The following is a 72,089-nucleotide window of genomic DNA, read 5'->3' as shown; positions in this document are numbered from 1 at the left end:
CTAAACAGTGGAAACCCCCCACAAGTGACACCATTTTGGAAACTAGACCCCCCAAGGAACTTATCTAGATGTGTGGTGAGCACTTTGAACCCCCAAGTGCTTCACAGAAGTTTATAACGTAGAGCCGTGAAAATAAAAAATCGCATTTGTTTTCACAAAAATGATTTTTTCGCCCACAAATTCTTATTTTCACAAGGGTAACAGGAGAAATTAGACCACAAAAGTTGTTGTGCAATTTCTCCTGAGTACGTCGATACCCCATATGTGGAGGTAAACCACTGTTTGGGCGCACCGCAGAGCTTGGAAGTGAAGGAGCACCGTTTGACTTTTTCAATGCAGAATTGGCTGGAATTGAGATCGGATGCCATGTCGCGTTTGGAGAGTCCCTGATGTGCCTAAACAGTGGAAACCCCCCACAAGTGATACCATTTTGGAAACTAGACCCCCCAAGGAACTTATCTAGATGTGTGGTGAGCACTTTGAACCCCCAAGTGCTTCACAGAAGTTTATAACGTAGAGCCGTGAAAATAAAAAATCTCATTTTTTCTACAAAAATGATCTTTTTGCCCCAAAATTTTTATTTTCACAAGGGTAACAGGAGAAATTAGACCACAAAAGTTGTTGTGCAATTTCTCCTGAGTACGTCGATACCCCATATGTGGAGGTAAACCACTGTTTGGGCGCACCGCAGAGCTTGGAAGTGAAGGAGCACCGTTTGACTTTTTCAATGCAGAATTGGCTGGAATTGAGATCGGATGCCATGTCGCGTTTGGAGAGTCCCTGATGTGCCTAAACAGTGGAAACCCCCCACAAGTGATACCATTTTGGAAACTAGACCCCCCAAGGAACTTATCTAGATGTGTGGTGAGCACTTTGAACCCCCAAGTGCTTCACAGAAGTTTATAACGTAGAGCCGTGAAAATAAAAAATCTCATTTTTTCTACAAAAATGATCTTTTTGCCCCAAAATTTTTATTTTCACAAGGGTAACAGGAGAAATTAGACCACAAAAGTTGTTGTGCAATTTCTCCTGAGTACGTCGATACCCCATATGTGGAGGTAAACCACTGTTTGGGCGCACCGCAGAGCTTGGAAGTGAAGGAGCACGGTTTGACTTTTTCAATGCAGAATTGGCTGGAATTGAGATCGGATGCCATGTCGCGTTTGGAGAGTCCCTGATGTGCCTAAACAGTGGAAACCCCCCACAAGTGATACCATTTTGGAAACTAGACCCCCCAAGGAACTTATCTAGATGTGTGGTGAGCACTTTGAACCCCCAAGTGCTTCACAGAAGTTTATAACGTAGAGCCGTGAAAATAAAAAATCTCATTTTTTCTACAAAAATGATCTTTTTGCCCCCAAATTTTTATTTTCACAAGGGTAACAGGAGAAATTAGACCACAAAACTTGTTGTGCAATTTCTCCTGAGTACGTCGATACCCCATATATGGGGGTAAACCACTGTTTGGGCGCACCGCAGAGCTTGGAAGAGAAGGAGTGTCGTTTTACTTTTTCAATGTAGAATTGGCTGGAATTGAGATCGGACGCCATGTCACGTTTGGAGAGCCGCTGATGTGCCTAAACAGTAGAGACCCCCCACATATGACACCATTTTGGAAACTAGACCCCTTTAGGAACTTATCTAGATGTGTGGTGAGCACTTTAAACCCCCAGGTGCTTCACAGAAGTTTATAACGTAGAGCCGTGAAAATAAAAAAATCGCATTTTTTCTACAAAAATGATCTTTTTGCCTCCAAATTTTTATTTTACCAAGGGTAACAGGAGAAAATGGACCCCAGAAGCTGTTGTACAATTTGTCTTGAGTACGCCGACACCCCATATGTGGGGGTAAACCACTGTTTGGGCGCATGGCTGAGCTCGGAAGCAAAGGAGCGCCATTTGACTTTTCAATGCAAAATTGACTGGAATTGAGATCGGACGCCATGTCGCGTTTGGAGAGCCCCTGATGTGCCTAAACAGCAGAAACCCCCCAAAAGTGACCCCATTTTGGAAACTAGACCCCCCATGGAACTTATCTAGATGTGTAGTGAGAACTTTGAATGCCCAAGTGCATCACAGAAGTTTATAATGCAGAGTCGTGAAAATAAAAAATATATATTTTTTAACAATAAAGATTTTTTAGCCCCCAAGTTTTTATTTTCACAAGGGTAACAAGAGAAATTGGACCCCAAAAGTTGTCCAATTTGTCCTGAGTATGCTGGTACCCCATATGTGGGGGTAAACCACTGTTTGGGCGCATGGCAGAGCTCGGAAGGGAAGGAGTGCCATTTTGGAATGCAGACTTTGATAGAATTGTCTGCGGGCATTATGTTGCCTTTGCAGACCCCTAATGTACCTAAACAGTAGAAACCCCCAACAAGTGACCCCATTTTGGAAAATAGACCCCCCAAGGAACTTATCTAGATATGTGGTGAGAACTTTGAATGCCCAAGTGCTTCACAGAAGTTTATAATGCAGAGTAGTGAAAATAAAAAATATTTTTTTTCCCACAAAAAAGATTTTTTTAGCCCCCAAATTTTTATTTTCACAAGGGTAACAAGAGAAATTGGACCCCAAAAGTTGTTGTCCAATTTGTCCTGAGTATGCTGGTACCCCATATGTGGGGGTAAACCACTGTTTGGGCGCACGGCAGAGCTCGGAAGGGAAGGAGCGCCATTTTGCAATGCAGACTTTGATAGAATTGTCTGCGGGCGTTATGTTGCATTTGCAGACCCCTAATGTACCTAAACAGTAGAAACCCCCACAAGTGACCAAATTTTGGAAACTAGACCCCCTAAGGAACTTATCTAGATATGTGGTGAGAACTTTGAAAGCTCAAGTGCTTCACAGAAATTTATAATGCAGAGTAGTGAAAATAAAAAAATATATTTTTTTCCAACAAAAAAGATTTTTAGCCCCCAAGTTTTTATTTTCACAAGGGTAACAGGAGAAATTGGACCCCAAAAGTTGTTGTCCAATTTATCCCGAGTACGCTGATGCCCCATATGTGGGGGTAAACCACTGTTTGGGCGCACGGCAGAGCTCAGAAGGGAGGGAGTACCATTTGACTTTTTTAGCGCAAAATTGGCTGTCGTGTTTGGAGACCCCCTGATGTACCTAAACAGTGGAAACCCCCCAATTCTAACTCCAACCCTAACCCCAACACAGCCCTAACCCTAATCTCAACCCGATCCATAATCCTAATCACAACCCTAACGATAATCACAACCCTAACCCCAAAACAGCCCTAATCTCAACCCTAACCATAACCCTAATCAAAACCCTAAATCCAACACACCCCTAACCCTAATCCCAACCCTAACCCTAATCCCAACCCTAATCCCAAACGTAACACTAATCCCAACCCTAATCCAAACCCTAACCCTAATCCCAACTCTAACCCTAACTTTAGCCCCAACCCTAACTTTAGCCCCAACCCTAACCATAACTTTAGCCCCCGTCGTCACAAAAAAAGTTCAATGTAACCTTTTTTTTGTACGTCGCGTCCGCCATTTCCGCGGATGCGTGGCCGTAACTCTGCCCCCTCCTCCCCAGGACATAGACTGGGCAGCGGATGCGTTGAAAAACTGCATCCGCTGCCCACGTTGTGCACAATTTTCACAACGTGCGTCGGTACATCGGGCCGACGCATTGCGACCGCCCCGTACCGACGCAAGTGTGAAAGAAGCCTTAGGCTACTTTCAGACATAGCGCATTTTTGAGCGCTATTTTGCGGGCGCTTTTCAAAAATGCGCAATGTCATTTTCGTCTGCCGGCAAAGTGAATGAGAAATTCACTTTGCCGTTCAGACACACCGCAAAAAAACGCGGCGCTTTTGTCTGCAAACACGCCGGCGTAAAAAGAATTGACATGTCAATTCTTTACGCAGCGGCGTGTCTGCGTATCCCCCTAGGGCCCCATATTACCTTCCACACACAGCGCCTTTGTCCTGGGTGTCGGCGTCTTTGTACGGAGGGGTTGACACCCAGGACCGGACGTGACGTCGGACAGGAAGAGGGAAGCCCCTGCCCCCCAGTGAAGCAGCATGGAGTCCTTCTGTGTGTGTGTGTGTGCGTGTGTGTGCGTGTGTGTGCGTGTGTGTGTCCCCATGCGACGCTAGTGCCACCATTGTGCTAAGTCGCCGTATGGGACTACTACTCCCATCCGGTATTAGGATGGGAGAGTTGTCCCTGTGTCCGGCGACTTAGCACAATTGTAAAGTTACACAAAACACCTACACACAATACACATACATGACACACAGTACATACAACATATAACACAGAGTATATACTCACCAACAGCACACTTGTAGGCGAAGCCCTCGATCCTCCAGGAAAAAATCCAAAAATAATAAACCAAATTCATACTCCCTGTCCGCAGAATCCATAAAACGAGTGTCCCACGCCGATCGGCTGCTCTCCGGCGATACACTGCCAGGAGCGAAGCTCCTAGCAGTGTATCGCGTACTGTTCCGGAGTTCAATGACTCCGGCGTCTCGGTTAACAGCAGTACAGCTGCGTTGAACTTTCCCACGCAGCACTGCCGTTAAGCGAGAGTGCCGGGGTCAATGACCGCCGGTAAACTCGCTCGCGCATGCGCAGTGACACACCGACAGGAACTATGGCTCCTGTCAGTGTGTTGCTGCAGCCGTGGAGAGCAGACATATCTCTGGATGTGTCTGTTCTCCATGGAAAATCTTGATACGTGGCACTTAAATATGTGGCAATTAAATACGTGACACGTGGCACTTATACGTGATACGTGTCACTTAAATACGTGGCACTGAAATACGTGATACGTGGCACTTTGATACGTGGCACGTGTCACTTAAATACGTGGCACGTGGCACTGAAAGATGTGGCACGTGGCACTTTGATACGTGGCACGTGGCACTTTGATACGTGGCACGTGGCACTGAAATATGTGGCACGTGGCACTTTGATACGTGGCACGTGGCACTTTGATACGTGGCACTGAAATATGTGGCACGTGGCACTTTGATACGTGGCACGTGTCACTTAAATACGTGGCACGTGGCACTGAAATATGTGGGACACGTCGCACAAAAAAGTTACATGTAGTTTTTTTTGTGTCGACGGTCCGCCGAAGCACGACGCATCCGTCGCACGACGGATGCGACATGTGGCAATCCGTCGCAATGCGTCGCTAATGCAAGCCAATGGAGAAAAAACGCATCCTGCAAGCACTTTTGCAGGATGCGTTTTTTCTCCAACGACGCATTGCGACGGAAGCCAAAAAACGCTAGTGTGAAAGTAGCCTAACCCTAACCCTAGCCCTAACCCTAAATTTAGCCCCAACCCTAACCCTAACTCTAACCCTAACCCTAACTCTAACCCTAACCCTAACCCTAATTTTAGCCCCAACTTGTCTTCTCCTGCCGGCCGGCAGATGGCAGCAGATGGCGGGCGCACTGCGCATGCGCCCGCCATGATGAAAAAGCCGGCTGGCAGGAGAAGACAGAAGAGGACCCAGGGACCCCGGGTGAGTATGATAGGGTCCCCGAATCCCCCTATTTCTCTGTCCTCTGATGTGCGATCACATCAGAGGACAGAGAAATAACTGATCGCTTTTTTTTTTTTTTTTTTTGCGGTCGCCGGTAAACTGTTAATTACCGGCGATCGCAAAGCAGGGGTCGGTGCAAATCGACCCCGATCATGTTCTTTGGGGTCTCGGCTACCCCCGGCAGCCGAGACCCCAAAGAACATCCGGGTGCCGGGCGGCGGGCGCACTGCGCGTGCGCCCGCCATTTTTTCCCGGAAAAAAGATGGCGGCGCCCATGGGGAGACACGAGGAGCACCGGGGGAGGTAGGTAAGTATTGGGGGGCTATTGGGGGCCATCGGGGACCACATTTCTCTGTCCTCCGATGTGCGATCACATCGGAGGACAGAGAAATTAAACGGCAAATCGCGTTTTTTTTTTTTTTGTTGCGACCGCCGGTAAACGGTTAATTACCGGCGATCGCAACTCGGGGGTCGGTAAAAAACCCCCGAATCATGTTCTCTGGGGTCTCGGCTACCCTCGGCAACCGAGACCCCAGAGAAAATCCGACTCTGGGGGGCGCTATTCACTTTTTCCACAGCGCCGTTAATTAACGGCGCTGTGGTTTAAGTACCCTTAGCGGCCGCCGTTAAAAGGCGTATCGGCGGTCGTTAAGGGGTTAAGTTGGGGAAAAAAAATCCAAAGTTTGTAAACAAAAAATTGCGTCTCCATTTTTCATGATCTGGGACTGGGGGAGGGCTTTTTTTTGTGCTCCAGGCTTTTATTGATACCATCTTGGTGTAGGTACAATCTTTTGATTGCTCATTATTGCATTGTAATTCTGGCGTTTTATCTTTGACAGTCCCGCCCCGGAGCATGGGCATTCCTTTAACTCGAAAACAGCAATATATAATAGTTTAAATGTATCACATGATCCTACCAAAATCTTGAGAACATAGCATTCCATTAACTGAAAACTTCTAACACTGATAACACAAGAACTACAAGATGGGTTTTGTCTCCTCAGGTATTTTAATCAGTATAGCAGCGGCAACATGACAATGTCTGTAGTTTACTAAGCAAAATCCTGCTGACAGGTTCACTTTAAGCTTTTCAATGAAAACTGATCCAAATACAGATGAAAAACCATTTTTCCACTTTTACTGTCCAGAGAAGAAACAATATCACACTCTAGAAAGATTGACAGTAGATATTGGGGTTATTGTACAATATAAATAAAACAATCCATTTTCATCCTATGACGACACGGCACATAATAAGAGAGAATACCCGCAATCTGACCATGAGTTTGTATCTAAGGCAGGGGTCAGACTAGCGTATGGCATCTGATGCGATATGCTAATGACCCTCGGCTCCTGCACTGCTGCCAGCGGGAGCCAAGTGTCATGCATCTGTGCTCCGAGCCTCTCGCACAGGGAGGATCGGAGCACAGCAGTGGAGGAGGTGGAGAAATTAATTTCTCCATCTCCTCCATTGCCGGGGTCAGCATATAACGCACATCACTTGGATGTTATCCGAGTGATGTGCGTTGTCTCACTCACACCCATAGACTTATATGGGTGCGTGTGCGCTGAGACTTGGCCGAGTGTCGGTGACAATCGCAGCATGCTGCGATTTCACTCACACATATAATACGGCCGAGCAAAAAAAATGGTGATGGGAGCTGCCCCATAGATGAATACTGGTCCGAGTGCTATGCGATGTTTTATCACATAGCACTCGTCCGTATTATACAGTAGTGTGACTCCGGCCTAAGTTTGTTTTCCTGAAGAAGTTATTCCGTTTTAACCGCATTGTCTAAAGAAACGAGTGTGAATTTATTTTGGCAAATGTTTTACTTAAATTTTAGCAATTCAGAAACGAATACCTGATGATGTATTGTACTCAATTATGGAGTATAACAGTCTACAAAGATAAAGCCCAACGTGAAAATACTATGCCTATGTTATCGCAAAGACAACAGCAAATTGTGAGATATATTAGTTGGATAAACTACTTGTGTTTATTGAGTTTTGTTTAACCTCTTCTTGCAGGAAGACATTGTAGTGAACTACTAGTGGTGGTAACAAACATTTTGGTAAACAGTTGGACTAAACACACATGTACGATTGTAGTCAACGTTATTGGTACCCTTGATTGCTAATTTTAAAAAGCCAATGTCTTCAGAATTAAGTGGATATGTACCAGCTATGTATTATTAGAACATGTCGTCCCCGGTTCATCAAGGCCAGTGTTTTTGATGAGGAGGCGGTGTGGAGTGCAAGTTGTAGCATTTTCTGCTGATATGCAAAATATGCTGATGATATCTACATGGCTTCACTGATAGTATTAATTCACAGACCTTAAATCATCTAGAAGAATAAAGTTGTATGACTTGATTATAATAAATTATTGTTTTTACTTAAATTTCATAAAAATATCTAAAAACCACACATAACAAAAAAACAGAATTCGCTCTTGATGCAGCATTTACAAAGTAAGACAGGCCAGGCCTGGCATGTCAAAGTGAGAAGACTTATATGCCATGCATGCTCCTCTGGGAAATTAAATATGCAAAATTCCTCTTCAGCGAGCAAGAGGACTTGAACTCTACTGCCACCTATTGGAAGTAGAATTTCTAAAATATACCCCTTAGATCCCAATCTTAAGCTTCTCACCTAACCAAATCAGATCGTATACTTTGCACTGATGATGGGCAACACCTTGAAACACTGTTGAAAACAGAGTCAACACTATCTAAGCATCTGTTGGAATATCCACTTATGACTTCCAGAAGAAGCAGAAATGTAGGTGACATTGGTGCACAGTCACTATGTCCCCACTAATAAAAACCCATTCAACTTTCATGGTCTTCCACAGGGATGTTTTCCCTGCGGCAACTGCATTGCTTGCAAAAATATCCAATGGCCTTTTCTTTTGATTCAGCAGATGGTACCCAAACTATCCTAGACCATTAGACAAGTAATTTATTATGCCACTTGCAGCTGTTCCAAAATCTACATCGGACTAACATCACACCAGCTTAAAAATCGCACAAGGGAACATGTGCGTGATATAATAGCCTCCGAAACAGCAACTGACCTTTCCCATTTAAAAACAGCGAACGCCAATAGTTGCTATTGCACAGTCAGCGCCATCTTGCAGGAGGATTATTTTTTCCTCTCTAGCAAGATGGCGCCGCCGGTGCCTGCGCAGTAGTAGCTATCAGATCAGATTTTTTGGGGGGAATATCAGGATAACCTCAACCATATTAATTATACTCACAGTTCATATACAATTATGCTGCAGTGCAGGTGCCATGACTGGCACCTGCCTGCAGATGTTTGTTTTTTTTCCCTATGTATATTTAATATTCATTATGTTAACTAGGGGGCAAGTTACTGTTTGATCACTGACTTGTCTTCATTATGAATCAGAGCACCACATGAAGATCCCTCCATAGGTCGCCCCTGGGCATGAGCATATCTTTAACTCAAGACAAAATGAAAATTAAGCAACAGCCACAAGACGGATTTCATCAACTAAGGTATCAATTTAATCAGTTTAACAGCACCAACCTGACACTGTCTGTAGGTTACTGTGCACAATCCTGCTGACAGGTTTCCTTTATGTGGTGAAAAAAATCCAAGGTTTGTAAAAAAAATAAAATGGCGCCATTTTCCAAAACCATTTTTGTGATCTTGGGCTTGGTGATGGCTTATTTTTTGTGCATAAAGCTGTTATTTTTATTGATTCCATTTTGGAATAAATACGATGTTTTGATTGCCTGTTATTGCATTTTATTGCAATGTTGCGGAGACAAAAAAAAAATATAATTCTGGAAGGATAAGTAGGAGTCGTAGTTGGGATATAGCCAGAGGTCAGTACACAGAACAGCAGTAGGATCTTGATGATAAATGGGAATCATAGTCAGGATATAGCCAGAGGTCGGTACACAGAACAGCAGTAGGATCTTGAGGATAAGTGGGAATCATAGAATATAGCCAGAGGTCGGTACACAGAACAGCAGTAGGATCTTGATGATAAATGGGAATCATAGTCAGGATATAGCCAGAGGTCGGTACACAGAACAGCAGTAGGATCTTGAGGATAAATGGGAATCATAGTCAGGATATAGCCAGAGGTCGGTACACAGAACAGCAGTAGGATCTTGAGGATAAGTGGGAATCATAGAATATAGCCAGAGGTCGGTACACAGAACAGCAGTAGGATCTTGAGGATAAGCAGCAGGTGGGAAGAAGCTAGACTAAAGGCTGCGAGTTCAATAATCTTGCAATGAAGGAAGTGCTGTGCCAGGTTTAAGTAGGGTTTAAGAAGGGTGCTCAATCCGGGGACCACAGGGTAAGCCAATCAGAAACTTGGGGTGGAGACATCAGGAACTCAGGTTGGAGACATCATGAACAACACAGGTACTAGTATCTGATTTAACAAGGAACTGTCCAGTGAGCTGAATAGCTCACATTGAAGAGCTGCTGCCTGGTGCACAAGAGCTGCTGGGTTTGAATCCTGACACTTATACCAGTCAAGCAATAACGACAGGGTGCCTCATGATAATGTGACAGGTCTTATGACAGTCCAGCACCTTCAGCTCCTGACCCAGCTGCTCCACTCCTCCGCCATGCCAGGAACTTTGCAGTGATGTAGAATTGTAGTTTTAATGTGAGGAAATTCACCTCCTGTTTCTACATAGAGCTTAGAAGGATTCATGATTTCAGATCATGACTAAGACGCACGTCGAAATTGGTTGATCTTTCCACACATCATTTTAAATAACTAAAATAAAAGCTATTTTTTATATAAAGAAAACCCATAGCTTCTTCACTGTATCAAACCCCTTTATTTCTTTGCTTGTTTCTGCTACGGCTGCTTCACCATGATCCATGAGTGGCTTTGTACTACATCGGGGAGAACACACTAATGCTGGTAAGCTGACATCCATTATTTCAACTTAAAGAGGTTGTCCACTAATTTAGCACTGATGGCCTATACTTATCATAGGTCATCAATGTCTGATCAGTGGAGGTGCGACATCTAGCGACCCCGCCAATCAGTTGTTCTTAGTGTCGTCCAGAACTGACCAGTTACAGAGTTGGACAGCACTGCTCCGTCTTCTGTATAGTGCCTGTGGCCGTGTACTGCACATCCACCCACTATTCAAATCAGTAGGGGGCAGATGTACAGTACCTGGCCGCGGCCATTATACAATAAACAGATCTGTGCAGTAACTGGTCAGTTCAGGTCACTGCCAACACCAAGAACAGCTGATAACCGTGAGTACCGGGTATAGCACCCTAACCAATCAAACATTGATGACCTAGCCTAAGGATAGGCAATCAATGTTAAAGTAGTGGACAACTTCTTAAATAAATATGGCCCATGATCTGTATGGATCTTGTTCTTTAACAAGACAGAAATAAGGAGTATGCATTATTTTTAATGCTCATTATAGTTTTTTGTATCCTGATACATCTTGTTTTAATAGAAAAAAAGAAACAAAAAAACAATACTTTTAAACAAGATGCAGTGATATTGTATGAATCTAGCATAACATAACATGTTTCATCATCGTTACACATTTCTACTCTTGTCTGCAAAGGCTGGATTTCTTAGGATATTTGCTGTATAGCAGAAATATTGTTCAGTGCAGTAAATTGTTCTATAATTAGTTTTTGCAGAAACTGAAATCTATGTTGCAGAGGAGATTTTTCTATACTATGATGAAAGTTGACATTTGCAGCAAAACCTGAAGGTGAACGGAAACCGAAAGTAACGTGCCCACGTGAAAGTTTCTGCCTTGGACAGATCCCGCCAAACAGGAAGTTTCACTACAGCAAAAGACTAAACTGCAATTCCAAGTCTAGGAAAACACAAGTCTGTTCGGTGTGAATGTTTAGTGCTACAGTACAAAGGTTAAAGAACTCAGAAAACTAGTAAAAATCCACAGCATAAAATAAAGAGTTGCACAATAGCATTGATTAAAGATGATCGAATAAATTCTAGTGGAATTGAATTATACTCGAATTTTCCAGAAATCTGCATTTCCAAAAATGTAGATTTTTTGTAACTTGCTTTCATTTGTATGCTGCAGACAATCATAAACGGCCATCAAATGGATACAAACATTAAAAATTCCTTTCATTCACCACACTGCTCCGGATCCCCTGGTCCTCACCGTCACCTATCAGGTCTTCGTTGCATCTTCTGGTCCCTGGCCTCTGACTCTGAGGTGGACCAGGATGGTTCTGTACATGCGTACAAGGTCACAGCACAGAACCGTCCCAGACCGCTTCATAGTGGGAAGTCCCGGCTCAGTGTGAGAGGCCTGGGGATTTCAGTGCTCTTGGCTGGGATCAGAAGATGCTATGAGGACTGGACTGGTGACGGTAAAGAGTCAAGAGGGACCTAATATTTATTTGATTTTTTTTTTGCATATTACATTTATTATGCTCTGGGGTCTAGAGAGACCCCAGAGCACAATAAGGGTCATTAAATTTGCAGAGACTAACTTGTCTACTAATCTAATGTTGTCTACTAATCTAATGTTCTGAGACAAATAATCCTTGCGAACAGACAAATTTTAATTTTGCTGTAGTTATATTTTATCTTTCTTAAGATTATCTGAGTTGAACAGTTGGCTACTAGTAGAGCTACATTTAGGCCGGGGTCACATTTGCGTGTGCAATGCAAGAAACTCGCATCAATACCCGGCAGAGCCGCCGCCACTTGAGACCGGAGCGTGCGGCTTCATGTATTTCTATGCAGCTGAACACTCCGGTCCCGAGTGCCGGCGGCAGTGCCGGGTATTGATGCTGGAGACTCGCGCGAGCTTTTCGCATTGCACATGCAAGTGTGACCCCGGCCTTACACTGAAAGATTATCATGAACGCTAAAGATAATTTTTCGGTGTACACAGACTTTCGATCAACTGAAGAATGAGAAAATGGCTATACATTTAGAGAAATGATCTTCTGTGCATAGAACAGTTAGAAAAATAGGACAGAAAAACATTGTCAGAATTGAAAATAAAATAAGTGAACCAAAAGTCGCAAGCCGCCCAAAAAGTTACCGATAAAACTTACTCGTTACGCCAAACACAAGGCCTTATACAGTGCTGTAAATAAATAGCAAAAATAAAAGTTACAGCTCTCAGTATATAGTGAAAATCCCCCTAAAACAATAAAAAAAGAAATACAAAAATTGTTATAAAATGATATTTTTCACTGCAGGCTTAGTAAATGATAAAAAAAATCTATAATTTGGGTATCAAGATAACATGTTAATTTTACTGCATTGTGAACACACCATAGAAATATAAATAAAAAACAATTCTAGATCTATTGCTTTTTATTCATTCATTTTTATTAATTCTTGAAACAAACAGCTGGACTAAAAGGTGATCAAAAAATTGTGAGTTTGTCCCACAAAAAAAACAAGCCCTAAAACAGCCCCTTATTTAAAAAAAAGGTACTGGTCAAAAAATATGGTGACCAGCAAAAAATGATTTTTTTTAAAGTGTTTTTCCGTGCAAAAGTAGTAAAACATAAAAAAGAAAACAATATAAATCTGGAAACATTGTAATTGTATTGACACGCAGAATACAAATTATATTTCATTTATTCCGAAAAGTGATTGGGTAAATGTATATACAGTATAGGTGATACATAATTGTGTGTTTTTGCTCATTCAGCCTCACAAAAAAGTTAATAAAAAATACTAAACAGTATTGCACATACCAACCAATGGTACCGGTGAAAACTATATATTGCCTTGAAAAAAAAAAAGACGTCACACAAGGTTGGTTGATGAAAAAGTGTTAAATGTGTGGCTTTCAAAATATGGTTACCCGGAAATTAACAATATTTATTGTACAGTGTATTTAACGTATAGATGTAATAAAACATAAATAAAACAACATAAATTTGGGATCACCATAATCGTACAAATACCTTAATAGTGCACCACAATGAATGTTGTAAAATGTGAATAGTAAAAAAAATCACTAGAATTGCTATTCTTTTTTATGTCTTCTGATGAAGAGTTAATGACAGTTAGTTAATAAGTTTTATGGATCCCAAAACACAGATAAATAAAGCTCATCCTGCACAAAATCAAGCCCCATATGGGGAAAATAATTGAGAATAATTGAAAATAGAAAAGTTACGATTCTTTGAATCAAGACTGAAAGTTGGTCAGTCCTGCAGGGGTTAATTTATGCTTACTAATTTATTTTCCATTGAGTTTGATCACTGCTTCTTTTAACTTCCCTAATGTGGTTCAGCACAAGCAAAGTTCATAGCCCAAGAGCCTGTTTGTGTGATAAAATGCTACCTTTCAGTGTCAATAAAAAAAGGATTGCATCAGTGTTCGGTTTGTGTTTAGCAGCTTCATGTCAAAGGCGCATGTTGTGACAGCTCTATTATTACAACTTCCTTCAGAAGGATAAGCACACACAAGTCTTTCTTACACATTCTCCACCCCAAGTATCAAAAATAGTGTTGAGCATTCCGATACTGCAAGTATCGGGTATCGGCCGATACTTGCTGTATCGGAATTCCGATACCGAGATCCGATATTTTTGTGATATCGGGTATCGGTATCGAAACAACATTAATGTAAAAATGTGTAAAAGAGAGAATTAAAATAAAAAATATTGCTATACTCACCTCTCCGACGCAGCCTGCACCTTACCGAGGGAAGCGGCAGCGTTCTTTGTTTAAAATTTGCGCTTTTCTTTCCTTTACGTGAGTCCCGGCTTGTGATTGGTTGCGTGCCGCCCATGTGACCGGGACGCAACCAATCACAGCAAGCCGTGACGTAATTTCAGGTCCTTCAGGATTTTAAAATTACGTTCCGGCGTTGTGATTGGTTGCGTCGCAGTCACATGGGCGACGCAACCAATCACAGCAAGCCGTGACGTAATTTCAGGTCCTTAAGGATTTTAAAATTACGTCCCGGCTTTGTGATTGGTTGCGTCGCAGTCACATGGGAGACGCAACCAATCACAAGCCGTGACGTCACGGGAGGCTGGACACGAGCGCATTTTAAAATGGGCGCGTGTCCAGCCTCCCGTGACGTCCCGGCTTGTGATTGGTTGCGCCGCGATCAACCAATCACAAGCCGGGAGGCTGGACACACGCGCATTTTAAAATTTTAAAATTTTAAAATGCGCGCGTGTCCAGCCTCCCGGCTTGTGATTGGTTGACCGCGGCGCAACCAATCACAAGCCGGGACGTCACGGGAGGCTGGACACGCGCCCATTTTAAAATGCGCGCGTGTCCAGCCTCCCGTGACGTCACGGCTTGTGATTGGTTAATGGCGGCCATGTTGCCGGGACGCGGACCAATCACAGCAAGCCGTGACGTAATTTCGTCACGGCTTGCTGTGATTGGTCCGCGTCCCGGCAACATGGCGCCGTGACCAATCATAAGCCGGGACGTCACTGGAGGCTGGACACGCGCGCTTTTTAAAAAGCGCGCGTGTTCAGCCTCCCGTGACGTCACGGCTTGTGATTGGTTAATGGCGGCCATGTTGCCGGGACGCGGACCAATCACAGCAAGCCGTGACGTAATTTCGTCACGGCTTGCTGTGATTGGTCCGCGTCCCGGCAACATGGCCGCCCTGACCAATCACAAGCCGGGACTTCACGTAACCAAGTAAAAGCGCGAATTTTAAACAAACAACGCTGCCGGTTCCCTCGCTGAGGTCCAGGCTGCGTCGGACAGGTGAGTATAGCGATATTTTTTATTTTAATTCTTTCTTTTACACATTTATATGGATCCCAGGGCCTGAAGGAGAGTTTCCTCTCCTTCAGACCCTGGGAACCATCAGGAATACCGTCCGATACTTGAGTCCCATTGACTTGTATTGGTATCGGGTATCGGTATCGGATTGGATCCGATACTTTGCCGGTATCGGCCGATACTTTCCGATACCGATACTTTCAAGTATCGGACGGTATCGCTCAACACTAATCACCAAGCGCAGCTTATGTAACATACCATTTATTTCGGAAGTACAGAATCTTTACAAAACAATGTTATTGCAAGCTTAAACGAGTTTTTAAGATTCAGACTATTAATGGCTGATGCTTTTGCCCTGTTTACCTGCCACCCTGGGGACACTTCTAAAGTGGTCCCACACTACCTCAGCAGTGATGTCATAATGATTAATTAATCAAATGAATGCACATGGCACCCACTTGCGACAGTGATTAGCTGCCCTGGTCATGTGAATGATAGATGAGATTTGAAAATGTGCAAATCGAAGTCTTGTCAAATTTTACAAATTTACAATTTAGTTTGCATGATTCATCAAAAAATGCTCGTTGTCATTTTACACATTTAAGAATATTTCATGCTTTCCCACAGTCATGCAGCTATCACATCACAGGTTATAGCTCAGACAATCCAGAGGGACTGTCATAACCTGTATAAAAGCTGAAGCAGAGAATGCAGCAGCCATTTTAGGACGATTAAGAATAGTGAGAGAACATTAGAACTCACAAACTCATTCTTATTGCAATAAAAAACAACAACAAGCCCAGCAAATGGAGTCTGAAATCACTGTCAGTCAGAAATGGTGTTCTAGCTAGTCACAAGCAATTGTACTGAAATTTTTCATTTTTTATGCGATCATTTTTGTGAAGGGGGTGGGGTAATAAAAATAAAACAACAAAGAAAGTTCCCCAAAATTCAGACTGTAAACTGTCCCTCTACTCCTGAAATGTTCCCCGTGTCATAGGCTGCAGCAGGACCCCAAGACATGATTGATCCACCCTCATGCTTACCCCCTTCACGACATATGTTGTGCCTCCCCCTTTAATGCACCTATTTGGCATCGCCACTTTCAGAAATGCCTGATCTATCAAATATAAAAAGAATTAATCTGATTGATAAACGACGTAACAAGAAAAAAATAAAAACTCCAGAATTATTTATTTTTGATCGCTGCAACATTGAAATAAAATGCAATAACAGGAGATCAAAAAATCATATCTACCCCAAAATGGTATCAATAAAAATCGTCAGCTCGGCAGGCAGAAAAACAAACCCTCACACAGCATCCGATCCCGAAAAATGGACATTCTACTGGTGCTGGAAAATGGTGCAATTTTTTTTAACAAACCTTGGATTTATTTTTCACCACTTAAATAAAAAAGAACCTATACATGTTTATTATCTGCAAACTTGTAATGACCTGTAGAATCATAATTTTAGCATTTAGTGAACATAGTAAAAAAACTAAAAAAATTGTGGAATTGCACCCTTTTTGCAATTTTACCGCACTTGGAATTTTTTCCCATTTTCCAGTGTGTTACATTGTAAAATCAATGGAGTCATTCAAAAGTGCAATTTGTCCCGCAAAAAAAACAAGGCTTCACAAGGGTGAAGGGGTTAATGGTTGGCAAAATGTTCTTTTAATTAAATCCTGTGCACTTTTTTGTCCAAACATACCTTTGATTATTGTGGCCAAAGAGTTCTATTTTAACTTTGTCGGTTCACAGGACTTGTTTAGATGTTCTTTTGCATACTTCTGATGCTGAATTTTATGATGAGGACGCAGGTGAGTTTTTCTTCTAATGAAGGCCATATTTGAGCTGGTATCTCACCATTGTCAAACAATGTACCAAAACTCCAGAGTTTGCTAAATCTTTCTGAAAATCTTTTGCAATCAAGCAGGGGATTCTTATTTGCCCCTCTTGAAATCCAACGGCAGCTCTCACTGAATTTTAGCTTGGTCTTCCATATTTTATCTTGACCTCTACTGTAAGCTGTAATTTCTTAATAACATTTCAAACTGAGGAAAGGGCATCTTGAAAGCAATTCGCTATCTTCTTAAAGCCTGCTTCTGCTTTGTGGGCCTTCACCATTTTCATTTTCAGAGTGTAGGCAGCTGCTTAGAAGAACCATTGGCTGCTGTTTTTTGGCACAAGGTTAGTGGAGGCTGGGACTTTATAAAGCAGGGAAATTTGCATCACTTGACTTTCCTAATGATAGTGAACAAGCCACAACTCTAAAGGTACCTTCACACGAAGCGACGCTGCAGCGATAGCGACAACGATGTCGATCGCTGCAGCGTCGCTGTTTGGTCGCTGGAGAGCTGTCACACAGACCGCTCTCCAGCGATCAACTATGCCGAGGTCCCCTGGTAACCAGGGTAAACATCGGGTAACTAAGCGCAGGGCCGCGCTTAGTAACCCGATGTTTACCCTGGTTACCAGCGTAAAATCTAAAAAAAAACAAACAGCACATACTTACATTCACGTCCCCCTGCGTCCACTTCCTGACTGACTGAGCGCCGTACAGTGAGAGCAGAGCGGTGACGTCACCGCTGTGCTGCTTTCACTTTCACTTTGCGGCGCTGAGTCAGAGGAGGAAGCAGACTGCAGGGGACGCAATGTGAGTATGTGCTGTTTGTTTTTTTTACATTTTACGCTAGTAACCAGGGTAAACATCGGGTAACTAAGCGCGGCCCTGCGCTTAGTAACCCGATGTTTACCCTGGTTACCAGTGTAAAATATCGCTGGTATCGTTGCTTTTGCTTTCAAACACAACGATACACAGCGATCGGACGACCAAATAAAGTTCTGGACTTTATTCAGCGACCAGCGACATCACAGCAGGATCCTGATCGCTGCTGCGTGTCAAACGAAACGATATCGCTAGCGAGGACGCTGCAACGTCACGGATTGCTAGCGATATCGTTATAATGTCGTTTCGTGTGAAGGTACCTTAACAATCTATTTATGATCTGAGTAAGGTCAAAGTTATCTGAGCACTAGGGATAAGCAAGCACTAAAATGCTCAGGTGCTCATTGCTCAAACCAAGCAATTCATAATACTTGCATGCTCGTTTCAAGTAACTAGTATAATGGGAGTCAAAGAGGTCTGGGTCGCAGTAAAAATGTTCAAATGGATGGGAAAAGTGCTAAATGGAAGAAGAACAGCATGAGGAAAACCCCTGGAAGCATCTCTGACTCCCACATCGCTGCTGAGAACAATGGTGTGACATTTTTATTCCACTTCAATGACTGACAATTAAACATTCCAAACTGATAAGAAATTGTATTTTACAGGAAAAAAAAGTTAAGAAATATTTTGCTGTATAATGATTTGTATATCAGGAAAAATGTAGAAAAGATTTTAAAAATACGTAAATTAAGTGGACCAAAATCTAAAATAAATAAATAAATAAATAGGAAACTACAGTGTAAGTTATGAAGGAAGCTAGAACTACTAAATATAAGGGACTCAGATACAAACTGTAAGAGACATAAAGGAGACCGTCATTTGTTCAAATTGTGATGTATTGATAGTCCTAGACTCATAAATAGTGATGGGCGAGTATACTCGTTGCTTGGGTTTTCCCGAACACGCTCCGGTGGTCTCCGAGTATTTGTGACTAGTGTTGAGCGATACCTTCCGATATTTGAAAGTATCGGTATTGGATTGGATCGGCCGATATCCAAAAATTATCGGATATCGCCGATACCGATACCCGATACCAATACAAGTCAATGGGACACAAATATCGGAAGTGATCCTGGATGGTTCCCAGGGTCTGAAGGAGGGGAAACTCTCCTTCAGGCCCTGGGATCCATATTCATGTAAAAAATAAAGAATAAAAATACAAAATATGGATATACTCACCCTCGGACGGTCCCTGGCTGTCACCGATGCAAGCGTCTGCCTCCGTTCCTAAGAATGTAGAGTGAAGGACCTTCGATGATGTCGCGGCTTGTGATTGGTCGCGTAACCGCTCATGTGACCGCTCACGCGACCAATCACAAGCCGCGACGTCATCACAGGTCCTACACTCACTGCATTCTTAGGAACGGAGGCTGCCAGTTGCACGGCTGAGGTCCGGGTCCGTCGGAGGGGTGAGTATATCCATATTTTTTATTTTTATTCTTTATTTTTTACATGAATATGGATCCCAGGGCCTGAAGGAGAGTCTCCTCTCCTCCAGACCCTGGGAACCATACGCACCGCACATGCCTGGGAACTTATAGAAACTTCCGATTCCGATATCACAAAAATATCGGAACTCGGTATCGGAATTCCGATACAGCGAATATCGGCCGATACCCGATATTTGTAGTTTCGGAATGCTCAACACTATTTGTGACTGCTCGGAGATTTAGTTTTTGTTGACACAGCTGCATGATTTATGGCTGCTAGCCAGCCTGAGTACATGTGGGGGTTGCCTGGTTCCCCACATGTAATCAAGCTGTCTAGTAGCCGCAAATCATGCAACTGCGGCAAGGAAAACTAAATCTCCGAGCAGTCACAAATAGGGTTGAGCGAAACGGGTCGTTCATTTTCAAAAGTCGCCGACTTTTGGCAAAGTCGGCGTCTCATGAAACCGAGCCGATCCCAGCGTTGCATCGGCCATGCGGTACGCGACTTTCGCGCCAAAGTCGCGTTTCAATGACGCAAAAAGCGCCATTTCTCAGCCAATGAAGGTGAACGCAGAGTGTGGGCAGCGTGATGACATAGGTCCTGGTCCCCACCATCTTAGAGAAGGGCATTGCAGTGATTGGATTGCTGTCTGCGGCGTCACAGGGGCTATAAAGGGGCGTTCCCGCCGACCGCCATCTCACTGCTGCTAATCTGAGCTTAGGGAGAGGTTGCTGCCGCTTCATCAGAAGCAGGGAGAGCGTTAGGCAGGGTCCATTAACCACCAAACCGCTTGTGCTGTAGCGATTTCCACTGTCCAACACCACCTTCGGTGAGCAGGGACAGTGGAAGCTCCTTTTTTTTTTTTATTTCTCTCAGCGCTGTAGCTCATTGGGCCGCCCTAGAAGGCTCCCTGATGTGCAAACCAACTGCTTTTTTCAAAGCACTTGTTCCTTCCTTTCTGCACAGCTGTCTTTTTTGTTTGTCCACACTTTTTATTTAATTTGTGCATCAGTCCACTCCTTATTGCTGCCTGCCATACCTGGCTGAGATTACTGCAGGGAGATAGTAATTGTAGGACAGTCCCTGTTTTTTTTTTTTTTTTTGTGGGAGATTAAGATTGGCATTTCTGCTAGAGTGCCATCCCTGTGTGTGCCATCCCTGTGTGTGCCATCTCTCACTCAGTGGGCCATAGAAAGCCTATTTATTTTTTTGCTTGATTTGGGTTCTAAAATCTACCTGAAAAAAAAAAAAACATCAATCAGTGGGAGATTAATATTGGCCTCAGGGCTTGTGTGCCACTCCTGACTCCTGTGTGTGCCATCTCTCACTCAGTGGGCCATAGAAAGCCTATTTATTTTTTTGCTTGATTTGGGTTCTAAAATCTACCTGAAAAAAAAAAAAACATCAATCAGTGGGAGATTAATATTGGCCTCAGGGCTTGTGTGCCACTCCTGACTCCTGTGTGTGCCATCTCTCACTCAGTGGGCCATAGAAAGCCTATTTATTTTTTTGCTTGATTTGGGTTCTAAAATCTACCTGAAAAAAAAAAAACATCAATCAGTGGGAGATTAATATTGCCCTTTCTGCTTGTGTGCCACTCCTGACTCCTGTGTGTGCCATCTCTCACTCAGTGGGCCATAGAAAGCCTATTTATTTTTTTGCTTGATTTGGGTTCTAAAATCTACCTGAAAAAAACAAAAACATCAATCAGTGGGAGATTAATATTGGCCTCAGGGCTAGTGTCCCACTCCTGACTCCTGTGTGTGCCATCTCTCACTCAGTGGGCCATAGAAAGCCTATTTATTTTTTTGCTTGATTTGGGTTCTAAAATCTACCTGAAAAAAACAAACAAAACATCAATCAGTGGGAGATTAATATTGCCCTTTCTGCTTGTGTGCCACTCCTGACTCCTGTGTGTGCCATCTCTCACTCAGTGGGCCATAGAAAGCCTATTTATTTTTTTGCTTGATTTGGGTTCTAAAATCTACCTGAAAAAAAAAAAACATCAATCAGTGGGAGATTAATATTGGCCTCAGGGCTTGTGTGCCACTCCTGACTCCTGTGTGTGCCATCTCTCACTCAGTGGGCCATAGAAAGCCTATTTATTTTTTTGCTTGATTTGGGTTCTAAAATCTACCTGAAAAAAAAAACATCAATCAGTGGGAGATTAATATTGCCCTTTCTGCTTGTGTGCCACTCCTGACTCCTGTGTGTGCCATCTCTCACTCAGTGGGCCATAGAAAGCCTATTTATTTTTTTGCTTGATTTGGGTTCTAAAATCTACCTGAAAAAAACAAAAACATCAATCAGTGGGAGATTAATATTGGCCTCAGGGCTAGTGTCCCACTCCTGACTCCTGTGTGTGCCATCTCTCACTCAGTGGGCCATAGAAAGCCTATTTATTTTTTTGCTTGATTTGGGTTCTAAAATCTACCTGAAAAAACAAAACAAAACATCAATCAGTGGGAGATTAATATTGCCCTTTCTGCTTGTGTGCCACTCCTGACTCCTGTGTGTGCCATCTCTCACTCAGTGGGCCATAGAAAGCCTATTTATTTTTTTGCTTGATTTGGGTTCTAAAATCTACCTGAAAAAAAAAAAACATCAATCAGTGGGAGATTAATATTGGCCTCAGGGCTTGTGTGCCACTCCTGACTCCTGTGTGTGCCATCTCTCACTCAGTGGGCCATAGAAAGCCTATTTATTTTTTTGCTTGATTTGGGTTCTAAAATCTACTTGAAAAAAAAAAAAAATCATCAATCAGTGGGAGATTAATATTGGCCTCAGGGCTTGTGTGCCACTCCTGACTCCTGTGTGTGCCATCTCTCACTCAGTGGGCCATAGAAAGCCTATTTATTTTTTTGCTTGATTTGGGTTCTAAAATCTACCTGAAAAAAAAAAAACATCAATCAGTGGGAGATTAATATTGGCCTCAGGGCTTGTGTGCCACTCCTGACTCCTGTGTGTGCCATCTCTCACTCAGTGGGCCATAGAAAGCCTATTTATTTTTTTGCTTGATTTGGGTTCTAAAATCTACCTGAAAAAAAAAAAACATCAATCAGTGGGAGATTAATATTGCCCTTTCTGCTTGTGTGCCACTCCTGACTCCTGTGTGTGCCATCTCTCACTCAGTGGGCCATAGAAAGCCTATTTATTTTTTTGCTTGATTTGGGTTCTAAAATCTACCTGAAAAAAAAAACAAAACATCAATCAGTGGGAGATTAATATTGGCCTCAGGGCTAGTGTCCCACTCCTGACTCCTGTGTGTGCCATCTCTCACTCAGTGGGCCATAGAAAGCCTATTTATTTTTTTGCTTGATTTGGGTTCTAAAATCTACCTGAAAAAAAAACAAAACATCAATCAGTGGGAGATTAATATTGGGCTCAGGGCTTGTGTGCCACTCCTGACTCCTGTGTGTGCCATCTCTCACACAGTGGGCCATAGAAAGCCTATTTATTTTTTTGCTTGATTTGGGTTCTAAAATCTACCTGAAAAAAAAACCAAAACATCAATCAGTGGGAGATTAATATTGCCCTTTCTGCTTGTGTGCCACTCCTGACTCCTGTGTGTGCCATCTCTCACTCAGTGGGCCATAGAAAGCCTATTTATTTTTTTGCTTGATTTGGGTTCTAAAATCTACCTGAAAAAAAAACAAAAACATCAATCAGTGGGAGATTAATATTGGCCTCAGGGGTTGTGTGCCACTCCTGACTCCTGTGTGCGCCATCTCTCACTCAGTGGGCCATAGAAAGCCTATTTATTTTTTTGCTTGATTTGGGTTCTAAAATCTACCTGAAAAAAAAAAAAAAACATCAATCAGTGGGAGATTAATATTGGCCTCAGGGCTTGTGTGCCACTCCTGACTCCTGTGTGTGCCATCTCTCACTCAGTGGGCCCTAGAAAGTCTTTTTATTTTTTTAGTATTTGGTTTCTAAATTGTCCCTGAAAGAAATCATTTGATCTTATTTGGTTTCTAAAGTCTCACTGAGAAAAAAAAAAAAAAGGTGTGAGATTAATATTGACATTTGTGCTTGAGTGACAGTCCTGCGTGTGTGGCATCTCTGTGATTTGGTGCCACAGAAAACAGAGTGTGTAACATTGTGCCTGATTTTCCTTGTGGTCTCACCAACCTGTTAAGGGATATTGAAATCATACTGAAGTTATAGCTCACCGTGTAAGTTGTTTGACAGCAACAAATAAAGTTACTTTGGTTAATTTTTTAAAACAATGAGGAAGTCTGGTGCAAGAGGTCGTCGTGGCCGTGGGCGTTCATTGTCAGCTGGTAATGATGGTAGTGGTAGTGGAGCACCAGGTGGTCGTGGGGATAAAAATATTCCACCTAAGTCTGGAGGAGCCAGTTTCGTCGTCTGGCTACACAAGGCCTCGAACGCTCTCTTTTCTGGGAGTCGGAAAACCGCTTTTAAAGGCGGAGCAGCAACAGCAAGTTTTGGCTTACATTGCAGACTCAGCCTCTAGCTCTTTTGCCTCCTCTTCTGAAACTGGCAAATGTAAAAGCAGCGCGTCGCTTGTGGATGTTCACGGTCAGGGACAAGTCGCTTCCTTGTCCTCTTCAGCAAAAACTACAACAAGAGAGAAGGATGCAGCAGGCGACACAACGGGTTACTCCATGGAGCTCTTTACACATACCGTCCCTGGCTTAGAAAGTGAAACACTTAACAGGCCATGCCCATTACAAGTAGATTCTGACATGGAGTGCACTGATGCACAGCCACAGCCAGAGTACTATGCTGCTCCTTTGACTCAGACCACCACATTGCCCTCTCAGGGTACTGCTCCACAATCAGACCCTGATGAGACTATGTTGCCCCGCCACGAACGCTATACCACCGACCGACACAGTGACACAGACGAAGTTGCACACGAGCTCGAAGAGGAGGTAATAGATGACCCAGTTGTTGACCCCGATTGGCAGCCATTGGGGGAACTGGGTGCAGGCGGCAGTAGTTCAGAAGCGGAGGTGGAGGAGGGGCCGCAGCAGGCATCAACATCGCAACAGGTTCCATCTGCCGTGCCCGTATCTGGCCCAAAACGCGTGTCAAAGCCAAAACCTGTTGGAGGACAGCGTGGCCATCCGGTTAAAGCTCAGTCTGCAATCCCTGAAAAGGGATCCGATGCTAGGAAGAGTGCAGTCTGGCATTTTTTTAAACAACATCCAATTGATCAGCGCAAAGTCATCTGTCAAAAATGTTCAACTATCTTAAGCAGAGGTCAGAATCTGAAAAGTCTAAATACTAGTTGCATGCATAGACACACTTAACCACCATGCATTTTCAAGCCTGGACTAACTACCAAACGTCCCTTAAGGTTGTAGCACCCTCGGCCAATGAAGCTAGTCAGCAACGCAACATCCCTTCCATCACTGTAAGGCCACCATTTTCCGCACCACCGGCAGTATCTGTGCAGGTTTCTTTGCCAGCCAAAAGCAGTCAGGGTCAGGGAATCACCAGTTTTGTAGGAGGAAATATTGCATCTAGGTCACCGGCGGAAACAATACCGTCTCCAACCGTCTCTCAGTCTGCCATGTACACCGGCACACCCGAAAGTTCCACGATCTCCAGCTCTCCAGTCCAGCTCACCCTACATGAGACTCTGGTTAGAAAAAGGAAGTACTTATCCTTGCATCCGCGTACACAGGGTTTTAACGCCCACATAGCTAGACTAATCTCGTTAGAGATGATGCCCTACCGGTTAGTTGAAAGCGAAGCTTTCAAAGCCCTGATGGAGTACGCTGAACCACGATACCAGCTACCCAGTCAACACTTTTTTTCCAGAAAAGCCATCCCAGCCCTGCACCAGCATGTTAAACAGCGCATCGTCCATGCACTCAGGCAATCTGTGAGTACAAAGGTGCACCTGACTACAGATGCATGGACCAGTAGGCATGGCCAGGGACGTTATGTGTCCATCACGGCACACTGGGTGAATGTGGTGGATGCAGGGTCCACAGGGGACATAAATTTCGGGACAGTTGTGCCTAGCCCACGGTGTAGGAAACAGTTGGCTGTAGGCGTTCGCACCCCCTCCTCCTCGTCCTCCTGCAGAAGCTACAGCTCTTCCACAGACCGCAGTCGGCCAACCACTCCATCGGCAGATGACACTGTTGCACACCAGTTGTCCCATTATGGGCCAGCTACTGGCAAGCGTCAGCAGGCTGTATTGGCTATGAAGTGTTTGGGCGACAACAGACACACCGCGGAAGTTCTGTCCGAGTTCTTGCAACAAGAAACGCAGTCGTGGCTGGGCACAGTAGATCTTGAGGCAGGCAAGGTAGTGAGTGATAACGGAAGGAATTTCATGGCTGCCATCTCCCTTTCCCAACTGAAACACATTCCTTGCCTGGCTCACACCTTAAACCTGGTGGTGCAGTGCTTATTGAAAACTTATCCTGGGTTCTCCGACCTGCTCCTCAAAGTGCGTGGACTTTGCTCACATATCCGACGTTCACCTGTACACTCCAGCCGTATGCAGACCTATCAGCAGTCTTTGAACCTTCCCCAGCATCGCCTAATCATAGACGTTGCAACAAGGTGGAACTCAACACTGCACATGCTTCAGAGACTGTGCCAACAGAGGCGGGCTGTTATGTTTTTGTGGGAGGATACACATACACGGGCAGGCAGTAGGATGGCAGACATGGAGTTGTCAGGTGTGCAGTGGTCGAAGATACAAGACATGTGTCAAGTCCTTCAGTGTTTTGAGGAATGCACACGGCTGGTTAGTGCAGACAACGCCGTAATAAGCATGAGCATCCCCCTAATGCGTCTGCTGATGCAAAGTTTGACGCACATAAAGGATCAGGCGTCTTCACCAGAGGAAGAGGAAAGCCTTGATGACAGTCAGCCATTGTCTGGTCAGGGCAGTGTACAGGACGAGGTAGCGGGCGAAGAGGAGGTGGAGGACGAGGAGGATGATGGGGATGAGTATATTTTTAATGCGGAAGCTTTCCCGGGGGCACTGGAAATTGGTTGCGTGGCAAGGCCGGGTTCTGGTTTTTTGAGGGACACAAGTGACGTAGATTTGCCTGAAACTGCCCCACAACCAATCACAACCGGAGATTTGACAACTGGAACTTTGGCCCACATGGCGGATTATGCCTTACGTATCCTAAAAAGGGACACACGCATTATGAAAATGATGAACGATGACGATTACTGGTTGGCCTGCCTCCTTGATCCACGCTATAAAGGCAAATTGCAAAATATTATGCCACATGAGAACTTGGAACTAATATTAGCAACCAAACAATCAACTCTTGTTGACCGTTTGCTTCAGGCATTCCCAGCACACAGCGCACGTGATCGTTCTCACACGAGCTCCAGGGGGCAACAGACTAGGAGTGTTAGGGGTGCACACATCAGAAGTGGCGTTGGACAGAGGGGTTTTCTGACCAGGTTGTGGAGTGATTTTGCTATGACCGCAGACAGGACAGGTACTGCTGCATCAATTGAAAGTGACAGGAGACAACATTTGTCCAGTATGGTTACTAACTATTTTTCATCCCTTATCGATGTTCTCCCTCAACCGTCATTCCCATTTGATTACTGGGCATCAAAATTAAACACCTGGCCAGAATTGGCAGAATATGCATTGCAGGAGCTTGCTTGCCCGGCAGCAAGTGTCCTATCAGAAAGAGTATTCAGTGCTGCAGGTTCAATATTAACCGAAAAAAGGACTCGTCTGGCTACCCAAAATGTTGACGATCTAACATTCATTAAAATGAACCACAACTGGATTTCGAAATCTTTTGCCCCACCTTGCCCGGCCGACACCTAGCTTTCCTATGAAAAGCTCTTGCCTGTGGACTACTGTGAATTACTTTTCTAATGTCTAATTTGCTGCAGCTGATTGTCCAGCATACGACATGTTTACACCTCCCTAAATGGCCAAACTCCCCACACGGGGCCGTGGTATCGCGACTTGGCGCAAGCACCCGTGAGACTGCTGTTTGTCTGAAGAGGTGGGTGTGCTCGCTTTTGGTCGACGGCATTGCTACTGGGTCCCTCATAGTACAATAAAGTGTCTCTGGCGGTGGTGGTGCGCACCCAACGTCAGACACACTGTTGTAACATGAGGGGCCCTGGGCCTGTACCGCCGGCCACAAGAGAGTTCACCCACCCCCAGGTCAAACATTGCTCTACCACTTCCACAGTTATCTCTCACACTTCCACCAATGTTTAGTCTATGCGCTGACATCCTTCCATACCTGCCACTGACAATACCATTGTGTTGACATGTATGATGGTACTTAACATAGTCAGGGGCAGTGTCCTCTATTTACCACAGTAAATACTTTGCGCTAAATTAGTATATCTGAAACAACGCAGAGGATCCCACCCCTGAACCTAATGATTGCACCCTTTAGTGTTTTTGTTTTGTTTTAATGCGAGACATTCACATTTATTTTTTGTTTTTGACTACTAACTGGCAGCAGGGGCGTAGCTAGAGCTTTTGCCGCCCGGGGCTGTTCCCGAGTTTGGCGCCCCCCCCCCCCCCCCAGAATGTATGCGATTTGCACACTTAGGCTACTTTCACACTAGCGTTAACTGCAATACGTCGCAAATGCGTCGTTTTGCCGAAAATACGCATCCAGCAAAAGTTCTTGCTGGATACGTTTTTTCGTCATAGACTAACATTAGCGACGCATTTGCGATGCATTGCCAAACGTCGCGTCCGTTTTGCGACGCTTGGGCGTGTGGTAGCGGACCGTCGTGAGAAAAAAAACGTTACATGTAACGTTTTTTGCTCACGACGGTCCGCTTTTTCCGACCGCGCATGCGCGGCCGGAACTCCGCCCCCACCTCCCCGCACCTCACAATGGGGCAGCGGATGCGTTGGAAAAATACATCCGCTGCCCCCGTTGTGCGGCGGAGACCACGCTAGCGTCGGGAACGTCGGCCCGACGCACAGCGACGGGTCTTTCCCGACGCTAGTGTGAAAGTAGCCTTAGTCATGTACCGACGAGCTCCTCTCCCTTAAGCTCCCAATGTTCAGTAAAAACTGAGAGAAGCAGAAGAGAAGCTTGTTGTTACAGGACCATGAGTATGAAAGCCGCATATGAGTGAAGTGTCCATGTGTCGACTACTGGAACCTGCAGAGCTGAATCCTGACATCGCAGCTTCTGAATTCTCACATCGAATGCACTGCATACTTTTAGGATTCTCCCTTGCCGGTGGACGGTCATGTCAGCACAAGTATGTGATTTGTATACTTCTGACCACATTCCGACTAGACGTGCCCGGCCTCGCTCAGTTCGTTTTCATTGAGTGAGGCCACACATGTCTAGTCAGCACGTGACTGCATGTATGTAAATCGCCGGCACGAGAGAATCCTGACAGTGTGCAGGGCGCACTGGGAGAATTCAGAAGTCTGCAGTCACAAAGAATGACTGCAGACTCATCACAAACCTGGACATCCCCTTTAATGCTCCTAACATAAATAAAAACATGAGTTAGTCAGTATCACACATAACCTTTACATCCAGGTACCTTATAGATGATGTCGTCTCTGGAGTCGTTCTCCTTCTTTTCTTCATCTTGTCCAGACCCCATGATGAGTTTTCTCATCCACGGCCGTCTCTGCAGACTTCCATCTTCTCCGCTCTTTTGCAGAAAATCTCCACATGACGCCCTTAAAGATACAAGTGTCATTATAATGCTCCTGAATAAAAAATTGCCCCTCACTATATTGTCTGCATAAAATATGACCCCCACACTGTCCCTCTTATGGTACATGCTCTTCACACTGACCTCCCCTTTCTATACCGGACCCCTCTTCACACTGTCCTCTCACACTGAGTCCCCCCTATAGGGCCCAGTATTTAAACTGTACTCTCTCATCACACTCCCCCTCCTTGGTATACTGTCCCCTCCTGGCTGTGCCCTTACACTGTCCCCCATGCTACGCATGCACACATCCCAACACCCTCACTCCCCGTACTCTGTCCACATAAGTTTTTCACATCGCTACTCATACTGTGTCCGCATACATTCCCCCGTTTGACCCCAAACTGTCTGCACCCATCCCCCCATACTGTTTCCTCATATATGCCCCCCCATCTCCCCCTTTGCTCTTCATTTTGTGTCCTTAGATCTCCCCCACACATTAAATCCCCCCATCCCCATGACAAATCTCCTCCCACACACATTCAATCCCCCATCTCCACTCCAATTCTCCCCACACACAATAAATACCCCCATCTCCACTCACATTAAATCTCCCCCCACAATAAATCCCCCCATCTCCACTCATATTAAATCTCCCCCCAACAATAAATCCCCCCTCCCTACTCACATTAAATCTCCCCCCACAATAAATCCCATCTCCACCCATATTAAATATCCCCCATCCAATAATATATCCCACCATCCCCACTCACATTAAATCCCCCCACCCCCACTCACATTAAATCCCCCCACAATATATCCCCCATCCCCACTCACATTAAATCCCCCCACAATATATGCCCCCCATCCCCACTCACATTAAATCCCCCCAATATATGCCCCCATCCCCACTCACAGTAAATCCCCCCACAATATATGCCCCCCATCCCCACTCACAGTAAATCCCCCCACAATATATGCCCCCCATCCCCACTCACAGTAAATCCCCCCACAATATATCCCCCCCATTCCCACTCACAGTAAATCCCCCCCACAATATATGCCCCCCATCCCCACTCACATAAAATCCCCCCACAATATATCCCCCCCATCCCCACTCACAGTAAATCCCCCCCATCCCCACTCAGTAAATCCCCCCACAATATATGCCCCCCATTCCCACTCACAGTAAATCCCCCCACAATATATCCCCCCCATCCCCACTCACAGTAAATCCCCCCACAATATATGCCCCCCATTCCCACTCACAGTAAATCCCCCCACAATATATCCCCCCATCCCCACTCACAGTAAATCCCCCCATCCCCACTCACAGTAAATCCCCCCACAATATATCCCCCCCATTCCCACTCACAGTAAATCCCCCCACAATATATGCCCCCCATCCCCACTCACATAAAATCCCCCCCATTCCCACTCACAGTAAATCCCCCCACAATATATGCCCCCCATCCCCACTCACATAAAATCCCCCCCACAATATATCCCCCCCATCCCCACTCACAGTAAATCCCCCCCCATCCCCACTCACAGTAAATCCCCCCACAATATATCCCCCCCCCCATCCCCACTCACAGTAAATCCCCCCCCTGCACCTTCGGTGTCTTCAGCTCCACTGGAGCACTTAGCACCGCTCTGTGTCTCCTGGTCTGCCGCGCAGGTGAGTGACGTCAGCAGCGTGATCACATGACCTGATCACGTTGCTGGCGTCGCTCTGACCCGGCAGTCAGAGCTTCAATTGTACTCGCATCTCAGATGCAGTACAATTGAACACTGGGAGCCGGCGCGCCGCAGCTTCTCTGTGCCGGCTGTCAGCTTGACAGTCGGCACAGCGAACAGCTGACTCCCAGTGCGGGGGGTGACAGAATGCAGCCGCCGGGGGGGACACTGCGGACCGCCGCTTTAGGCGGCCCGACCGCGCCCCCCTGCCGGCTGCGCCCGGCCGGGGCGCATGCCCCGGCTGCCCCCCCCCTAGATACGCCAGACTGACGACCTCACCCCCGCATTGTGCCGCCCGGGGCGGCCCGCCCCCCCCGCACCCCCCTTCCTACGCCACTGACTGGCAGACACTCATTACAATCGGCCTCCACTGACCAGACCACTGCTGCCCGTGTACCCCTGGAACCTATTTTACAGTGCCTACAGCCAGCCCATTTTATTGTATTAGGCCTTCGAAGCCTGTCTGCGGTCCCTCCTTCCACTAGGCCTCCACTGACCTGACCACTGCTGCCCGTGTACCCCTGGAACCTATTTTATAGTGCCTACAGACAGCCCATTTTATTGTGTTAGGCCTTCGAAGCCTGTCTGCGGTCCCTCCTTCCACTAGGCCACCACTGACCTGACCACTGCTGCCCGTGTACCCCTGGAACCTATTTTACAGTGCCTACAGCCAGCCCATTTTATTGTGTTAGGCCTTCGAAGCCTGTCTGCGGTCCCGCCTTCCACTAGGCCTCCACTGACCAGACCACTGCTGCCCATGTACCCCTGGAACCTATTTTACAGTGCATAGAGCCTATTTTTTTATTTTATTTAATATTAATAAAGCAAGGATGGACTACGATGTACCACGCTATGAGCTACCAAGTTGACAATTCTTTTGCGAGAAAAGCCATCCCACCCCTCCACCAGCATGTTAAAGACCGCATTGTCCTTGCATTCTGTCAATCTGTGAGTCCAAAGGTACACCTGACAACAGACACATGGACCTGTAGGCATGGCCACGGAAGGTTACGTGTCCTTTGTGGCTCGATGGGTTAATGTATTGGATGCATGGTCCACACAGGGGACAGCCTGCTAAGTCTGTCTGCAGTCCCTAATTGAAGTTGTCCTCAACTGAATAAAGCTGAGCTTCTACCTTCTGGCTCTGATTAACTGCTGTTTTTAAAAAAATTGGTGGTTCCGGCCTACTAACGGTGTCTGCCCCTGCCTGGTGTTTGTCCTCAACTGAATAAAGCTGAGCTTCTACCTTCTGGTTCTTATTAAGCTTTTTTTTTTTTTTTTAATTGCTGGATGGGGCCTAATACCTCTGTTTGCTGCTCCCTGGTGTTTGTCCTCAACTGAATACAGCTGAGCTTCTACCTTCTGGCTCTCATTAAGTGCTGTGTTTTTAAAAAATGGTGTTTAGGGCCTACTAACGGTGTCTGCCCCTGCCTGGTGTTTGTCCTCAACTGAATACAGCTGAGCTTCAACCTTCTGGCTCTCATTAAGTGCTGTTTTTAAATAAAAAAAATTGGTGTTTAGGGCCTACTAACGGTGTCTGCCCCTGCCTGGTGTTGTCCTCAACTGACTAAAGCTGAGCTTCTACCTTCTGGCTCTGATTAACTGCTGTTTTTTAAAAAATTGGTGGTTCCGGCCTACTAACGGTGTCTGCCTCTCCCTGGTGTTGTCCTCAACTGAATACAGCTGTGCTTCAACCTTTTGGCTATCATTAAGTGCTGTGTTTTTAAAAAATGGTGTTTAGGGCCTACTAACGGTGTCTGCCCCTGCCTGGTGTTGTCCTCAACTGAATAAAGCTGAGTTTCTACCTTCTGGCTCTGATTAACTGCTGTTTTTTAAAAAATTGGTGGTTCCGGCCTACTAACAGTGTCTCCCCTGCCTGGTGTTGTCCTCAACTGAATAAAGCTGAGCTTCTACCTTCTGGCTCTGATTAACTGCTGTTTTTAAAAAAATTGGTGGTTCCGGCCTACTAACGGTGTCTGCCCCTGCCTGGTGTTGTCCTCAACTGAATAAAGCTGAGCTTCTACCTTCTGGTTCTTATTAAGCTTTTTTTTTTTTTTTTAATTGCTGGATGGGGCCCAATACCTCTGTGTGCTGCTCCCTGGTGTTTGTCCTCAACTGAATACAGCTGAGCTTCTACCTTCTGGCTCTCATTAAGTGCTGTGTTTTTAAAAAATGGTGTTTAGGGCCTACTAACGGTGTCTGCCCCTGCCTGGTGTTTGTCCTCAACTGAATACAGCTGAGCTTCAACCTTCTGGCTCTCATTAAGTGCTGTTTTTAAATAAAAAAAAATGGTGTTTAGGGCCTACTAACGGTGTCTGCCCCTGCCTGGTGTTGTCCTCAACTGAATAAAGCTGAGCTTCTACCTTCTGGCTTTTGGCCTATAGTATCAGATATTAAACTGCATTTGGCCTACTGGTGTGGTTGGGCCCTTGAAAAAGTGTTTGCTGCTCTTGGGTTTGCTACTCCACTGAACAAAGCAATGCCGCCTGTTTAGTCCTGTTACCAATTTTGAACTGCATTTAGCCTAATTTATTCTTTGGCCCTATATCTGTTTCCTCCTCATCCTGCCCATTGCCCAGCCACTGCTAGATGAGTCTGCGGGTACATTGACCTAGACCACTACATTCCCCTTGCACTCTACACAGCCAGAATCTGACCCTGCTGAAAGTAAGGTTCCCCATCCCGTATGTTATACCACCTTACACAGGGACAAAGAGGAAGGTGCAGATGAAAGTGCAGGTTCCTTCATCAGGTGGGGGGGGGGCATACTCGTTGGCGACGTCACTGGCACAGTGCCCCTCAGAGTACGCAAAAGTGTCGCTGCTGGTGGGAGGCGCCCCCGCCATGCAAACACACCGCCATACTTTGAGGGGCCCTGTGCCAGTGCCAATGCGAACGAGTGGGCCCCCCCCTGCTTGCTCAGGATCACAGCACTTGCAACGTTGAAATACTTACCTCTCCCTGCTCCCCCGCCGTGACGTAGTCCACGTTTCCTGGGCCCATTAAAACCTTGAACCAGCCCTACCCCCAACAACTTTTGCCAAATGACCCCCAAGTTCCAATGCCCAACTATTATTATAAAGTTAATTAAGATTGACAAGCTTCAGAAACAAGAATGGATGTTTTGGGCATTAAAATGGGCACTGTAGGTGTTTTCCTGGCCTCCACTCACTGCCGACTATGCTTCCCCATTGACTTGCATTGGGTTTCGTGTTTCGGTCGATCCCCGACTTTTAGCGACAATCGGCCGACTGCACTCAACTCGACTCTGGACAAAATCGGGTTTCCCAAAACCCGACTCGATCTTAAAAAAATGAAAGTCGCTCAACTCTAGTCACAAATACTCAGAGACCACCCGAGTGTGCTCGGGAAAACCCGAGCAACGAGTATACTCGCTCATCACTACTCATAAAGGCTATGCACGTTTTAGGGTTATTTACCAAGGAATGTACTCTAGACCATGGAATAGTCTATGGGTGAGCAATATAATACCAATAAAGGTTTAAACACATATTGAATAAAATTTCTGCATCTCTTAGGCTAGGTTCACATTGCGTTAGTGGGTGGTCGCTAACGGACAGCGTTGCACGGCGAAAATGTCACAATTAACGCCGTGCAACGGGTCCGTTAGCGCACCCTTTGACAGCAATGTAAATTTCGCCAGCAGCGCATCAATAGTGCCTTTTTCGGCTCGCGCTAGTGATGTGCCGTTCTTCTGTGACGCGCCTCAGACGCTGCTTGCAGCGTCCGCGGCGCGCCCGAGGTCCGTTCCCCGCTCTCGCAGATCGGGGATCTGTGAGAGCGGGGACGTTAACGCAACCCCCAAACGCGATCCCTAAAAATACATTGCGTTAGCGCAATCCGCTAGCGCTAGCGCTAAACGGATTGCCCTAACGCAATGTGAACCTAGCCTTAGCAGCAAAAACACAGCAGCAAAGACGCAGCTGCAAAAACGCACTTTTTTAATGCGTTTTTGGCATCAATTCTGCAAAAATACTCAACGTCTGCATGACATTTCAAATTTCTCATTCACTTTGCTGGCATCAGGCTTTGCTTTAGAACTTTTCACAAATTCATGCATAAAAAAATGAGACAAAAACGCACCAAATCTGCAACGTTTGCACATAGCCTAAATTTTTTAACACATTTTTGAGGGTTATATACTAGTGAAATGTACACAATAATGTGTAATACCAGGGCTGTATTTGTCACTAGGCACTTGAGGGCAGGTGCCTGGGGCGGCAGGTTGCGTGGGTGCAGCACCTGAGCAAGGTTTTTTTTTTATTATAAGGACCGGGGTAACCACCTGCCGCCCGCCTACCTCCCCGCCCCCCCCCGCTTCCCCGCCTCCTTGAACTCCTCATACTCACCCTCCTTGGCTCCTGCAGTGCCTGCAACTCCAATGGTCTCAGTACCGGCAGCTTCTTCCTGTGCTGAGCGGTCACATGGTACCGCTCATTAAAGTCATGAATATGGATGCATATTCATGACCTTAATGAGCGGTACCACGTGATTGCTCACTCAGGGAGAAGCTGCAGTGCCAGGACCAAGATGCAGGGACTTTCGGCGCGGTGCACCGGTGTGAGAAAGGTGAGTATGACAGGGGAGGAGGATGAGGGAGGACGGGGGCTGCAGAGACATACATACAAGATGGGGGGGGGTGCAGAGCCACGCATACAAAATGGGAGGGGGGCTGCAGAGCCACACATACAAGATGGGAGAGGGGGGCTGCATAGCCACACATACAATATGGGAGGGGGGGCTGCAGAGCCACACATATAATATGGGAGGGGGGGCTGCAGAGCCACTCATACAAGATGGGAGGGGGGCTGCAGAGCCACGCATACAAGATGGGAGAGGGGGGCTGCAGAGCCACACAAACAATATGGGAGAGGGGGGCTGCAGAGCCACGCATACAAAATGGGAGAGGGGGGCTGCAGAGGCACACATGCAATATGGAAGAGGGGGGCTGCAGAGCCACACATACAATATGGGAGAGGGGGGCTGCAGAGCCACGCATACAAGATGGGAGGGGGGCTGCAGAGCCACGCATACAAGATGGGAGAGGGGGGCTGCAGAGCCATGCATACAAGATGGGAGGGGGACTGCAGAGCCATGCATACAAGATGGGAGAGGGTGGCTGCAGAGCCACGCATACAGATGGGAGGGGGGCTGCAGAGCCACACATACAAGATGGGAGAGGTGGGGCTGCAGAGGCACACATACAAGATGGGGGAGCTGCAGAGCCACGCATACAAGATGGGAGAGGGGGGGCTGCAGAGCCATGCATACAAGATGGGAGGGGGCTGCAGAGCCACGCATACAAGATGGGAGGGGGCTGCAGAGCCACGCATACAAGATGGGAGAGGGGGGCTGCAGAGCCATGCATACAATATGGGAGAGGGGGGCTGCAGAGCCACGCATACAAGATGGGAGGGGGGCTGCAGGGCCATGCATAGAAGATGGGAGAAGGGGGCTGCAGAGCCATTCATCCAAGAAGGGAGAGGAGGGGAAGCAGAGCCATGCATACAAGATGGGAGGGGGGAGCAGAGCCACACATACAAGATGGGAGGGGGAAGCAGAGCCATGCATACAAGAAGGGAGAGGGGGAAGCAGAGCCATGTATACAAGATGGGGGGGAAGCAGAGCCAGTGTCCGCCCCTGCCCAGGGATCAATTGTAGTCACATCTTACAGAAGTGAGTACAATTGAGGCTCTGACTGCCAGGTCAGAGTGATGTGAGCAGCGTGATCAGATCATGTGATCACGCTGCCGACGTCACTCACTCGCACTGCAGAGGCGAACACTGGTGGTAAGTGCTCCAGTGGAGCTGAAGACACCGAAGATTAATTGCACGGGGGGACAATTGGAGTGGGGATGGAGGGATTTATTGTGTGTGGGGACAATTTTAGTGAGGATAGGGGATTTATTATGTGTGGGGAGAATTGGAGTGGGGATGGGGGGATTTAATGTGTGAGGGGAGATTTGTAGTGGGGATGGGGGGATTTAATGTGTGCGGGAGATTTGAGGACACAAAATGAAGAGCAAAGGGGGAGATAGGGAAACAATACAGGGGAATGAGGGCCATGTATGAGGAAACAGTACTGGGGAATGGGGGGCATGTATGAGGAAACAATACAGGGGAATGAGGGCCATGTATGAGGAAACAGTACTGGGGAATGGGGGCATGTATGAGGAAACAGTACTGGGGAATGAGGGCCATGTATGAGGAAACAGTACTGGGGAATAAGGGGCATGTATGAGGAACCAGTACTGGGGAATGGGGGGCATGTATGAGGAAACAATACAGGGGAATGAGAGCCATGTATGAGGAAACAGTAGTGGGGAATGGGGGCATGTATGAGGAAACAGTACTGGGGAATGAGGGCTATGTATGAGGAAACAGTACTGAGGAATGGGGGGCATGTATGAGGAAACAGTACAGGGGAATGGTGGGCATGTATGAGGAAACAGTAATGGGGAATGGGGGGCATGTATGAGGAAACAGTACTGGGGAATGAGGGCTATGTATGAAGAAACAGTACTGAGGAATGGTGGGCATGTATGAGGAAACAGTAATGGGGAATGGGGGGCATGTATGAGGAAACAGTACTGGGGAATGAGGGCTATGTATGACGAAACAGTACTGAGGAATGGTGGGCATGTATGAGGAAACAGTACTGGGGAATGGTGGGCATGTATGAGGAAACAGTAATGGGGAATGGGGGGCATGTATGAGGAAACAGTAATGGGGAATGGGTGGCACATATGAGGAAACAGTAAAGGGGAATGGGGGCATGTATGAGGAAACAGTACTGGGGAATGAGGGGCATGTATGAGGAAACAGTACTGGGGAATGGGGGGCATGTATGAGGAAACAGTACTGGGGAATGGGGGGCATGTATGAGGAAACAGTATGGGTGATGGGTGCAGACAGTATAGGGAGCGACAGGGGAATATATGTGGACACAGTATGAGTAGCGATGTGAAAAATGTATGTGGACAGAGTACGGGGAGTGAGGGTGATGGGATGTGAAGGTGGACCCGTAGAAGCGCATCGGCGTGAAACGGCCGTCGTCCCTTTTCTTTCCTCCGCACACCTTCTCCCGCTCCCAGCCGCCTCTCCACATGATGTTCGTTCATTTTTAAGATGAATAAAGGTTTCTAATACAGCAGTGCCCGTGGGGTGAGTGCCACATTTCTTTTTCATTTGTTATGGACATTGTTTTTCGCTTCTATGTTGAGCACCCCCGCTGATGCCTGCATTTTTTATGCATATGTGATAAATGAACTTTGGTGGCAAAGAAGAAATTGTATTAGTACAGCCTGGTGCCGTCCGTACATCTTACTAAGTTGATGGGATGTGTGCAGACACAGAATGGGGAGTCAGGTGAGCAGACAGTATAGAAAGTGAGGGGGTAAATACACTATATGAGGAGACAGTATGGTGAACAGGAGGGATGTGAGAGGAGACAGGATGAGGAGGGAGGGGAATAGTGTGAGGAGACAGTATGGGGGAGAAAAGTGAGTGGGCACAGAATAGAAACTGAGTAGTGGGTTCGTAGCATGGGGGGACAGTGTAAGGGCACAGCCAGGAGGGGACAGTATACCAAGAAGGGAGAGTGTGATGAGAGAGTACAATATAAATACTGAGCCCTATATGGGGGACAGTGTGAGAGGACAGTGTGAAGAGGGGGCCGGTATGGAAAGGAGAGGTCAGTGTAAAGAGCATGTACCATAAGAGGGACAATGTGGTGGTCATCTTTTGTGCAGACAATACAGTGAGGGGCAATTTTTTATTCAGGAGCATTATAATGACAGTTGTATCTTTAAGGGCGTCATGTGGAAATTTTCTGCAAAAAAGTGGAGAAGATGGAAGTCTGCAGAGACAGCTGTGGATGACAAAACTTATCATGGGGTCTGGACAAGATGAAGAACAAAAGGAGAACAACTGCAGAGACGACGTCTTCTATAAGGTACCTGGATGTAAATGTTATTTGTGATACTGACTAATTCTCATGCTTTTATTTATGTTAGGAACATTAAAGGGAATGTCCAGATTTGTAATGAGCCTGCAGTCATTCTTTGTGACTGCAGACTTCTGAGTCCTCACAGTGCGCACTGCACGCTGTCAGAATTCTGTCGTGCCGGCGATTTACATACATGCGGTCACGTGCTGACTAGACATGTGGGGCCTCACTCAATGAAAATGAACTGAGTGAGGCCGGGCACGCCTAGTCGGAATGTGGTCAAAAGTATACAAATCGCATGCTTGTGCTGACATGACTGTTCACCGGCAAGGGAGAATCCTAAAAGTGTGCCGTGCATTAGTTGTGAGAATTCAGAAACTGCGATGTCAGGATTCAGCTCTGCAGGTTCCAGTAGTCGTCACATGGACACTTCACTCATATGTGACTTTCATACTTGTGGTCCTGTGACAACGAGCTTCTCTTCTGCTTCGCTCTGTTTTTCACTGAACATTTAGAGCATTAGGGAGAGGAGCTCGTGGTACATGACTGAGTGTGCAAATCGCATATCTCCTTGGTAGGGGGCACCAAAAGGAATTCTTGCCCCGGGTGCCAGAAGCCCTAGACACACATCTGCCGGTATGCTACTGCGAGCGATGATTACCGGGTCCTGTGGAGGGATGTCTGTGCATAGTGCAGCACAGTAATAATCACTGCACTCGTATATTGAAAGTTGCTTGATAAAGTGGAAAGTTTATCCACAAGTGAAGTTTCATGTTGAAGCGATAGGCACAAAAACGTTTCAGCCAACCCGTGGCCTTGTTCACAATATCGCTGTATTGGACCGAAAAAACAAACAAAGAAACATAATCAGACAAAAATTATATACATATGTACAATTGCCAGGTCATATATACATTTTTACGAATACATGTAGAGAGGGTTTGCCAAAATGAGGTCCATTTGCCAAAATGAAGACAATGTTCAATTAAATTGGTAAGGTAAAGGGAAGGGTTTATACATCATGTGAACCTAAGACGAAGAGACGGGTTTAGTGGAGGCAGAGTGTATAACATACCGACGGATAAGAGCGTTAAACATACCCAGAGAGTAAATTTGTTGAGTACAAGTTTGTATGGCTAGAACAATTTGATAAGAGACCCAAACGGATGCACCTGTAAAGAATAATATTATATAAGGTACGGTAAATCAAAGCTAGTGCATGCAGGCGGTATAACAGTGTAAGACAATGAAATAGTGCTTGTACTGTCTAAAATGTATATGCATGTTCAATAAATGCTGGAGTAAGGGAGCCCAAAGTCTGCCCCTTATATCTGGTTTTGGATCATATAGATACAATGTACTGTAGTCCCTGCTTGGGATAGAGCTATAGCGTAGCTGCGTGTGGCTGTAGAGAAAGTGGCAAACATAGTGTAAAATGCCAGGCACCAGCACACTCTGTGTTCCTACAGAACCCACTTCACATATACTGCGCAAGCGCGAGTAGCAATTTCCAGTGCGCAGGTGCCGCTGTCAGGACACAGTGCGCAGACGCCGCCCCTCTGTGCCTCTATAGAGCCCCCTCCATACTGCGCAAGCGTGGGCAGCGATATCCACCACGCAGACGCCGCTGTCTGGGCACAGTGCGCAGGCGCCGCCCCTCATCTGGCCACAATGAGTTCCACTTTCACTTTCGGTTTCCCACAAATGCGCTCTGCGCATGCGCCCGTGGGCACCTCACATCCAGTCATATGACCGGCTGGAGCTAGATTTAAGCAGGATGGGGGACATTATCAGTAGTCCTCCCACTGCGTAGACACGGACCGTGTCGGCATATCCCACTCATCCACCAACGCTGGCTCGGCATTCCAGGATATGTAACCGCATGAAAGTAAGATATCATCGCTCCAACAGATAAGTAATGTATTTAACTATATTGAGTCTCAATCTCACTCTCTTCTTTTTAGCGCTATTCTCCCGTAGTCTCCCTGGGATCTTGAGTACCACACAGGGACTCAGCCACCTGACCTCTCAGTCCTTTTATTTAGACAAGACAGGTACTATACTCGCTTTCTTAATTTGCATATGAACATGTGTTGACATCCTATTCCTGGCATCTTACACTGTTTTCCACTTTCTCTACAGCCACACGCAGCTACACTATAACTCTATCCCGAGCAGGGACCACACAGGGACTCAGCCACCTGACCTCTCAGTCCTATTATTTAGACAAAACAGGTACTATACTCGCTTGCTTAATTTGCATATGGACATCTGTTGACATACTATTCCTGGCATCTTACACTATGTTTGCCACTTTCTCTACAGCCACACGCAGCTACGCTATAGCTCTATCCCAAGCAGGGACTACAGTACATTGGCAAGTAATGGATTAAAATTACGCTGTTCATACTAAATATACTACATAACTATGGTTACCCACTATATCTATATGATCCAAAACCAGATATAAGGGGCAGACTTTGGGCTCCCTTACTCCAGCATTTATTGAACATGCATATACATTTTAGCCAGTACAAGCACTATTTCATTGTCTTACACTGTTATACCGCCTGCATGCACTAGCTTTGATTTACCGTACCTTATATAATATTATTCTTTACAGGTGCATCCGTTTGGGTCTTTTATCAAATTGTTCTAGCCATACAAACTTGTACTCAACAAATTTACTCTCTGGGTATGTTTAACGCTCTTATCCGTCGGTATGTTATACACTTTGCCTCCACTAAACCCGTCTCTTCGTCTTAGGTCCACATGATGTATAAATCCTCCCCTTACCTTACCAATCTAATTGAACATTGTCTTCATTTTGGCAAATGGACCTCATTTTGGCAAACCCTCTCGACATGTATTCGTAAAAATGTATATATGACCTGGCAATTGTACATATGTATATAATTTTTGTCTGATTATGTTTCTTTGTTTGTTTTTTCGGTCCAATACAGCGATATTGTGAACAAGGCCACGGGTTGGCCGAAACGTTTTTGTGCCTATCGCTTCAACATGAAACTTCACTTGTGAATAAACTTTCCACTTTATCAAGCAACTTTCAATATACGAGTGCAGTGATTATTTTATACTACAATTTATGGGACTTTGAGGCCCCGTTCACTAGCACCGTGATTCACATTCGTCGAGTGCTAGCTTTCGTTTTTTACAAGTGTTTGCTTTCTAAGCTTCAAGCACCGACCGAGTCCATGTCAGCCGAGACATATGTCTATGATGAAGCTACTGGCTCCACCATCCTATCCAAAGTAAAGACAAAGTTCGATTTTCTTCATCTACCAAGCAAGGACGTGAAATCAAGGGATTGGGAGAAGGAGAGAAAGAAACTCATTGGATATGAACTACACTGTGCAACCTTAGGAGAGTATCATCGGCAAGCCAAAATACCACGAGGCTTACGTTGCAACTTACGTCCAACTCTATTTTCGCACAATGAAAAGTACTGTGCCAAATTTCAAAAAATCTTGAACAAATGCTCATTTGACATTATACTATTATCTATAGAGTATTTACAGGAAGCCATAAAAGACACCGAGGAGAAAATTTAAAGTATCGAAACTCAACTCTCATCCACCTTGGACAATACGGAATTCACTACACTCAAGAGTAAAGTGGACTCCATATTGACAACACACCAAAGAACTCTAGAGGAACGGAAACGTACAAAATTTCAAAGGGACATTGAGGACTACCAAACCAATAAAGTGTACAAATGGGAAGACCCATTTCCCCGCCAAACAAGATCAAGATATCGATGCACACCAGGGGGAAACTATCCCTCAGGAGGCTCTTCGCCAGCCGGAGGCTCTTCTGCTGGTTCTGGAAGCGAAACAGGGGGAGCCCCAAAAACAGGACCGCGTTTTTTAGGACAAACCGCATGCCCACGAGGAGGGCAAGGAAGAAGAGACGGGGATCATCACATGACGTTGAGGTCACAGGTAGGAGTCCAAACACTGTCATAAACATCTCTGACTATACCCTTTCTCCTCTAGAACTGAAGGTATTAAACATGGGCTTATCTTTATGCCCAACCGCTAAATGGGATTCATTCCAATTAGAGAGGGACCTTCAGCGTTTCTACAGAAACGTGAGATTGAAAGTACATTTTGAGGACAAAACTAATCCTGTAATCAACAGACTAGGCACACCATCTGACCTGGGGCATGAACCCAGGATCACTATAGGAGCATTGGGCCTAAGGAACCCTAGCACTTTTGTCCCATCAAAAACCAACCATGCAGTTGAAACCTTTGTCAATCTTCTTGACAGGGATATCAAAAAGTCATACATGAACAACGTCTTGGCCTCCTCCCTGTCCGACATAACCTTAACTCTTTGGAGAAACAAGCCCTTGACTCACTTAGTGAGAACAAGAATTAATTAGAAGAAGAAGTAATTAAACCGGTGGACAAGGGGGGAGCCATCGTTGTAATGAACAAACATCAATACACCACAGAGGTTAGAAGACAGCTCTCCGATACCAACACCTACAGGAAATTACAGGGGGATCCCACATTTGCCATACGTCAAAAAATCAATACTGTGGTCAACAAGTACGTTGACTCCAAAACCATTGACACCAAAACCAGAACTTATCTTATCAACCACCATCTGGTAACCCCGGTGCTGTACATTTTACCCAAAATCCACAAAGACCTCCAGAATCCACCGGGTCGCCCGATTGTGGCATCCACAGATTCGATGCTTAACCCCCTTTCCATATTTCTTGAAAAACTGCTTACACCATACACCAAGTTAACCAAATCATTTATACAAGACACAAGTGATTTTCTTGCCAAAATCCACAACGTCTACTATATTTCACCTGATAGTCTTCTATGCACATTAGATGTTAATAGTCTTTATACCTCAATCACACACGATAAAGGCATTGAAGCTGTCTCATTAATGTTACAAGAAGCCAACATTGACAAGGATTCCCAGGGTCTCTGTCTAGACCTACTCAACCTAGTGCTCAGGGAAAATGTTTACCTCTTTGAAGATGATTTTTTTGTACAGACTTGCGGGACCGCCATGGGGTCAAATGTGGCCCCGGCTTACGCCAACTTGTACATGGATCGGTTTGAACAAGAGTATGTATACCCTAATCTCCAATTTCAAGAACACGCAAAAACCTGGTACAGGTACATTGATGATATTTTTTGTGTCTGGCAGGGTGACCATACTAGCCTCCAAGAATTCCACAATAGCATCAATACTGTCAGACCTAAATTATCATTCACACTGCTCTACCACAGTCATGAGATTACGTTTCTAGACACCAAAATACTCAGATTCCCTGGGGAACCTTAACACTGACATTTATACCAAGCCAACGGACTGCAACAGCCTCCTGCTTTATAGTAGTTGCCACCCTAAGTCTACTAAGGATAGCCTCCCTAGATCTCAATTTAAAAGAGTATCCAGAATCATTTCAAATCCAGTAGTTAGAACAAATAGGATACATGAGATGTCCAACAAGTTTAAGGCCTGACATTATCCCATTAATCTCCTTAACACTGAGGCCATTCGGGTACTCAATGGAACCGAAAATACAACAATCAATCCACAAAAAACCCAAGACTTCCCTTTGTGCACAGTCACCACCCTACAATGCAGAGGATACACAACCTCATTCGGGGACACTGGCCATTACTTAGTAAGGCTTACCCAACCATTCCCATTTTCAAAGATCCCCCACTTATGTGCACCAGTAGACCCAAAAACATCAGGGACAGGGTGGTACGGGCTGATTTGGGCACAACAAAGACATCAACCACAATGACACTCACTGGACACAAACGTACAGGGACCTTCCCCTGCCTAAATTGCATGTGTTGTTCAAATGTAATAAAGGGCAATGAAGTAGTGCACCCCCGGACTGGTAAGTCATATCATATCAAGGATTATTACACTTGCAACACCAACTTTGTGATCTACATTATCAAATGTCCCTGTGGGCTACTATATGTAGGGGAAACAACCCAAGCAATTCGAGAGCGTATATCTAGCCACAAATCCACAATTCGGTGTGAGAAGTTGTGGCTTCCCCTCCCTCTTCACTTTAGAGAGGCTAAACACAGTGTGGCCCAACTGCGCTTTCAGGTTGTGGAGAAGGTTCCCCGCCCTAGGAGAGGGGGTAACCACGTGAAATTGCTTAAACAACGTGAAACGTTCTGGATCTATACTCTAGATACTTTACATCCACGTGGTCTAAACCGTGAAATGGATTGGCTAACCTGACTTTATTTTTTATATAGATGATCTGACCTTATGCACATATAACATCCGCAACTTGTACATCTATGACAGTAAGACACATACCCCACTTAAACCAAAAAATTTTTTCAAAACTTTTTTTCTTTTTTCCCTTTTTCATTTTTTTCATTTGTTTTCATTTTTCTTTTTTTCATTTTTTAATCTTTCATTTTTTAATTAATTTTTTTTCATTTTTTTATTTTTATTTTTTTTCATTTTTTTCATTTTCTTCATTTTTTCATTGTATTCATCATCATTCTTTTCAGTTATCCAAATTTTCAGTTATTTCATTTAGCTTCTATTTCCATTTCTTTTCAGTTTTTCATTTATTCCCATCTCTCATTTCCTTTATATTATTTTTTCATTATTTTCTATTTATTTTCATAGATCTATATTTCATAATATCCTTAATATTACTAACTGCTTTTCTCCTTCCTCTATACATATGGTTTGGACTCCTACCGTTTATCTGTTTATCTATGGCTTATAATATGTATTTTCCCGGAGGGGTCACTACACCATTGTATTAAATACTGGGTCATTTCCATTGTATATACTCACTACATCGTTAAGCCCCTGCCATATGTGACCATATGGAGGCTGGCACACTCAGCACCTAAAACTCCCTGCCACATGCCATCCCGCAGGTGCCGACGTTCCCTACATTACATCGTAGCCCTCAGCCTTGGCCATAATTTACTGCGCAGGCGCCAGCACACTCTGTGTTCCTACAGAACCCCCTTCACATATACTGTGCAAGTGCGAGTAGCAATTTCCAGTGCGCAGGTGCCGCTGTCAGGACACAGTGCGCAGGCGCCGCCCCTCTGTGCCTCTACAGAGCCCCCTCTGTTGTGAATTCTGCTCTTGGGCTCCCTCCGGTGGTCGTTAGTGGTAGTGCAGTTGTCTTGGGGTTGTAATCTAGGGCAGGTGTTTCAGCTTATGGCAGCTCTACTAGGTATTTAGGTTTGCAGGATCCATTACTCCTGGCCAGTTGTCCATTGTTCTTGGAGGGATTGCATCTCTCTCTGGTTCCTCATGCTCTGCTGCCAATTCAGCTAAGATAAGTGTCTGTTTTTTTGTCTCTGTGCACACATGCAGTGTGCTTGTAATTCATTGCAATTCATTTGTGTTTTTGTCCAGCTTAGACTTTGTTTGGATTTTTCAGTCATGCTGGATTCTCAGGAGTTGCAGATATACTTGCTATGTCTTTAGTTAGATGTAGTATATTTGTATTTTCTGCTGTGGATATTTTTAGGATTTTAATACTGACCGCTTAGAATTCTGTCCTATCCTTTTCTATTTAGCTAGAAGTGCCTCTTTTGCTAAATTCTGTTTTTCTGCCTGTGTGTGTCTTTCCTCTTATACTCACAGTCAATATTTGTGGGGGGCTGCCTATCCTTTGGGGCTCTGCTCTGAGGCAAGATAGAATTCCCATTTCCACCTATAGGGGTATTTAGTCCTCCGGCTGTGTCGAGGTGTCTAGGACGGGTTAGGCACACCCCACGGCTACTTCTAGTTGCGGTGTCAGTTTAGGGTTTGCGGTCAGTACAGATACCACTTACTCCTGAGAAAGTCTCTCATGCGGCTCTTAGGTCACCGGATCATAACACCCCTCCATACTGCGCAAGCGTGGGCAGCGATATCCACCACGCAGACGCCACTGTCAGGGAACAGTGCGCAGGTGCCGCTCCTCATCTGGCCACAATGAGTTCCACTTTCACTCTCGGTTTCCCACAAATGCGCTCTGCGCATGCGCCTGTGGGCACCTCACATCCGGTCATATGACCGGCTGGAGCTAGATTTAAGCAGGATGGGGGACATTATCAGTAGTCCTCCCACTGCCTAGACACGGACCGTGTCGGCATATCCCACTCATCCACCAACGCTGGCTCGGCATTCCAGGATATGTAACCGCATGAAAGTAAGATATCATCGCTCCAACAGATAAGTAATGTATTTAACTATATTGAGTCTCAATCTCACTCTCTTCTTTTTAGCGCTATTCTCACATAGTCTCCCTGGGATCTTGAGTACCACACAGGGACTCAGCCACCTGACCTCTCAGTCCTTTTATTTAGACAAGACAGGTACTATACTCGCTCTCTTAATTTGCATATGAACATGTGTTGACATCCTATTCCTGGCATCTTACACTATGTTTTCCACTTTCTCTACAGCCACACGCAGCTACACTATAACTCTATCCCGAGCAGGGACCACACAGGGACTCAGCCACCTGACCTCTCAGTCCTATTATTTAGACAAAGCAGGTACTATACTCGCTTGCTTAATTTGCATATGGACATCTGTTGACATCCTATTCCTGGCATCTTACACTATGTTTGCCACTTTCTCTACAGCCACACGCAGCTACGCTATAGCTCTATCCCAAGCAGGGACTACAGTACATTGGCAAGTAATGGATTAAAATTACGCTGTTCATACTAAATATACTACATAACTATGGTTACCCACTATATCTATATGATCCAAAACCAGATATAAGGGGCAGACTTTGGGCTCCCTTATTCCAGCATTTATTGAACATGCATATACATTTTAGCCAGTACAAGCACTATTTCATTGTCTTACACTGTTATACCGCCTGCATGCACTAGCTTTGATTTACCGTACCTTATATAATATTATTCTTTACAGGTGCATCCGTTTGGGTCTTTTATCAAATTGTTCTAGCCATACAAACTTGTACTCAACAAATTTACTCTCTGGGTATGTTTAACGCTCTTATCCGTCGGTATGTTATACACTTTGCCTCCACTAAACCCGTCTCTTCGTCTTAGGTCCACATGATGTATAAACCCTCCCCTCACCTTACCAATCTAATTGAACATTGTCTTCATTTTGGCAAATGGACCTCATTTTGGCAAACCCTCTCGACATGTATTCGTAAAAATGTATATATGACCTGGCAATTGTACATATGTATATAATTTTTGTCTGATTATGTTTCTTTGTTTGTTTTTTCGGTCCAATACAGCGATATTGTGAACAAGGCCACGGGTTGGCCGAAACGTTTTTGTGCCTATTGCTTCAACATGAAACTTCACTTGTTAATAAACTTTCCACTTTATCAAGCAACTTTCAATATACGAGTGCAGTGATTATTTTATTCTACGATTTATGGGACTTTGAGGCCCCGTTCACTAGCACTGTGATTCACATTCGTCGAGTGCTAGCTTTCGTTTTTTACAAGCATAGTGCAGCACAGGCACTGAAGCAGGGACTGAGGGTTTGGCACAGAGAGACAATGGAGACCCGGAGACTGCCTGTCCCTGTCTATGCCGTAGCCTGGAGTCCTCATTATCAGAGGAATATGTCAGGTAATAAATTGTTTTTCGAAAGCTTTATAGTGTAGTTTTAGGTCATAAGGATGGTTAGGGATGAGCTAGCAAGGTGCAGGGACAGGTAGTGATGGCTACTTGCACACATGTGCGGCACTTGTGGTTTTGCACTTGCGGTGAAATAAAAAAACTCTGCTAGCAGTGTTTTTTTCCATTGCTGTAAGTACCGCATTTGCCAGATTGCTGCAATACCGCAAGTGCTGCACATGTCCGCAAGTCCCATAGGGAATGAATGAAGCCGAATGCAGTGTTGCCGTAAGTGATTCGTTATGTGGCAGATGCTGAAAAACTGCCGAATCTGCTGCAAAAGGCTACTTTCACCTCAGCGATTATTGCCAAAGTCACTGCCGATAGTGTCATACTCACCAAAGGGGGAGGCAGGGCAGCAGAAACTCTAAATACGGCCCTGTGTAATACCCTATGGATGAGAAATATAATACCAATAAATTTTGAACAAGTTTTTTGAGACTTTTATAGCAACAAAATGTAACAAAAAAGATGTAATAGCCTGTGGGTGAGCAGTAAGATACAGATAAATTTTGAACAAGTATTTGGAGGTTTTTATTGCACCAAAATGTACCAAAAAAGAGGTAATACCCTATGGGTGAGCAATTTGGTAAAACAGAAACACAGAAAAGGGAAAAGGATTATTCAGCTCACCAAGTATGGACATGTAGCCTCCATCACGCTATGCGGTACATTGACTCCAAGGTCCCAGAGTCCTCAGGACTAAGAGCGTTCAGCTCGAAACGCGTTGTCATCTGTCCTTTTTGCCCTCCCCATTCCAATCCCCTCTCCTTTCCGTTTTTAATTATTTAATTTAATTATTTACCATGTTCCTATCTTAAAGTTATTATTAAAAGTAATTTTTTAACTTTATTACTCAAAGCTGTAACCTTCTTACATCATTAAGCTATTTAATACCGATAAATTTTTAACACGATTTTTGACACTTTTATAGCAACAAAGTGAGCTCCAGACTGGAGATGAGCGAATCCTTGGATGTTTGTGTTCGGCAGGTTTGGTGAACAGTTTAAATAAAATAGGTTTAGTTCTAGTACCAGAGCAGTACCTGTGCACCTGTGTAATCTATTCCGCCATCCCCCTCTTATCTCAGCTAAGGAAGAAGTAAAGGGTCTGGTGAGACCCTTTCATAACATGTCATCTAATAAATATCTGGGTCAGACCTCAGGAGAATCAACGTGTATTGCAGATCTGTCCATATTTCGCTCAGTGAAGAAGGGGCCATAAGAGCCCTGAAATGCATTGAATAAACCACTATTTTAATTCTACTATCAACTGGAACCTCATCATTATTGCGGCAACGCGGATTTAATCCACACTTCCTATAGTATACTGCACGTTTCACATGCTCACTTTATCAAAGGGTGAGTGGAGTGTAAGACACGTGTGTAGCGAGTGATTGATGTTCATGACAAATTTATGGCAAGTTGTTTGTTGTTCACGGCAAATTGGTGATAGCGCTAGTGGTGTTGTTGACAAATTGGTGGCAGTGGTGGGATATTCATGACAGTAAATATTATGCAAATTATTGACTATTCGGAAGATGGAAAAATTCTGAAGATGACAAAATAATTGCATATGTGGAGAAAGATCAAAATAATTAATTTCATATTATTTTTTCCAGAAACTAACACCTGAATGTACTTTCTGTTGAGATCTACCCAAGCAATGACGAAATAATGATTGCATGATCATGTAGTGTTAATCTTTCTGCAGACAGCTGCCAGAAATTTCTATGTTCACCTTTGGAGCCTTAGGGTGAAAAACAAACATCAATTTAACTGAAGAGGGAAATACCAATACATATGCTTTCACTTTCCAGAAGAAAGAATAGCCAAGTCAGGAGCATCTGGTTCGACAGGATACATTTATTATGACTTTATTGCTATGACATAGGCTAGACCATGTTAATAATTGCAGTTTGTAGAACTGACATGTAGCATACATTGCAGTTTATCTGATTTAACAACTTGACAGTAATATAAACTGCTGATATACATGATTAATAAAAGAATACCAATACATTGACGTAATTCACCCTTTAGTGACCGAGCCAATCTTGACCTTAAGGACCAGGCCAATTTTTACAATTCTGACCACTGTCACTTTATGTGGTAATAACTATGGAACTCTTCAACGTATCACACTGATTCTCTAGATTGTCTTTTGTGACATATGTTATTTCATCAAAGTGGTAAAACTTCTTTGATATGACTTGCTTTTATTTATGGAAGAAACGGAAATTTGGCAAAAATTTTTGAAAATTTTGCAATTTTTAAACTTTTAATTTTGTGCCCTTAAATCAAAGAGTCATGTCACGCAAAATAATTAATAAATAACATTTCCCACATATCTACTTTACATCAGCACAATTTTGGAAACATTTTTTTTTATAGGACGTTATAAGGGTTAAAAGTTAATCAGCGATTTCTCATTTTTCCAACAAAATTTATAAAACCATTATTTTTAGCGACCACATCATGTTTGAAGTGACTTTAGGGGGCCTATATAATAGAGATCACCCAAAAATGACACCATTATAACATCTGCACCCCACAAGGTGCTCAAAACTACATTCAAGAAGTTTATTACACCCTTCAATTGCTTCACGAGAGCAGAGGCAACGTGGAAGGAAAAAATTAACATTTCACTTTTTTTTCACAAAAAATGTACTTTAGACCCAAACTTTTTTTTATTTTCACAAAGGTAACAAGAGAAAATGGACCACAAAATTTATTCTGCAATTTCTCCTGGCTGAGTTCACCTATACCCCATTTGTGGGGGAAATACACTGTTTAAGTTCATGGCAGGGCACGGAAGGGAAGGAGCGCCCTTTGACTTTTTGAACACAAAAGTGTCTGGAATTGATTAGATTCTCTTATTGAATATGCCATCATTAGTGTTGAGCGCAAATGCTTGCTACTCCAGTTTGCATCGGGTTTTCTGGTATGCACTGAATATTGTGGGTGCTCGAGTGACATGCTTGAGTCCCTTCCCTGCACGTTTTGTGGCTGTTAGACACCAAAAAAAAACATGTGGGGATCCACGATACTCTGAGCATACCTGACCACCCGATGCAAACTCGAGTAGCGTCAAAACTAGCAGTCATATCGTCATCATATTTTTTACCCAATCCTAACCCAAATCCTAACACAACTTTAACCCTAACTCTAACCCTAATACAATCGTAACCACAGCCCTAACCCCAACACTAACCCCAACCCTATCCCTATTCCTAACTGCAAAGAATGGAAAACATTTTTATGATTTTATCTGACAAAGGGGGATTTGAGTTACTATTTATTTTATTTTGATCACTCTGATATAGTCTATCACAGTGATCAAAAGGAATCAATAGGAAAAATTCTCTATTATTGCCAAAATCTCGGCGGGCACATTTTTTTTCCATGAAGATGACATGGAGGGCCAGGGAACAGAGCAAGAGGGTCCTGGGATGGTAGAGGTACTGAGGGAGCTCGGGGAACCCAAATTCTTTCTTTTCTGATATGCTAGATCATATCAGAGGAGAAAGAAATGAATTTTAAATCGTACTTTTTTTTCGTGATCACAGTTGGTGAATAATGGCGATCACATGACAGGGGACTGTAAAAAAAAGGCCCTGATCATGTTCTCCAAGGTCTCAACTACTCCCGGTAACCGGAACCCTGGAGATTTTCTGACACTGGGGGGGGGGCCTATACCTTACTTCTCAATGCCATTAAAAAGCAGCACTTAGGAATAAGTACCCTTAACTGCCACCGTTTAAAAGGCATATCGGCGGTCATTAAGGGGTTAAAAGTAGGTAGTTGAATATTTAGATTATTTTCATACACTTTTCAAAAAATTCCTGCAAAAATGAATGGGATTAATATCTGAGCATACACTCTTAAAAACCAATACTAAAAATGGAAAAGTCGTGGAATTATGGATATAATAGAATTGATTGACATGTTAATGATATGCAAATGATGAAAAGCGAAAACAACATTTTCAAAACATCTCACTTAATTCATTATCAAGTATGGGTGCCATGTGCTGAAACACACACTAGTATGCATCTTGACCTATTATGAATGAGGTTAAAGGGAACTTGTCAGCATGATTGTGCACAATAACCTACAGACACTGCCAGATGGGCACCGTTATACTGATTAAAATTATACTTGAGTTGATGAAATCCATCTTGTGGTTGTTGTTTAATCTTCATTTTCAATTTTGAGTTCATGATATGCTCATGCTCTGGAGCGGACTGAGGGGGGTCTTTATTAGAGATGAGCGAATATTTCAATTTTTGGTTCGGCTCATGATTGTGGAATTTGCAATATTTGCAGATTTAATAGCCAAATATAGCCAAACATACACAGCACAAAAGCCGGTGTTTCTCACGCTCGCGGTGATGTCAGACAGGTCCTACGAGTTCACCGTGAGATACTGGGCAGAAGTAGCAGACGCAGCTCAGTGTCTCTGCTGGGTGGCAGGCTGTATGGTCACATCATGCAGCCTGCCATCTAGATGTAGCAGAGCTAGACCCGTCGTGGGACAAATGGATTAGTAGCATCTCTGCGGAAAGGTGAGGAATATGGTTGTTTTTTATTAAAGGAGTCTGTTTCATTCTTTCAATTAAAGGACTTTATTCTGGGTGTCTGTGTTTTCATACAATGTGACTGTGGGGTTAGTAATGGGGCATCTTATGTTAGGTGTCGAGTTCCTGCCTCTGTACAGGGGGAATCTCGAACCATCTCCTCTGCGGTCTCCCATTCTTCTCCAGCCACAGTGGAGCCTTCTCAGCGGAGACGTTGGTCCCAGCGTCTGGCTCAGGCTGATACTGTGCGACTGGTTACTGCTGCCCTTCCAGTCTCTGCCTTTGTAGCCAGCACTGATCAGCAGCGAGCAGGTCTTTCTGGGACTAAGTCCTGCTTTTCCCATACTGAGCATGCCCACGGGATGACCTCCCATTGAAGGTCGGGGGTCACATGCTCAGGTCCTGTTTCGGCTCTTATTGGACCATCTGGAAGGTCCCATAGCACTGCTGCTATAAAAGGTTTGCATGGCCCCTCGGCCACTTGAAAACGTGTGTGTGTAGATGTGTGAAAGTCACTCATTAATCATCCCCCTTCCTAGTGTTGTTGACTGCTCGTGAATGGTGGATGCTTGCTATCTAGCGCCCGACTATGCTCTCTGCACCTAGCACACGATACTGCGTCCTATTGCAGTGACCGCCAGTACGGTCTGACCCAAGTCTGGGTGATTAGTGGCGTCCCCCAGAGCAGCACTGCACGCACTCTTGTGCATTTAATTATTGTTTCCATTTACTCTGACACCCCAGTAGCAGTGTCGAGCACAAGAGGTCTAGAGGAACTCTTTCCCTGAGTCTTGGGATAGAGTTCTGTGACTCTCTGCCTGCGCTCTTTCTGCGGTACTGCGGCCCTGTGACGCAACAGGGTTCGCTTCTTTCACACCGGGTGAAGCTAACCCCTGTGTGTATCCACATTATACCGCCATATAGTCTGTCATTACTCAGCAGCAGGTTCCATCTCTGCACGGTGGACCCCGGGCTATGAACGCACCTTATACCATCTTCCTAATTATTTGATGTGTTCCGCTAGCCCTAACATCTTATTGACGCCTCTTCGTGACTAACATCGGGGCTTGATATCACCTGACAATACAAAAGTGACATCAACCTTCCAACTATAACCTCACTTTCCAAGGCTACAGGGCAAGTGGGAAGAGCAAGGCTAAGTGCCAGAATTGGCACTTCTTAGAGATGCTCTTTTTATGGGGTGGCTGAGAGCTGATGTTTTTAGCCTGGGGGACAGTATCCATGGCCCCTTCCTAGGCTATTAATATCTGCCCGCAGCTGTCTGTATAGCCTTTGCTGGTTAATAATTATAGAGGGACCCTACATCATTTTTTTAGGGTCCCCCATTTTAATAGCTAGTAAAGGCTAAGTATACAGTTGTGAGCTGATATTGATAGCCTCAATCTTCATGGGTATTACCCTCTTCCCAGGCTATAAACATCAGCCCCCAGCCGTCAGCTTTCCCTCTGCTGGTTACAAAAATTACACTTGAGCCCACGCCATTTTCTTCAGAAAAATTATCTTTTATTAGTTAAATACATGTACAGTAAGCTGCACACATACACTGTACTAATTGTATATGTCACTGACATCTGTATATCCACCTATTTTACTGAAAAAGGTTCACATCTATTTGCACCGAAATGTTGCTGAGATGGGCTAATAAAAGTAGCTCCTGCTTTTTCACTGAGAATGGTGTGCTGCCTCCATTTTTTGGATTCCTATAATTGAGGTTTGGTTTATGCCAAGGGGGCTCTGCACCCGATTTTTCTTTCTTTTCTTTTGTATTTTTGTGCTGCTTGAAATTTTCTCTTTTTATCTATCTATCTATCTATCTATCTATCTATCTATCTATCTATGGGGAAATAAGTATTTGATCCCTTGCTGATTGTGTAAGTTTGCCCACTGACAAAGACATGAACAGTCTATAATTTTAAGGGTAGGTTAATTTTAACATTGAGAGCTAGAATATCAAAAACAAAATCCAGAAAATCACATTGTATAAATTATATTTTTTTTTGCATTTTGCAGTGAGAAATAAGTATTTGATCCCCTACCAACCATTATGAGTTCTGGCTTCTACAGACCAGTTAGACGTGCCTAATCAACTCATTACCTGCATTAAAGATAGCTGTCTTACATAGTCACCTTTATAGAAGACTCCTGTCCACAGACTCAATGAATCAGTCAGACTCTAACCTCTACAACACGGGCAAAGCCAAAGAGCTTTATAAGGATGTCAGGGACAAGATCATAGACCTGCACAAAGCTGGAATGGGCTACAAAATCATAAGTAAGATGCTGGGTGAAAAAGAGAAAACTGTTGGTGCAACACTAAGTAAATAGAAAGAATAAAAAATGACTGTCAATCAACATCGATCTGTGGCATCATGCAAAATCTCACCTCATGGGGTGTCCTTGATCGTGAGGAAGGTTAGAGATCAGCATAAAACTACATGGGGGAACTAGTTAATGATCTCAAGGCAGCTGGGACCACAGTCACCAAGAAAACCATTGGTAGCACATTTCGTCGTAAAGGTTTAAAATCCTGCAGGGCCCACAAGGTCCCTCTGCTCAAGAAGGCACATTAGCAGGCCCATCTGAAGTTTGAAAATGAACATCTGGATGATTCAGTGAGTGATTGGGAGAAGGTGCGGGGATCGCCTGGTACATAGTCTATATCAGAGGCCGGTCAAGCCAGGGACCTGGTTAGATAGAAGACCAATTGGCTTTTTTAGATGTGGGAACTGTACCAAATGTGAATTTATGATGCAGGGAAAGACTTTTAGAAGTTCAGCGAATGGTAGAGTCTTTACATTAAGAGATTTTGGGAACTGTAAATCTACTGGTATGGTATATAAGGCTACTTGTGTGTGCCCAGTGGACTATATAGGTAAGACCCTGAGGGAACTCAGAGTAAGGGTAGGCGAGCACTTAGGGGATATAAGGCATAAACGTGACACACCGTTGGCTCGCCACATGAACAGCTGCCATGGAGGGAACCCCAGAGATATCACCTTCAGTATGATCGAATTGATTCGGCCAAAAACTAGAGGGGGGGACCTAGATAAGATCGTACAGAGACGAGAGACTGAATGGATCTTTCGTATGCAATCATTGTCCCCAAGGGGCCTCAATGAGAACCTTTCCTATACGTGCTTCCTATAGCTATTTAAAAATTTAGTTTTGTGATACTTTGTAGAGGTTTGCACCTGGAATGTCCGATTAGTCTATTTACTGTATGTAGAATTTTGAAGGGAATCTGCCGTTTAAACTCCATATCCATACATGTTTGAACATGTTCCTTATTTGAGGGTGTCTATTTAATATCGTATACACTTAGTGTATTTATTAATTTAGAGGTCTATTCTATCCCCAAGATAATCCCCCTTCCCCTATTTTTGGTTATACTATAATAAGATTAAAAATATATGCACTAGCTTACCATTCCCTTGTATATAACTGGGCCCATGTTACTGAGGATCCCCTGCCTTTTTGTTTAAGTAACTTATATATGAGAATAATCAGACTTTTGAATAGTATATTGAATATATTGTCATAGTCAGTAATCTGAATTAGGATATCATTGGATACTTTTGTCTGAACATTTATGTTACAGGGTCCCAATAAAACAAAAGTATGCACATTTTCTGTGATATATAGATTCCCAACACGGTATAGGTACCTTTCATTTAGTTTGGGGATTTCGGACATGCGCTGAAGCGATGTACAATAAGATAAGGACTTTAGAAGTCCGGGTCTGCGCACTGGTTAGGGAATGCCCTGTGAGCGAGTGCGCGTGCTCCCTGTGACGCGCATGTCCTCAACAAGATGGAGGTGCCTTGCATCTGGCCCGGGGTTCGAGACATGCGCAGAGCGGTTGGGAATGCTCAGCTAGCAAGAGCGCGTGCTCCCCGGGACACACATGTCCTCAACAAGATGGAGACGCTTTAATCCGGTCTGGGGGATGAGGACATGCGCAGAGGTTATTCTTAAAAAAGAGCAGCCGATATTAACCGGGACTCCGGCGAGGTATTGATTGTTGTTTGGCCAGAATATGGGGTTTGTAGTCCCATCTGGATAAGACCTGAATAGTGGGGAATTGTTATTAATCTTGTGTGGGTATGATACACCCTTTTGACCCGAATGGGATTCCGTTGGACTATTGAGGGGGCGTGGCCTATTCAGGCGCGCACATTTTGAAGTGGGCTACTTAAGCTCACACATGGTCACCGCCGCCTATGCCCTACATCTATGGAGCATCCGGCATCATTTCCCTCCTGATGAACCGTGTAAAACGGGGAAACGCGTCGGGGAGACACCGACACACGCTAAGTGACCCTAATTATCTGTTCTGAGATTTCTTGTCTGGCATAGTTTTGACAGTTTATCTATCTGTCCAATATATTGTCAATTGATTTTTGGACCATTACGGCCATTATCTCAGATTGTTGTTTATTTAATATAGGTGATCGCAGTGTATCTAATGCGGTGTGTTTGGGCACGTTATTATACTATGTAGAGGTACCTATATAGGTCCAAGATATCATACATCTGGTCATTTACTGTTTTTTTCACCACTGCTCTTTATTACATTGTTTTCCCACCTGTAAGGTGAGGGATATCATAGGGGAGAGAGGGCTAGCCGACGTGGAGTGGGGGCGCCAAAAAATCGTATCTTAGGGTGCCAACCCCCACAGTAAGGCAGGCGTGAGCAGTAGGTGTATATAGGACCAGAATAGGTACATATGATAGTGACCTATTGTTCATATTTGTGATATCTAAATTAGTTTTTTATGGGTCAGGGTTTTATATTTATTGAAATAAAATTTTGTTTTAAGGGATTATATGTACGCAATTCTGATTTTGATTCCTGGATAGATTATATGCTTTTGAGTATTGAGAAGGTGCTGTGGTCAGATGAGACAAAAATTGAGGCCTTAACTCAAATCGCTGTGTTTGGAGGAAGAGAAATGCTGCCTATGACCCAAAGAACACTGTCCCCACTGTCAAGAATGGAGATGGAAACATTATGTTTTGGGGGTGTTTCTCTGCTAAGGGCACAGGACTACTTCACTGCATCAATGGGAGAATGGATTGAGCCATATACCGTAAAATCCTGAGTGACCACCTCCTTCCCTCCGCCAGGACATTAAAAATGGGTTGTGGCTGGGTCTTCCAGCAAGACAATGACCCAAAACATACAGACAAGGCTACTAAGGAGTGGCTCATAAAGAAGCACATCAAGGTAATGGAGTGGCCTAACCAGCCTCCAGACCTTAATCCCATAGAAAACTTATGGAGGGAGTTGAAGCTCCGAGTTGCCAAGCGACTGCCTGAAAATCTTAATGATTTAAAGATGATCTGCAAAGAGGAGTGGACCAAAATTCCTCCTGACATGTGTGCAAACTTCATCATCAACTACAAACAACGTCTGACTGCTGTGCTTGCCAACAAGGGTTTTGCCACCAAGTATTAAGTCTTGTTTGCCAGAGGGATCAAATACTTATTTCTCACTGCAACATGCTAATAAATTTATATAATTTATACAATGTGATTTTCTGGATATTATTTTTATATTCTATCTCTCAATGTTAAAATTAACCTACCCTTAAAATTATAGACTGTTCATGTCTTTGTCAGTGGGCAAACTTACAAAATCAGCAAGGGATCAAATAATTATTTCCCCCACTGTATATACATACATATATACTAGATGGTGGCCTGATTCTAACGCATCGGGTATTCTAGAATATGTATGTGTAGTGTATAGCACAGCCCACGCAGTACATTGCGCAGCCCATGCAGTACATTGCGCAGCCCACACAGTACACGTTGTATATTGCGCAGCCCACGACATTGTATATTGCGCAGCCCACGTAGTATATTGCCCAGCCCACATTGTATATTGCGCAGCCCACGTTGTATATTGCCCAGCCCACGTTGTATATTGCCCAGCCCACGTTGTATATTGCGCAGCCCACGTAGTATATTGCGCAGCCCACGTAGTATATTGCACAGCCCACATAGTATATTGTCCAGCCAGGTAGTATATTGCGCAGCCCACGTAGTATATTGCGCAGCCCACATAGTATATTGTCCAGCCACATAGTATATTGCCCAGCCCATGTAGTATATTGCGCAGCCCACGTAATATATTGCCCAGCCCACATTGTATATTGCGCAGCCCACGTTGTATATTGCCCAGCCCACGTTGTATATTGCGTAGCCCACGTAGTATATTGCGCAGCCCACGTAGTATATTGCACAGCCCACGTAGTATATTGTCCAGCCACGTAGTATATTGCCCAGTCCACATAGTACATTGCGCAGCGCATGTTGTATGTTGCGCAGCCCACGTAGTATATTGCGCAGCCCACGATGTTTATTGCGCAGCCCACGACATTGTATATTGCGCAGCCCACGTAGTAAATTGCCCAGCCCACATTGTATATTGCGCAGCCCATGCAGTACATTGCGCAGCCCACACAGTACACATTGTATTTTGCGCAGCCCACATAGTATATTGTGCAGCCCACGTAGTATATTGCCCAGTCCACATAGTACATTGCGCAGCGCATGTTGTATATTGCGCAGCCCACGTAGTATATTGCGCAGCCCACGTTGTTTATTGCGCAGCCCACGACATTGTATATTGTGCAGCCCACGTAGTATATTGCCCAGCCCACATTGTATATTGCACAGCCCACGGTGTATATTGCCCAGCCCACGTTGTATATTGCGCAGCCCACGTTGTATATTGCGCAGCCCACGTAGTATATTGCACAGCCCACATAGTATATTGTCCAGCCACGTAGTATATTGCGCAGCCCACATAGTATATTACGCAGCCCACATAGTATATTGTCCAGCCACATAGTATATTGCCCAGCCCATGTAGTATATTGCGCAGCCCACGTAGTATATTGCCCAGCCCACATTGTATATTGCGCAGCCCACGTTGTATATTGCCCAGCCCATGTTGTATATTGCGTAGCCCACGTAGTATATTGTGCAGCCCACGTAGTATATTGCACAGCTCACGTAGTATATTGTCCAGCCACGTAGTATATTGCGCAGCCAACGTAGTATATTGCGCAGCCAACGTAGTATATTGCGCAGCCCACGTAGTATATTGTCCAGCCACATAGTATATTGCCCAGCCCACGTTGTATATTGCGCAGCTCACATAGTATATTGCGCAGCCCACGTACTATATTGCGCAGCCCACGTAGTATATTGCGCAGCCCACGTTGTATATTGTGCAGCCCACGTAGTATATTGCCCAGCTCACGTTGTATATTGCGCAGCCCACGTTGTATATTGCCCAGCCCACGTTGTATATTGCGCAGCCCACATAGTATATTGCGCAGCCCACGTAGTATACAGTATTGCACAGCCCACGTAGTATATTGTCCAGCCACGTAGTATATTGCGCAGCCCACGTAGTATATTGCGCAGCCCACGTAGTATATTGTCCAGCCACATAGTATATTGCCCAGCCCACGTAGTATATTGCGCAGCCCACGTAGTATATTGCCCAGCCACGTACTATATTGTGCAGCCCACATAGCATATTGCCCAGTCACGTAGTATATTGGCTAGTCACGTAGTATGCACCATATCCCTGTCAAAAAAAGAATTAAAATAAAAAATAGTTACATACTCACCTTCTGGAGCCTCCGGATCGAAGCGTTTGGTTACCGATGCTTCTCGCGTGCTCTGGTCTGAAGATTGCATTGCGGTCTCGCGAGATGATGACGTAGCGGTCTCACGAGACCGCACGTCATCATCTCGTGAGACCGCACTGCATGCAGCGGTCACCGGGGCGTCACGAGGAGCATCGGTAACCGGCCTCTTCGATCCAGGGGGCCACCGGAGGGTGAGTATGTAACTATTTTTTATTTTTTTATTATTTTTAACATTAGATATTTTTACTATTCATGCTGCATAGGCAGCATGAATAGTAAAAAGTTGGTCACACAGGGTTAATAGCAGCGTTAACCGAGTGCGTTACACCGCGGTCAATGCTGCCATTAACCCTGTGTGAGCGCTGACCAGAGGGGAGAACGGAGCTGGCGCTGTGACCGGAGGGGAGTACGGAGTGGGCGCTGTGACCGGAGGGGAGTACGGAGCGGGCGCTGTGACCGGAGGGGAGTATGGAGCGGGCGCTGTGACCGGAAGGGAGTACGGAGCGGGCGATGTGACCGGAGGGGAGTACGGAGTGGGCGCTGTGACTGGAGGGGAGTACGGAGCGGGCGCTGTGACCGGAGGGGAGTACGGAGCGGGCACTGACTGCGGGGAGGAAGGAGCGGCCATTTTCTTCCAGACTGTGCCCGTCGCTGATTGGTCGAGGCTGTTTTGACACGCCCAATCAGCGACTTGGATTTCCATGACTGACAGAGGCCGCGACCAATGAATATCCGTGACAGACAGAAAGACAGACAGACAGACAGAAGGGCAGACAGAAAGACGGAAGTGACCCTTAGACAATTATATAGTAGATATATATATATATGTGTGTGTGTGTCACTGTCATCTCTATATATATGTATTCTATCTATTCTATTCTAACCTGTCTCGCTGTGATTTTACTGTAAGCGGCACATGAATTGCCAGCTTTTAGTCTATCTATCTATCTATCTATCTATCTATCTATCTATCTATCTATCTATCTATCATCTACTTTAAAATACTTTAGTGGCAACGCAATTATTTTCCTGCACTTTTACCAAATGTTACCAACTTTTTCAGATTTTAAGAAAAATGCTCATGTTACCCATCACGAATCCAGATGTACCATATTTGTGCTGTTTGGCGATCCTTTTCCAAACAAATTCGCTCATCTCTAGTGGTAATGGGGTCCTCAGCTTGTAAGGGAAAGCATTGCCCCTCAGCTACAGGGATTAAGATTTAAGAGAATATTAGGAAAAGGTTTTATAAAATTAGGAGGTGTATTTGTTCAGGCCTGGGAAAATGTATCAATTTATGTCCCTTAATTGGGGAGAGTTGATAATATGTGATTAATTCAATCTGCTGCTGTTGTTAGTGCTGGTTTTGTTGCTTGCATTGATCGATCTGTTGCTGGAACTGTTGCTGGTGCTGCTGCTGGAGCTGTTTTATAAACAGCTTATTTGACTCCTGTTGTGCCAGCTGTTGTTATTCCTGCTCCAGCTGTTGCTGGTGCTGCTGTTGTATAAGTAGCTTACTTTTCTCCTGCTGAGCTTGCACCAGGTATGTAATCAGGTCCTCCAATGCTTTCTGATGTTGCTCCCTGTTGCCTTCACCCACAACATGTATTACTTCTATAGCAGTCACACGTGTTCCCTGGGAACGCTACCTGCACTTCTAACACCAAATTTAACAATACTACTCACGGGAGCAATATGAGGTATCACAGGAACCATTTTTATCTAAAGTACAGATTGTTTATTTCAGGCCTCATAAACCACATCACAGGAAACTAAAATACAGCCCTTGTCAGGCACTAAGTACAACATAAAGCAAAAAGTCCATACAATAGTGTTGGTTAGCCCACCTGATTTCGAGTACAGCTCCTTAGTCCTTTTGCAAAGGCACTCAGTCCAGGAGATGTATATACCTTCATATACCCAGCCAATTGTGAGACTAAACAGATCTCATTTAACAAAGTAAAGCATAACCAGAGGTGGAGATAAGGTGAGCAGCAAATCTTAATCAACCTGTTATGCCCAACTAACCCCTATTATTCCTATATGTGCTACAGATTAGTCCAGGCTTATCTCCCATCCACTATGTGTCTAACAGCCACCTTACAGGTCCTCTAAATAAGAGTCATCCAATGTGATTTTAAAAGTTATGTTTTTCTCATCGCTGATCCAAACATACATTGTAACTTTTAAAATAATATTGGATGGTTCCTATTTTAACTGCTACTTAATTTTAAATAATAGGATTTATTTTAGATAATAAACAGTTGAAATAATGATAAAGCAACTATTAACATTTTCAGTATACTCTCTACACCATCTCACGTGCAAATTCTGCAATAGTAAAAATAATACATTCCAAGTTAATAACATTGTTTACTTGTTCCTTGGTTGAAACAGTTAACTATGCTGTGGTTGGCTGAATGGCCTTCATGACTCCTGGTAGGAACACAATGTATAGAACTTGTATCACAATCCTGTCATGACTGTTTGTTCTATTAGGAACCTAAAAGGTTTGACTTATCTGCATGACTTCGGCCTCGCTTAATGGTGTCCTGCAGCCAATCACAAAGATGGCCACACACTGGACCTCATCTTCACCCTCCTCTGCTCCCTATTTAACCTCTCTAACTCACCTCTACCTCTTTCTGACCACAACCTGCTTACATCCTCTCCAGGTCCACAATCCCCACCCCACAAACTTGCGCACCCTCGCAGAAATCTTAAATATCTCAATCTACACTCACTCTCTGAATCCCTTCTCCCTCTTACAGAAATAAGTTCCCTACACAATGCGGATGCTGCTGCCACTTTATATAACACCACAATAGCTGCAGCTCTTGAATCAGTCGCCCCTCTCACACATACCAAAGCTTGCAAAATCAACAGACATCCCTGCCACACCAGCCTGACCAAAGAACTGAGGCAGGCTTCCAGGGTTGCTGAGCGGAGATGGAAAAGATCCCACTCCAACAAGCAATTCATTGCATTCAAACAGTCCCTTACTACTTTCAAGGCCACACTCGCTGCAGCAAAACAGACCTACTTCTCATGTCTCATATCCTCCATGTCTCACAGCCCTAAACAGCTATTCAACACTTTCACTTCTCCACCATCCCCCAGAACCTCTTCTCTCACCACTCAGTTGAAGACTTTGCCTCATTCTTCAAACAGAAAATTGATAACATCAGAGAAAGCTTTGGCCTACAACCCCCACGATCTATCTTCCTAACTACTCAGCCCTCCTCCTCCAAAACCAGCTTCTCCACCATTACAGAAGACCAACTTTCTGCCCTACTCTCGAGATCACATCTCACCACCTGTGCACTTGACCCGATCCAATCCCACTTCATCCCAAACCTCACCACCTTCATGCTTTAAACATCCCTCAATCACATCCATCCTCAAAAAGCCCTCTCTTGACACATCCGCTGTATCTAGCTATTGCCCCATATCACTTCTCCCCTTTGCCTTAAAAACTACTGGAACAACATATCCATTTTGAAATGTCCTCCCACCTCTCTTCCTGCTCCCGCTTCGACCACTTACAATCTGGCTTCCGACCGCGTCACTCCACTGAAACTGCCCTAACTAAAGTCACCAATGACCTACTGATTGCCAAAGCCAAGCGACACTACTCTGCCCTCCTTCTCCTAGACCTGTCCTCTGCCTTTGACACAGTGGACCACTCCCTATTACTACAGACCTTCTCATTTCTTGGCATCACAGACTTGGCCCTATCTTGGATCACATCATACCTAACAGACCGGACGTTCAGTGTCTCCCACTCGTACACCACCCCCTTACCTCACCCCCTATCTGTTGGAGTCCCGCAAGGTTCAATCCTAGGATCCCTGCTCTTCTCCATTTCAACTTTCGACCTGGGACAGCTCATAGAATCTCACATTTTGCAGTATCACCTCTATGCTGATGACACACAGATCTACCTCTCTGGAACAGATATCACCTCCCTACTAACCAAAATCCCACAATGTCTGTTGGTTATTCCATCCTTCTTCTCCTCTAGATTTCTAAAAATTAACATGGACAAAACAGAATTCATCATCTTTCCACCATCTCACTTGACTCCCCCAACAGACTTATTCATTAAAATAAATGGCTGCTCACTCTCCCCAGTCCCACAAGCTCGCTGCCCCAGGGTAATCCTTGACTCTGATCTCTGCTTCAAATCACATATCCAAGCCCTTTCCACTTCCTGCCGACTTCAACTCAAAAACATCTTCCGGATTCGTACATTCCTCAACCTAGAATCTGCAAAAACTCTAGTGCATGCCCTCATCATCTCCCGCCTTGACTACTGCAACCTCCTGCTCTGAGGCCTAACCACTCTCGCACCCCTCCACTCTATCCTAAACTCTGCTGCCCGACTAATCCACCTATCCCCCTGCTATTCCCTGGCCTCTCCTCTCTGTCAATCCTTTCACTTGCTCCCCATTACCCAAAGACTCCAGTTCAAAACCCTAACCATGACATACAAAGCCATCCACAACTTGTCTCCTCCATACATCTGTGACCCCGTCTCCCAGTACTTACCTACACTCAACCTCCGATCCTCACAAGATCTCCTTCTCTACTCCCCTCTTATCTCTTCTTTCCACAATCGCATACAAGCTTTCTCCCGTGCATCCACCATAATCTGGAACTCTCTATCCCAACATATAAGACTCTCATCTATGTGGAAACCTTCAAAAGGAACCTGAAGACCCACCACTTCTGACAAGCCTACAACCACCAGTAACCACCGATCCACCAAACTGCTGCACGACCAGCTCTGCCCTCACCTATTGTATCCTCACCCATCCCTTGTAGATTGTGAGCCCTCGCAGGCAGGGTCTTCTCTCCTCCTGTACCAGTCGTGACTTGTATTGATTAAGATTATTGTACTTGTTTTTTATTATGTATACCCCTTTTCACGTGTAAAGCGTCATGGAATAAATGACGCTATAATAATAAATAATAATAAAAAGAGCTTTTAAAGAATCTACTTTCAGGTATGGAGTAGCGGTAAAGAGTGGTTCAAGAGGTACTGGGACAAGGCAGGTGGCTCCAGAAGTAGACTGTAGAGCATCAAAAAGATGTAACATGACCGACAGACTAGAAAGAGAAGGCTGCAGAACAAGGAACCTCTATTTTAAGCTTCAAATTTCAGGGTTGAGGAGCTGGGAAACAGCCATACAACTGTCCATGGTGCTGAAGAAAAGAGAGGAGAAAGAGTTAACAGGAATAGAAAGCAGGGGAGAAAGCAGGGCAGCAGCAGTATGCAGTTTTCTGGAATGAGAAAGCTCACAGATTTAGCCCTGCTTCACACATCCTTGTTTCACGGTTCTAGTACTGCAAAGTATGGAATGGATTGGCTGCGGGGCTTGTGACCTAAACCCTACAACTTCATATATGCTTCCGACTGACCAAGGCTGATGAGTTCATTGTATGAAGACCCATGATCAGCCCTTACATCATGGTATGCATTCTGATTGTGAAACACTTATGTGTGAAACTGACCTTAGGGACTGGTTAAGAATCCAACCAGCTACAATCCGTTGCCTGTTTCTTCTCATCTTTTACTTCTGCTTAAAGTAAAACTGTCATATTCCCAAATAATATTACCTTCCAGATGTGAAGTTGATGTGTAGGTTAAAAGCATTACGATGCTGTAAGGCCGCCGTACTGAAAGGGTGACAGCCCGGAGGTACCAAACTGTATTCCTCTTGGTAGCCTTTGGCTTACAGTTATAGAGACGTGTCAGGAGCAGCTACAATCACCCCTCAGTATACAGTGAGCTACAGCTGTAAGCATGCCCCAACACTTTGACAGATTCTTCAGCAGTGCTTCTGTGCAAAGTAAGCTGTCAATTAAAGTGTCGGAGTATGCTTACAGTCATGCTCAATATGTACTGAAGTCCCTCCTGACACACCTCTATGACTGATAGCCAGTGGCTCTAGGGAGATGTAAAGTTAATTTTCCATTGGTAGCCACACGTTCAGGAAGGTGGCTGGACAGCATTGTAATGTTATTAACCAGCTGATTAATTAAAAGTCTGCAGGTTAATAGTGTTTGAGAACATGATAGGTTCCCTTTAAGGCTAGATTCACACTGGCGTTGATTCTTTCATGCGAGAGAATTGGATCAATTATAGTAATAACACTCAAATCAAACTCTGATCTGGGTTTGATTAGAGTGTCAGGTTTGTGTGATCTGATTCTCTCAGATGAGAGAATCGTAGCACAGGTGAAAAAGTAGATGGAGAACTTAATTTCTCCAACCTCTCCATTGTCTGAGCACCAATAGAGAACCATGAAGACTCAGGATCATGAAGTAAATATTAAAATCACAATCTTTATTACAAACCTTCTAAAAATACATATGAATCAAACAACATAATGGTGAGGCATTACAATGAACAAATACAAGGTCAATGACAGAAACAGAAGCTCCAGACAAGTAAGACCCCTATAACCAGTCATAAATCAAGTAGCAGATAATCATGACCTACCATGGCCTTGATGTATTCTCAATTTAATAGTACTGCCACATGTATAGTTACCCTAGTTAATATGTAACACCGCTGTACTCCAACATATTATAAAGAACCTATTGGTCCACCGCTAGATAATAAATAAATAAATATCATTTAGGAGCAGTAGTTACCTGTAGTCATGTTGAATTAGGGGGTCAGGGGTCATACAGGTTGGGCGCACCTCGACGCGCGTTTCACTGCGTCAGCAGCTTCGTCAGGAGGTAGAGGACTGCTAAGATTTGAGTGTATATATAGTAGACCTAATAATTAAACGTCCCGCACCTGTACAGCGGCGCATCGCCGCCATGTTGCCGCGTCACCAAGGGGACCGCGCTCAACCTGCACGTCACTCGGTCACGTGCTCCGGTCACATGACCGGGCCCGTAACCAAGGCGACGCAACAAGGATACAGAGCGCTTCACCATGGAGGCGCAGCAGCGCATGCGTGGCGTGCGTACACAGGTACCCATCAACTATAATATAAATACTAAAACAAATAATGAAACCACCATGATACCACCCACCAGACTAACAAATTAAAAATAACAATAGCGCTAACCTAACTCCCCATTGTGAAGAGTAACACGTAAATACATAAACAATGCTAGACAGACTCTACCCTACATCCATATCTACATAGGTACATAAAAGCATGACAGATGTATCCTAATATATGGAAAATGTCCTGCATGAAAAATCATACTGGTCTATTATTACTGCTAAGCTGAAAAAGCTATCCCAAGGATTTCAACAGTCTTGCTCATAAAATAGCCTATATGACATCATACAATCAAAAATCATACAGCCTATATAAAGGGGTGTAACATGTCATAATATAGTCATAAAGTGCTACATCTGTCCTCCTTCAGGGTACTTTTGATCTTCCCAAAGCAGCCATACTGCAGTCAGCATTTATAGAAGACTCTCTGATCAGATGAATATTGGTCAATGGCAGCGGGATACATCAGAGGGGTAACAGCAAAAGACATCAGAGGAAGAAATTTCCAAGGAGTGGACCTATAGAGGACTCTAGGGGGAGAATGTTAATTAGTCACACATCATAACTATATATAACGCCTACAGGCTAAAAACTTAAAGGCCATCAGGGTAATGGGAGTAGGAACACAGGGAGAGGGACTCAAGCCGGGTATAAAAGACAAACAAACAAACCTCTCAAATAAAACAAAATAAAATTCGCGCTAGCCTAGGAAGGATTTGAAGCTAATATATTCATTTAGTCCTTTTGGGGCCACAGTGTCCAACACAACCATCCATTTGGTCTCTTTTTTGAGTAGTTCCTTCATGTAATTGCCTCCCCTAATCCCTAACTGAACCCGGTCAATCCCTCTTACTTTAAAATATTTTGGGTTACTGCTATGGTATTTCCGAAAATGCTTGGGTATAGTTTTCAAAAGCTCCACATTCTCTGCCGTAGCCCCATTTTTTATATCAAAAATGGGGCCACGGCAGAGAATGTGGAGCTTTTGAAAACTAAGTAAGCTTTTTAAAGTAAGAGGGATTGACCGGGTTCAGTTAGGGATTAGGGGAGGCAATTACATGAAGGAACTACTCAAAAAAGAGACCAAATGGATGGTTGTGTTGGACACTGTGGCCCCAAAAGGACTAAATGAATATATTAGCTTCAAATCCTTCCTAGGCTAGCGCGAATTTTATTTCGTTTTATTTGAGAGGTTTGTTTGTTTGTCTTTTATACCCGGCTTGAGTCCCACCCCCCACTTCTTCCCCCTGTATCCCCCTCTCCCTGTGTTCCTACTCCCATTACCCTGATGGCCTTTAAGTTTTTAGCCTGTAGGCGTTATATATAGTTATGATGTGTGACTAATTAACATTCTCCCCCTAGAGTCCTCTATAGGTCCACTCCTTGGAAATTTCTTCCTCTGATGTCTTTTGCTGTTACCCCTCTGATGTATCCCGCTGCCATTGACCAATATTCATCTGATCAGAGAGTCTTCTATAAATGCTGACTGCAGTATGGCTGCTTTGGGAAGATCAAAAGTACCCTGAAGGAGGACAGATGTAGCACTTTATGACTATATTATGACATGTTACACCCCTTTATATAGGCTGTATGATTTTTGATTGTATGATGTCATATAGGCTATTTTATGAGCAAGACTGTTGAAATCCTTGGGATAGCTTTTTCAGCTTAGCAGTAATAATAGACCAGTATGATTTTTCATGCAGGACATTTTCCATATATTAGGATACATCTGTCATGCTTTTATGTACCTATGTAGATATGGATGTAGGGTAGAGTTTGTCTAGCATTGTTTATGTATTTACGTGTTACTCTTCACAATGGGGAGTTAGGTTAGCGCTATTGTTATTTTTAATTTGTTAGTCTGGTGGGTGGTATCATGGTGGTTTCATTATTTGTTTTAGTATTTATATTATAGTTGATGGGTACCTGTGTACGCACGCCACGCATGCGCTGCTGCGCCTCCATGGTGAAGCGCTCTGTATCCTTGTTGCGTCGCCTTGGTTACGGGCCCGGTCATGTGACCGGAGCACGTGACCGAGTGACGTGCAGGTTGAGCGCGGTCCCCTTGGTGACGCGGCAACATGGCGGCGATGCGCCGCTGTACAGTCCCGTTTAATTATTAGGTCTACTATATATACACTCAAATCTTAGCAGTCCTCTACCTCCTGACGAAGCTGCTGACGCAGTGAAACGCGCGTCGAGGTGCGCCCAACCTGTATGACCCCTGACCCCCTAATTCAACATGACTACAGGTAACTACTGCTCCTAAATGATATTTATTTATTTATTATCTAGCGGTGGACCAATAGGTTCTTTATAATATGTTGGAGTACAGCGGTGTTACATATTGACTAGGGTAACTATACATGTGGCAGTACTATTAAGTTGAGAATACATCAAGGCCATGGTAGGTCATGATTATCTGCTACTTGATTTATGACTGGTTATAGGGGTCTTACTTGTCTGGAGCTTCTGTTTCTGTCATTGACCTTGTATTTGTTCATTGTAATGCCTCACCATTATGTTGTTTGATTCATATGTATTTTTAGAAGGTTTGTAATAAAGATTGTGATTTTAATATTTACTTCATGATCCTGAGTCTTCATGGTTCTCTATTGGTGCTTAGTATTTATTAGTGAAGGGATCCCATCATTTGATATGAGGGTGTTGTGTGCTGCTCTCCATTGTCTGAGTCTGCAGAAATCGGACTGCACTCGGGATGGAATCTTAGTCCGATGTTTTTCACACACCCATAGACTTGAATGGCTGCAAGTCATCCAATTTGCACAGCAAATCGCAGCATGAATCGGTCTGTGAAAGAAAAACGCAGATCTGCACTGCCCCGTTATATAGCATTAGTCTTAGTGCTATCCATGTGAGCGAGCCCTAACAAAGATATCCAGGTCTGAGTTTCAATAGTCAATGTACTGTATATTTGTTTATTTCAGTAATATAAAATCAGTTTAAAATAGGACTAATACAAACAAAAAGTGGGCATCACAAAACAGGGGAAATAATACATAATGTAACAGAAAAAGTCACTCATTAGTCAAAGTGCATTAGAAAAAGTGCAGTGGTTAAAATATTATCTGTCCTAAAGTGTAATCGCCATTTTAATAAATCATTAGTGCACGTAAAAATAAGCATGTTTGTAATATATCTTTTCAGAGAAATTTGCTTCTTTTTCCATTAGGACTAATCATTCATTCTCAAAATTCTCAATTTACAAACAAATTCTGTTTTTAGTGAAGACAGATTTTCCCATTACGGAGATATGAGATGGCAGTTGTCTACATCTGTAGTCTTGGGCATGTCTTAGTTCCGTAAACTTAACCCAGTTATTGACTAGCACTAAGGCGATATTGTACGCTGGAACCCTAGGTGTCAGAAGAAACTTATGTTTTCATCTCTGAATTTGTCAAAACCCTTACCCAGTGGTTTATCGAAAATATTTAGATTTTTTGCTGATGTCTTCTTTGTGACTCAATCTGAAAAACTACCTCTAAACAGGTCATCCAAAAAAGCAACAGAAAAGCAATGTAGCCATAAAATAACAAGATTTTATTGAAGTACATATAAATACAGAAAAATGTTAAAAATTTATGATAACAGTATGGGGGTAGAAACTATACAATGAGGTTACCACCAAGAGGTAAAGTATAATATGTATATAGAATAGTACATTACTCAAGTAACATGTTCATGCGCATAGCGTATACAAAAAGCCAAAATATATGTAGTATAATTATGGTATAGTTATATAGGGCAAAAGTACAAGGCATGTAATGCGCATAAAGAGAAACAATAACATGGGAAAATAATAGGCTTGCTAGTTGTAATGCCAAAACACTTGCTTATGAACAGACGTGTGGAAAAGAACCATGCTTATGTGGATGAATGTTAGTAGAAGATGCAGGCCTATATTAACAATGTATATGGTGGCAGCACCTATAGCATTTACGCCTATTTCTATATAAAGACCAAGTGGTTTTGGTGAAACAGAACATGTAACCAGTTGGAAGAAGTAGCGGTTATAGCCTACCGATAGCCAGATTCCACAAGCATTAGAAATTATAGCATGGCTAATATAAAGCAGCGGCCTAGATTATTACCTCGTGGTGGTGACAGCAACCCGACGCGCGTTTCGCGTGATGCTTCGTCCGGGGACTTTTCCCCGGACGAAGCATCACGCCAAACGCGCGTCGGGTTGCTGTCACCACCACGAGGTAATAATCTAGGCCGCTGCTTTATATTAGCCATGCTATAATTTCTAATGCTTGTGGAATCTGGCTATCGGTAGGCTATAACCGCTACTTCTTCCAACTGGTTACATGTTCTGTTTCACCAAAACCACTTG

General features: G+C 44.3%; 1 protein-coding gene across 3 annotated transcripts; it reads left to right on the top strand.

Moving 5' to 3' along the window:
• The first annotated feature begins 40,443 nt into the window (after positions 1–40,443).
• On the top strand, positions 40,444–48,147 carry LOC143788930 (uncharacterized). 3 transcript variants are annotated; one of them, XM_077278898.1, is made up of 10 exons: positions 40,444–40,645; positions 40,722–40,811; positions 40,900–40,992; positions 41,083–41,134; positions 41,381–41,452; positions 41,721–42,719; positions 45,042–45,092; positions 47,037–47,126; positions 47,217–47,309; positions 48,038–48,143. In XM_077278898.1, exons 6-10 carry the CDS (start codon positions 42,494–42,496, stop codon positions 48,046–48,048), a joined length of 471 nt encoding a protein of 156 aa, XP_077135013.1. In that variant the 5' UTR covers positions 40,444–40,645; positions 40,722–40,811; positions 40,900–40,992; positions 41,083–41,134; positions 41,381–41,452; positions 41,721–42,493; the 3' UTR covers positions 48,049–48,143. The 3 variants fall into 3 exon arrangements, with proteins under 3 accessions (XP_077135013.1, XP_077135014.1, XP_077135015.1); XM_077278899.1 differs by lacking the exon at positions 41,083–41,134; XM_077278900.1 differs by lacking the exons at positions 41,083–41,134; positions 41,381–41,452 and having other exon boundaries at positions 40,450–40,645; positions 48,038–48,147.
• Positions 48,148–72,089: the final 23,942 nt, after the last annotated feature.

Source organism: Ranitomeya variabilis, chromosome 8 (assembly GCF_051348905.1).
Source record: "Ranitomeya variabilis isolate aRanVar5 chromosome 8, aRanVar5.hap1, whole genome shotgun sequence".
NCBI lineage: Eukaryota > Metazoa > Chordata > Amphibia > Anura > Dendrobatidae > Ranitomeya > Ranitomeya variabilis.
This window is presented reverse-complemented; position numbering and strand designations above follow the sequence as displayed.

Excerpts from the sequence above, each read along its gene's own strand:
- LOC143788930 (XM_077278900.1), top strand. The coding sequence starts at position 42,494 with ATGGGAAGACCCATTTCCCCGCCAAACAAGATCAAGATATCGATGCAC. Across the intron at positions 45,093-47,036 it reads CAACTTGTACATCTATGACA|CGCTATTCTCACATAGTCTC; the intron begins GTAAGACACATA and ends TCTTCTTTTTAG. Across the intron at positions 47,127-47,216 it reads CTTTTATTTAGACAAGACAG|CCACACGCAGCTACACTATA; the intron begins GTACTATACTCG and ends CTTTCTCTACAG.